At 44.6% G+C, this 70,720-nt stretch overlaps 5 protein-coding genes and 1 long non-coding RNA gene across 19 annotated transcripts; 4 read left to right on the forward strand and 2 right to left on the reverse strand.

The window, feature by feature from the left end:
- Positions 1-2,539: 2,539 nt before the first annotated feature.
- LOC119341333 (putative disease resistance protein RGA3) lies at positions 2,540-10,380 on the forward strand. Of its 9 annotated transcripts, none has more exons than XM_037613211.1 (8): positions 2,540-6,486; positions 6,573-6,701; positions 8,076-8,382; positions 8,456-8,587; positions 9,104-9,313; positions 9,403-9,577; positions 9,667-9,785; positions 9,890-10,380. In XM_037613211.1, the coding sequence occupies exon 1, from the start codon at positions 2,735-2,737 to the stop codon at positions 6,470-6,472; it is 3,738 nt and encodes a 1,245-aa protein (XP_037469108.1). In that variant the 5' UTR covers positions 2,540-2,734; the 3' UTR covers positions 6,473-6,486; positions 6,573-6,701; positions 8,076-8,382; positions 8,456-8,587; positions 9,104-9,313; positions 9,403-9,577; positions 9,667-9,785; positions 9,890-10,380. The 9 variants fall into 9 exon arrangements, 7 of the variants coding, with proteins under 7 accessions (XP_037469108.1, XP_037469106.1, XP_037469107.1 ...); XM_037613209.1 differs by having other exon boundaries at positions 9,104-9,251; XM_037613210.1 differs by having other exon boundaries at positions 8,076-8,211; positions 8,300-8,382; positions 9,104-9,577.
- Positions 10,381-11,719: 1,339 nt separating this feature from the next.
- On the forward strand, positions 11,720-15,917 carry LOC119336027. Its single transcript, XM_037608070.1, has 2 exons — positions 11,720-12,135; positions 15,594-15,917. Exons 1-2 carry the CDS (start codon positions 11,769-11,771, stop codon positions 15,608-15,610), a joined length of 384 nt encoding a protein of 127 aa, XP_037463967.1. The 5' UTR covers positions 11,720-11,768; the 3' UTR covers positions 15,611-15,917.
- A 530-nt stretch (positions 15,918-16,447) lies between these two features.
- LOC119339708 (putative disease resistance protein At3g14460) lies at positions 16,448-17,311 on the forward strand. Its single transcript, XM_037611668.1, has 2 exons — positions 16,448-16,498; positions 16,555-17,311. The coding sequence occupies exons 1-2, from the start codon at positions 16,448-16,450 to the stop codon at positions 17,305-17,307; spliced, it is 804 nt and encodes a 267-aa protein (XP_037467565.1). The 3' UTR covers positions 17,308-17,311.
- An 8,481-nt stretch (positions 17,312-25,792) lies between these two features.
- Positions 25,793-30,695, reverse strand: LOC119335406 (disease resistance protein RGA5-like). Of its 4 annotated transcripts, none has more exons than XR_005161845.1 (6): positions 29,730-30,695; positions 27,647-29,604; positions 27,418-27,535; positions 27,056-27,247; positions 26,773-26,856; positions 25,793-26,687 (listed from the first exon to the last, which is right to left on the reverse strand). XR_005161845.1 is itself a non-coding variant. In XM_037607542.1 (4 exons), exons 1-3 carry the CDS (start codon positions 30,566-30,568, stop codon positions 27,450-27,452), a joined length of 2,883 nt encoding a protein of 960 aa, XP_037463439.1. In that variant the 5' UTR covers positions 30,569-30,695; the 3' UTR covers positions 26,880-27,247; positions 27,418-27,449. The 4 variants fall into 4 exon arrangements, 1 of the variants encoding a protein (XP_037463439.1); XR_005161844.1 differs by having other exon boundaries at positions 26,768-26,856; XR_005161846.1 differs by having other exon boundaries at positions 26,768-26,856; positions 27,056-27,277.
- An 8,027-nt stretch (positions 30,696-38,722) lies between these two features.
- LOC119341999 lies at positions 38,723-40,284 on the forward strand. Of its 2 annotated transcripts, none has more exons than XR_005165354.1 (4): positions 38,723-38,872; positions 39,059-39,177; positions 39,590-39,707; positions 39,897-40,284. It is a non-coding gene; the product is annotated as an uncharacterized LOC119341999 (long non-coding RNA). The 2 variants fall into 2 exon arrangements; XR_005165353.1 differs by having other exon boundaries at positions 39,089-39,177.
- A 995-nt stretch (positions 40,285-41,279) lies between these two features.
- On the reverse strand, positions 41,280-48,618 carry LOC119335385. Of its 2 annotated transcripts, XR_005161840.1 has the most exons (9): positions 48,152-48,280; positions 44,822-47,285; positions 44,558-44,723; positions 44,370-44,453; positions 44,149-44,274; positions 43,175-43,298; positions 42,698-43,089; positions 42,482-42,624; positions 41,280-42,396 (listed from the first exon to the last, which is right to left on the reverse strand). XR_005161840.1 is itself a non-coding variant. In XM_037607518.1 (2 exons), the coding sequence occupies exons 1-2, from the start codon at positions 48,522-48,524 to the stop codon at positions 47,278-47,280; spliced, it is 381 nt and encodes a 126-aa protein (XP_037463415.1). In that variant the 5' UTR covers positions 48,525-48,618; the 3' UTR covers positions 47,173-47,277. The 2 variants fall into 2 exon arrangements, 1 of the variants encoding a protein (XP_037463415.1); XM_037607518.1 differs by lacking the exons at positions 41,280-42,396; positions 42,482-42,624; positions 42,698-43,089; ... (2 more) ...; positions 44,370-44,453; positions 44,558-44,723 and having other exon boundaries at positions 47,173-47,285; positions 48,152-48,618.
- Between the last annotated feature and the right edge of the window lie 22,102 nt (positions 48,619-70,720).

Below are 70,720 nucleotides of genomic sequence, written 5' to 3' on the forward strand. Positions count from 1 at the left end.
ATCCTTTCTTTTTATTTCTTTCTTGATGATAGCATCACGATCAAACTCTAGGTCCTTGTGCCAATTTTTTTTTGCCTCAAACAAATCTCATGTCTCAGCCTTTCAGCAGCATATCCGTACGCTCCGCAGCCTCCTCTGAACAACACGCCTTGACCACCAGCTATCACGAATTTTGGTCAAAAAAGACCACATGCCGAACAGAATTGCTAGAAAAGATCCCCTCCGAGATAAATTGACAAAAAAGACCCTCTCAGTTGTGGCGGCAGGCGCGCCAGGCGACACGTGGCACACGCCGCCACAGAGCGAGGCGGCAGCCCTTGCCGCCACGGCGCCAGGCGGCAGGCTGCAAATAACAGGAACCAACAAGCTGCGACGGAACGGGCTGGCGTGGTGAGCCCTGCCCCTGGCGGCAGCACTGTATGTGGTGGGCCCGGCCGCCTCACGCCCAGGCGGCAGGCTGTGCACTGCACCGGAATCGTCCAGGCGCCAGGCGGCATGTACGTCCGTGCGCATTATTAATTGATCCCATGCAAAAGAAAAAAAGGTTACTATTGGTCAGCATTTGACTAGCTTGCTCGGGTCAAGATTAATAGGTCCGTGCACTTTCGTTTGTGTGGAAGCTGGCTTGTCTGAGTCTTGACTAGCTTGCTCGATCGGGTCAAGGTTCAATAGCTCTGTGCACTATCCTTGCCGTGCCATACGCGAGGCCGGCTGGCGCGCAGTAGTGCACAGCCTGCCGCCTGGGCGCGAGGCGGCCCGGCCCACCATGTACAGTGCTGCCGCCAGCCAGTGGGGCGGCAGGGCCCACCACGCCAGCCCGTGTCGTCGCGGCTCGTTGATTCCTGTTACTTAGTCTGCTGCCTGGCGCCGTGGCGGCAGGCGCTGCCGCCTCATCCCGTGGCGGCACGTGTCACGTGTCGCCTGGCGCGCTTGCCGCCACGGTTGAGGGGGTCTTTTTTGCCAATTTGTCTTAGAAGGGGTCTTTTCTAGCAATTTTGTTCCGCATGTGGTCTTTTTTGACAAAAAATCCAGCTATCACATGCTCCCTCACGGCCCAATCTATCCACTGAGCCATGACAAAGGACGGCCTGCTTGCTCTTGGCACCACGTGGGCTCCGCGCTGCACCCAGTCCAGACACATGCGCTTTATTGCACCCAATCGATCGTGTCGCTGCTAGGTCCTCAGCCGCCACGCGCACTTGGATCCAACCTCCTGCACTCCGAGCATCCGAGCGGACCGCGTTATGTACGTGCCGCACCTGACGCAGCTTCCTGGACCGCCACGCGTGCCTCGCTGCTGCGCTTCCGCACCGAACCAACCAACCGCTGCCTGCCCGGATCGAATCTGCTGCTGTACGAACTCGTCGAAAACTCTGATTGCTCTCGACCACCGCTTTGATCGAAACCTGCCGCTACTTTTCACCGTTTAGACTGCTTTTGATCTTTCCGTTGACCTCCACGAACAACTTCGATCACACCACAATCACCTGGCAACCCACATTGATTGTGGGGTTTAGTCCCACATTGATTGTGGGAGGAGACATAACACGACTTATAAGGGTGGGGGTGTCCCCTCCTAACAGGCTAGTCTTTTGGGGGGAGAGGGCCCAATGCCCGTCATAAGTCGGTGTTGCTCTCCGGTTGGGCCTGGTTGCCGCATGTGGGTCGGAACGCTGGTGCTAGCGGACCCGGAATTTCGTAACACACCCGAGAGTCGCAGCGTCAGCTCGTCTGCTTCCAATCTACCTCGAGCGACGGCGATCACCAACCCAGATTGATCCCTTCCCCAAGACGTGAGGCCTGAGATGGCATGATCAACCACGCTAGCAGTGTTCCAAGATCAAGCCTATCTTCTACAAATCAATCTAGAAAATTAAAATAGGTCCAGTTTTCAGAGAAATAGACCCGTTTTACAGTTAGGCACAAGGCCTCCGATTTTGTTGGCCTGGCTATGCTTTCATCCAGCCAGGCCGATTGCAATGGGCAGGAAGATAGTGTGGTCTCCTCTGGCTGAGAATTTATATAACAAACAATAATTCTATGGTGACAGCGTCGCCTTTGACGGTGAAGTCGATGGTCAGTCTTCTGGTAGTACAATAATTCTAGCTAAGACCTCACCATCGAGCTGTGTCACGTTCGTCTCTGGTCTCACTCACTGTCCACCTAATTAAACTTATCCCTGCTGTCGCCCACAAAAAAGAAAAATCTTATCCCAACTGTATGTAAGGTCTAGACATTCAGGGTGTTACCCTTCATTTTCTTAGTTTTCCTACTTGCTTCATTTTTTTTCCATACGACGGACGACTGCTTGCTTGATGGTTAGTGTTGTGATGGAATCTGGACTAGCTTCATGGCTAGCAACAAAAGTAGCTACCTAGCCTCAGAAAATAATATCTTCGATCGATCCAGGCTGGTCGCTACAGGGATGAAGATTGTGTGGCTCTCTTCTAGGTGACAATTCCTTGGCTGGGCAATACAACAATAGTTGAACAGTGACAGCATCGACCTAGCTATATAGCTAGGGACCAGGTCAGTCTCCCGGTACAATAATTCTAAGACCCCATCAACTCCTTGTGGTTTCATTGGATGGGCACCATGCCAGAAGCACGAGTACCATCCGGCTATAAAAGGATCCACGAGGGACTCTTCCCAACCACTTGCACCTAAACCAGCACCACTTCCCAGCACACAAACCACCAATTAACCCTGCCTACCGGCGCTGGCGCTTGAGGAGATGGAGGCGGCGATTGGCATGGCAAGCGGGCTCATTGGCAGCCTGGTGAATCTGCTAGCCAATGAGGCTGTGGGGGCGTACGTTGCCAGCACTGAGCTTGGCCTCAACTCCACACAGATCAAAGATGATCTGCTGCGCACCCAAGTTCTGTTGTGCGAAGCCGACAGAAGGGCCATGAGCAACAACGCCGGTCTGGAGGGACTGTTGCGGAGGCTCAGTGCCAAGGTCGATGAGGCCGAGGATGCCCTGGACGAGCTCCACTACTTCATGATCCAAGAAAAGCTCGACAACACCAATTACACACTGCCGGATCTGGGTGATGACCTTCGGGGTCATGCTCGCCATGGTCGCCATGCTCTTCGCCACATCGTCGGTAACTGCCTTACATGTTTCTCCTGCTCTTGTTCGACGAAATATGATGATGGTCGTGTTCCTGTTATTGTTACAAATAACCCACACAATGCAACGGAGCAGCCTGATAGTGGTGGTAATGGTGATCGTCCGGTTGATAAGTTGTTATTCGATAGAGTGGCCATGTCTAGGAAAATTAAGTCAGTGATAGAGGAACTACATTCGTTGTGTGACTCTGTCACTGAGTCACTCAAAATAGTTCCGCATCATAGCAGTAACACTGCCATAAAACGACCTATCATTGGATCAACCAGTGCACAGAGTATATTGTATGGGAGGACAGAGCTTTTTGAGCAAACAGTAAAAGATATCATTACCTGTGACACAAATAGCAGTGAAACATTGTCTGTTCTTCCTATAGTTGGCCCAGGTGGTATTGGAAAGACAACTTTCACTCAACACCTATACAATGATAAAAGGATACAAGAACACTTTGATGTTAAGGTTTGGGTATGTATATCTGATTTTGATGTGTTTAGGATCACCAAACATATCCATGACCACATACGTGAAAGTGAAAAACAAGAAGGCAGCACTTCCCATCAAACAACCAATACCAGTTTAGACCTGCTTCAAATATATATTGGGCATAAACTAAAGTCCAAAAGGTTTTTAATTGCCTTTGATGATCTGTGGGAATGCAATAGCGAGGATTGGGGAAACCTGTTAGCTCCATTGATGAAGGGGGAGGCCAAGGGAAACATGATTCTCCTCACAACACGATCCCCGTCTAAAGCTGATACTGTGAAAACAACCGATGCAATAGCACTGAAAGGCCTTCACCCTGAAGATTTCTTCACATTCTTTGAGGAACTAATATTTGCGGGAAACAAACCCGAGTATTACCAAGAGGACTTGGCTAATCTTGCAAGAGATATTGCAAACAAATTGAAGGGTTCACCTCTAGCAGCTAAAACAGTTAGTCGGATACTGAAAAGGGATCCATCTCGGGAACATTGGACTGGAGTTCTTAAAAACAATAAATGGCAAAAACAAGAAAATTCTGATGACATTATGCCATCTCTAAGAATTAGCTATGATTATCTTCCTTTCCATTTGAAAAAATGTTTCCCATATTTTGCCCTGTTCCCCGAAGATTATAGGTTTAATAATCTAGAGATTACATACTTTTGGATTGCAATAGGAATCATTGAAAAAGATGAGAATTACATGGAACAACTTGTGGACAATGGTTTTCTCGTGAAGGAGAATTATGTACTACATGATTTATTACACGAACTATCACGGAGTGTCTCGTCACAAGAGTGCCTCAATATAAATAGTGGTGAAAGTTTTAGAGCTGATGCCGTCCCCAAATCTATTCGTCTTTTTTCCATCACCATGGAAGAAAAATATGATGTGACTTTTAGGGGAGAAATGATTAAACTGAGGAGCAAGGTAGACATTGTAAATTTACGGGCTTTGATGGTTTTTCGAGAATATAGTGAAACTATTAATGAGATTTTGGAAGATACTTTCATGGAAATACAAGGTCTCCGTGTCCTATTTATGAAAGTCAAGTCCCTGAAATATTTCCCACCCAACCTTTCAAAGCTTATCCACCTCCGATACCTAAAAGTTTCTGGACACACAACTGACTCAGAGCTAACTTTGCCTAGCACACTCCCTAGATTTTATCACTTGAAACTATTGGACCTAAGTAGTTGGTATGGTAGGGATAAATTGCCTAAAGACATTAGCCGCCTTATCAACTTACACTATTTAGTTGCTAGAATTAAATTCCATTCTCAATCTGTTGAACTCCATTCCGATATTCCTGAGGTTGGAAAGATGAAGTGTCTAAAGGAGCTTACAAAATTTTGTGTCAAGAAAGAGATTGTTGGATTTGAGTTGAGTGAGTTGGGGGAGTTAACTGAGCTCGGAGGAGAACTCAGTATATATAACCTTAAAATGGTGGCAACCAAAGAAGAGGCTATGGAAGCCAAACTGATGTTGAAAGCTGATTTGAAAAAGTTGGAGTTACTTTGGGGCACAGAACACGATCAGGGAGAATCTGATGTCCTTGGTGATAGTACAGAATTATCTGATGTTATTGATGGTCTTGAACCACATCCTAATCTTCAATCACTTGTTATTAAAAATCACGGTGGCTCAACCTGTCCTAGTTGGTTGTGTGGTTCCATTGGCCTACTAATGCTGACGTCCCTCTGCCTAGAGGATGTTTCTTGGACCATTCTTCCACTTGGGCGTCTGCTACATTTGTCGTCACTCACGTTGAGGAATATTCCTAGACTTGGTCAGATCATATCTGGCTCTTCTGACATTACAGACAGGAGTTGTTCGCGGTTGAAGGAGATTATCCTCTTTCGGCTGCCAGAATTTACTGAGTGGGTGGTGACGCCTAATGCCCGTTGGTTTCCAAGGCTTGAACTTGTCCATTGCTATGGATGCCCCAACCTCCGTTCGTTTCCCTTCCTGGAAGAGGGCTCTGGTTCTTATACGAGCCTATCGACACTCCGTATTTTCAAATGCCCCAAGTTGCTCCTGCCCCCCATGCCGGCAACTCATATTGATGTGCCTGCTGGTCCTTCACGGAGTATGGAGTATGATGAACATGACTTGCCTTTGACGGGGCATAGCGGTGCTGCATCAAAGTTCACATGGGCGCAACTCCCAAAGCTAACCTCTCTGAGGGAGCTTCGTATTGAAGGAGACTCAAGCTTTGTATCTATGGATCTGCTCTCAAACCATACATCTTTGACCTGTCTACAACTAGTAGATTGCGAGAATTTAGAAGTAGATGGGTTCAATCCTCTCATCGCAGCTGTCAACCTCAAGGAATTTGCGGTTCACAACAGGGGAGGAGATCGTTCTCGCTCTGTAGCGGCGGATCTTCTCTCAGAAATGGTGGTGGCAAGTAGGACTGACATACAGTTGCCTTCTGCGGGCTGCTTCCGACTGGAAACACTTGGCGTGGATAGCATCTCAGCAATGCTTTCTGCTCCCGTATGCAGCCTCTTCGCCACCACCCTCCACACATTAATCTTCGAATTGGATCAGCGGGTGGAAAGCTTCACGGAAGAGGAAGAGAATGCGCTTCAGCTCCTCACCTCCCTCCAACACATGTATTTTTGGTTTTGCCAAGGTCTGCCGTCCCTCCCTGGAGGGTTACACAAACTTTCTTCTCTCTGGGGCCTACATGTGGGTTATTGTCCTAAGGTCCGATCGCTGCCCAAGGAGGGGCTCCCCGCTTCTCTGCGACTTCTAATAGTAGAAGGGTGCACTCGCGAGCTATGTGAGCAAGCCAAGGAATTTGAAGTAAGAAACCCATATTTACGGGTAGACGCCTATAAATGCATAGATTGAATTTTAAATCCAAGGTAACAAGCTGAGTCTTCGCGCTTGCCATTTCCGTTCGTCTTCTCGTTTTCTATAGTGCTGATCTGTGAGTTCTGACTTCTGACAGGCCAGCCCCATGTAACTTGTGAATATCCTTTCAGCCATATCGTCTATGAGCTATATGTCTGCATCTGGAATATCATACTCTACTTTACAATATGAAGACCAAGGTGGCAACCGGCCGGTGGACCTGGAGGTGAATATCTGTTTTCTCTTGTCTATATGTACTCTTTTTAGAGTAAATTGCACAAAACCACCACTTTGAAGGCTAGGTTTGCAGAAAACACTACGCTACACTTTTCTTGCAAAAAACACCACATCTTCTATAATCGTTTAGCAAAAACCACTGATCGGCGGCTTTGTCTCGGTTAAGCGCACTTAGACAGACGGGGCCCGCCAGTCAGGCTGACGTGGCACCGCTCAACACCTCGCAGCTAACGACGACGGTAGGTAATGTGTCATCATGTGTGGAGCCATGTGGGGTCCACCTGTCATTGAAAGAAAAAGGAAAAAAAAAGCTTCATCTTCACCACCGGATCCCGACCAGGGCAGATGCTCGCCGCCCGTCCCGCCCCCGGCTGGGGCACAGGCCGCTGTACCCGTTGCCGTGCGAAGCTTGCCCCGACCCGGCCGAGGCAGAGGCCGCCGTCGTCGTGGCCGCCTGAAGGTCGAGCCAGCCAGTTGACAAAGCGGGACGAGCCCGCCTTCCCTCTACTCCTTCAGCTCTCCCCTAGATCCCAAATGGTCGCGCCCGCCGCCTTAGATCCTCCCCAGGCAGCCCTTCCCCACTCTCCGCTTGATCGATCCAACCGAATCACTGCTTTTGGTCGCTCAATCGATCATGGACGCCATGGGGGAGCTTGCTGCGGGAAGCGGGATGCACCACCACAAGTGCAAGGTGTGTGGGAAAGGGCTTCTTGTGCGGCCGCTCGCTCGGCGGGCACATGCGCTCCCACATCTCGCTTGGAGAGGCGCTGCCGGAGGCCCACGACCAGATGGAGGCGGCCGCCGGTGGCTGTGATGGCCGCGCCGCCCAGGCGGAGGTGCAGTTCGATGTGCGTGGTCGCGCCGGCCCCCGCGCCGCGACCGCCGATGTTGAGCGCATTCCATGAGGAGCAAGAGGACGCCGCGCTCTGCCTCCTGATGCTCTTGAGGACACCACCGGCGGCATGCGGAGCTTGATAGCGTCGAAGCAGGTGCACCTCCCAACTAAAGATAAGGCAAGGCAAGCAAAAAAAAAGCCAGACATTTTTTTGTCTTTTTTCTTTCAATGACAGGTGGCCCCACATGGCTCCACACATGCTCACAACGTTACCAACTGTCGCCGTTACCTAGGAGGTGTTAAGCGGTGCCACGTCAGCCTGACTGGCGGGCCCCATCTGTCATAAGTGCGCTTAACCGAGACAAAACCGCCGATCAGTGGTTTTTGTAAAACGATTACAGAAGACGAGGTGTTTTTTGTAACAAAAGTGTAGCGTAGTGTTTTCTGCAAACCTAGCCTTCAAAGTGGTGGTTTTGTGCAATTTACTCACTCTTTTTATAAAATCTCATCAACTGAAAATCTGTATAGGCTGAAGCATGCAATCCGATTGCAATGGAGATTGGAACCGGGCATATGCTCGATTGAATATTCCTAGGAAAATGAAATTCCTACTTATTCTGCTAAGTGTTGGTACATGCATCATCTTGTATGGAAGAACCTCTATGTTAGTGCTTTTTCATCTTTTCAAAATTCTGAACTTTGTTGCTTAAAAGTAATGTCTTCTTTTCTTTCTATGCTCTTCCTCCTCTCAGTCTCAGGAAAATCCAGAGATGTTCCTATCTAGATACTGTTAGTTCAGAAGTTTTCTTTCACAAGTTGGCGACGGGATATTCGGGTAGTTAAGCTACTGCTTAATTGCTTATAGACTTCTATTTTATCTGTTCCATAATCCTTGTTCTCATAAACAGTTGACACCATTCACCGTCAAGCTAGTTTTAGGACAACGATCTGAAGCTTCAATGCCACGCACCTCAAGCACCTAATTAATATGTCGCAGAGAAGCTACCTTAGCAGAAGGCACATTTCATTTACAAAATTATGTAAGTTCAGTTCATCTTACTGCTTTATAATAATATTTGCATTTTGTACAAAAAAGTGGGTCACACTGAATTGTTCTTGTATAAGACTCAAGTACTCCCTCTGTCCCAAAATTTTTGTCTTAGATTTGTTTAGATACGGATGTACCTACTTTTGTACCGTTTGTAAGCTTGAGTTACATGTTGTTGCCCTAGTAATCCCCTCCGCCTGCCACTACATTGCCGCATCTTCCACGGCTCATGTTCGTTCCCGTCCACATGACTTGATACGTCCGTATTTAGACAAATCTAGGACAAGAATTTTGGGACAAAGGAGTACATGCCAAGTGTAGAGAATGTGTTTCGTTGGCAGGCAGCAATTTATGAATCCATTAGCTCCATGCTACGCCATAGTACATTTCAAATATTAAACAGTGAGATACCATGTAAGAATATTTCTATAAGTATATAATGTAACTATAAAAAATATAATGCAATTGTAATATTTTATTCTAATTTGGATTATGATAAATGTTTCAGGTATGGGATCAGAAAAGCGCTGTGCGTTAATGGTTTGCTTGGAGTATTGCCCAATTCTTTTGCACACACATTGTCTGGCTTACTAATGATTCGTCAGCTTTTGAATCACGAAATTGACATTTTGGTTGGAAGAGCAATTTATCCTCGGGTAAGTTCATGTCTAAGCAGTTTTAGATGGCAAGGGTGCTGCTCCATTCTTCTTGGTTTGAAGTAAGAATGTTGGTTTGAAGTAAGAATGTATGCTTAGCCCTTTTTTTTTTGAAAATCTGAACATCACATTTTGTGCAACATTGGAGCAGGTTGATTTGGTGTTCATGAACTTCATGGTAACCACTGACTGCCAACTACAACTTGTCCAGATTTTAGAGATTACATATATTGTGATGCTTTAGTGCTTTACTGGCAACCTTGATCCGTCAGAGTTTCAGTTCGAGTATAGCAGGTTCACAACTGATGAGTAATGAGCGACTCAAAGTAATGAATTGAGCATTTATATTATGCCAGTTCGCTTTACCTTGTTCAGTCAATTGCCTGAACTTAGATTGAACACTTGGATTCTGCAGAACAGTGAATTCAGAAGTTGGTTGTTCGTCGGGACAACAAAAAGTAACCAGTGAGCCTCTGTCTTCATACCTCTGACGGAGTGCTGCGTAGTTCTGCATATAAATAGACCCTATTGAAGGTACTGATTACATTACATGTGGTACGTGTTGCACGATCGGTGGTTCAGGTTTTCGGTACTGATTTGTTTCATGTATGTATGCGGTGGCATGCATCATGGTGCAGGTGTGTACGTGTCAGCTTGGCTCCTTCATGACAACGAACCTGAGGTCCTCAACCTGATGAAGTCATGAAGAGGAAGCTACTGCAGTACGATTCCTGACTAGAAAGCATTGCAGCAGCTCCCGCCTCCTGCCCGGCCTCTCCACACCGCTAGTATTTCTCCAGGCTCCGCGGCCGCATCCTCCACTCGTTTCTCCACTGCATCTGCTCTGCCCACATTTGGCACTCGGCGGGCCTCTTCTAAGCGCTATAGCGTCCTATAGCGCTATTTAAAATGTATGTTCATGTGTTTGAATGAAAGTCCCTTAGCGCAAGACCTCTTCTAAATGCTATAGCGAAGCTATAGCGGGCTATTTGAAACCATGGCGCTGACGCCAGAAGATCGTTGTTGGGCAAGGCCCGCGGCCAGCTGTGAATATTGAGTATCCTGAGAAATGTCTCCTTTGGATAGATTGTCCATTTTTGGAAGGAATTCATCCCCTTTCCGCTCTTTATTTTCTTTTGCCTTCTTAATTAAATTTCCAGCTTTCCGCTGCCTTTGCCTTCGACCCATATCAGAGTGCGTGCTGCAACACTCGCACTTCTTTTTTGGAGCAGTTGCAACACTGGCACTGGAACACAGGAAAAAGACAATGAACGAGTAGGTTCCGGGCTGGGCCTGGCCATACACAAGAATGAAGAATCCCAGTGGGGCTGTGCGCCTGTGCCGTGGGCTGGGCCATATCGGTACCTTCACAAAAAAATTTCCTTCCAGGCCCACTGGCTCTCCCCTCCCATTTTGGTTTGCGGCACATCTAAAAACAAAAATTGGTTTGCGGCGGTCGGTAGCCACCCCTCCCACCCTGGCGACGGCGATGGCGATCTCCACGCCGTCGTTGGCAACAGGCTCACTCACCGCCAGCTGTTTCCCCCCTCGGTAACTCGCCTGCGTCTCATCCCCTGCCCTGCTTCCTCTGTAACTTTGCATTTTTGTGTTCCTTGTTGAGACAGGCCTTTCAATAAAGAGTTAAAGACTACTTTGAATACAATTTCACAAGTTTTAAAAGTTTCAGCTAAACATATTTATACAGATTAGTTAAAGATGGCATCTTGTTTGTTGCCAATGAATCTCACCGGAATCTTCACTTTGTTTGACCAAACGATTGATGCCCTTTTGTCTCAAGGGATGGTAATACAAGTTTCTTGCCAACGATGCCGGAGTGGTTCCCCAGTCACCGTTGAGACGAGTTTAATAGTGTGGCCTCTCGGGTTGTTAAGTATACTGTCGCAATCAACTATCACAATAATGGACCAGTTCTTGGAGTTTAGAAAACTTGTCCATGACGAGGCACCATGACCATGTCATATCGAGACACAAAACATTCAGTTTTTCTTTAGCAACTACAATTGCAGAGTGGATGGGTTCAATCTCTTTAGCTACATGTCAGCCAATTTTTTCTCCCCATTATCCTGCAGTGGACAGCAAAAAATACGGTAGAATTGATGGACTTGGCTACTCAAATCCTTTTCTTTATGTCCAAGTCATGATCAACTAGTCCTTGTCGTCACAAGTCACAACCACGTACCTCACATGGCTTTCTCCAGCCTCATTGCAACTGATTGGTTCATTCAGGTTCACATCTACATTTTTCAGAAAGAAAGCATCATGCATCTTCCCGGAAGCCTCCCTGAGTGCACGTTATGAGGTCAATGACCAAGTATAAGCCTGGACAGACAGAGCCTAGCTACAGCGAGCTAGCTTGGTCAATACAAACCTGCCACCAACACTATAAAAGGAGCCACCAATGCCTTCTAAGTATGCCCACATAGCTGCTACCTGTCAACCCACGAAACTCTACCTCACAGGTCACAAACCACTTGCCTTGCTTAGCGCCCGGCGGAGATGGGGACGGCGGCAGCAGGCTGGCTCATCGGCAAGGTGCTGAATATGCTGTCCGATGACTTGGTGGCCGCATACGTGGACAGCAAACAGCTCGGGCTCAACTCCGAGAAGATCAAAGGTGATCTCATGCGTACACGTGGACTTTTGCAAGCCGCCCAGGCGAGGGGCATGGGCGACAATGATGGTCTGCGTGAGCTGCTGCAGGCGCTCAACGCCAAATCCCATGAAGCTGAGGACGCACTGGATGAGCTCCACTACTTCGTCGTCCAGGACCAGCTTGACGGCACCCGGTACGCGGTGCCAGATCTTGGTGATGGCCTATCCGGTCTTCTTCAACATGGTTGTCATGCCGTTCGCCACACCATTGGTAATTGTCTTGCATATTTTTCTTGTTCGTGTGTGCATGATGGTGCTGGTGCTGCCGCTGCCGATAATCCATCCAGTTCAACCAACCCTGGCAACGGCAATGATGCTCCATTTGAGAGGCTGACATTTGACAGAGTTGCCATGTCCAAGAAAATTAAGTCAGTGATACAAGAAATGCACTCTCTATGTGCGTCTATCGCTGAGTTGCTCCACATAGATCCAGACCATATCAACACTCCAAATGTCACCCTAAAACGCCCTATTACAAGTTCAGTCATTGCACAAGTTACACTGTATGGTAGGACAGCTATTTTTGAGAAAACTAGAAAGGATATTATTGGTGGCACATATCAGAATAAAACCCTTTCCGTTCTTCCTATAGTTGGTCCAGGGGGTATTGGAAAGACAACCTTCACCCAACATCTATATAAGGATAAAAGCATAGAAGAGCATTTTGATGTTCGGGTTTGGGTAAGTGTACCAACTGATTTTGATCTGCTTAAGGTCAGCCAACAAATCCTTAGCTGTATAGAAGGAAGCAACACAGAAAATCAAACAACAAGTTTAGACCAGCTCCAAAAATCCATCGCACAAAGGCTTCAGTCTAAACGGTTTCTAATTGTCTTTGATGATATGTGGAAATGCAACATCCATGATTGGGATAACTTGTTAGCTCCATTCAAGGAGGAGGTATTATCCATGGGCAACATGGTTCTTGTCACAACTCGAATCCCAACTATAGCTAATATTGTGAAAACAACGCATGCAGTAGCACTAAAAGGACTTGAGCCTGCTGAATTATTCAGATTATTTGAAGAAATAATTTATTTTGGAACAAAGCCTGAGGATTATCGAGATGACTTAACTCACATTGCAAGAAAAATTTCAGAGAAGTTAAAGGGTTCACCTCTAGCAGCCAAGACAGTTGGTCGATTATTGAAGAGGGACATTTCTCTGGAGCATTGGGTGGGAGTTCTTGAACACAATGAGTGGCAAAAAGAGCAAAATGAGCATGACATTATGCCATCTCTAAGGATTAGTTATCATAACCTTCCTTTGCATCTGAAAAGATGTTTCTCATATTTTGCATTGTTCCCTGAAGATTATAATTTCAAGAACTTAGAAATCACATACTTTTGGATTTCCATAGGAGTCATAAACAAAGAGGATAAATATGTGGATGAATTTGTGGACAATGGGTTTCTCGTGAAGGACAATGATGGTTCTGAGGATCATTACTATGTATTGCATGATTTATTGCATGAACTATCTCGGAGTATTTCATCACAAGAATGTCTCAATATATATAGTAGTGAAAGTTTTAGATCTGATGTCATTCCACGATCTATTCGCTACATATCCATCACCATGGGAAATAGTTGCGATGCAATTTTTAGGAGAGAAATGTTTGAATTGAAGAGCAAGATAGATATTGTAAATTTACGGGCTTTGATGATCTTTGGAAAATACGGAACGGTCATTCATGAGACTTTGGAGGATACTTTCAAGGAAGTTGGGAGACTCCGTGTCCTATTTATAGAATTTAATTCCCTAGAAACCTGGCCGCACAACTTTTCAAAACTTATCCACCTCCGATGCCTCAAAATTAGTACATCATTATTCAGCTCACAAGTGACTTTGCCCATTACACTATGCGGGTTTTATCACTTAAAATTATTGGACTTAATAGGTTGGCATGGCAGTGTTAAATTGCCTAAAGACTTTAGCCGCCTAATAAGTTTACGACATTTATTTGCTAAAAATGAACTCCATTCCAATGTTACTATGGTTGGAAAGATGAAGTATTTAAAAGAGCTTAAACAATTCTATGTCAAGAAAGAGAGTGTTGGATTTGAATTGAGTGAGCTGGGGAAATTAACAGAGCTTGGAGGTGAACTCAATATATATAATCTTGAAAAGGGGGCAACTAAGGAAGAGGCTATTGAAGCCAAAATGGTTTTGAAAAGGGATTTCCCTTCTCCAATACGCTGACGACACCATTGTTATGGTCGAGGGATCCGCCCTTGAGATTTCCAACCTGAAGTTCCTCCTTCTGTGCTTCCAGCAAATGTCGGGCCTTACCATCAACTTCGACAAGAGCGAAGTGATGGTGCTCGGTTACCCCGCTGAGGAAGCTCAGTCCATTGCCGATCAACTTAACTGTCGGCTGGGTTCTTTCCCCACGACTTATCTGGGGATCCCCATCAGTGACTCGCGCCTCACCGTGGCGGACCTCCGCCCCACGGTGACCCGTATGCAGCATCGCGTGGAGCCCTGGAAAGGGCGTTGGCTGTCGAAGGCGGCCCGCGTGATTCTTATCAACTCCTCGCTGGCCAGCCTCCTGTGGTTCCTCATGAGCTTCTACAGCCTTCATGAGACGCTCCATCAGGAGATCGCCAAATACCAGTCCAGATTCTTCTGGGCAGGGGAGGAGGGCAAGCAGAAATATCACATGGTCAGCTGGCCAGATATTTGCAAACCCAAAGACCAGGGCGGTCTTGGGATCCTGTCCTCTCGGCGCATGAACATCGCCCTCCTGACCCGCTGGCTATGGCGCATTGCCAATGGCGAGGGAGGCCTCTGGCTTACTATCATCCAGAACAAATACCTACGTGGACAGCCCCTGGCGTTCTGCCAACGCTCGGGTGGTTCCCAGTTTTGGCAGGCTGTCGTCCAGCTGCTACCGGTTCTGCGTATAGGCACTTCCATCTCTGTGGGCTCTGGCGCCTCGACCTTTTTCTGGCTGGATAGATGGCTTGGGGACTCCCCTCTAGCCGCCCGGTTCCCCATCCTCTTCGATATTGTAGTTGACCCTCGGGTCTCTGTCGAGGCGGCCCTTATTGACTTAGGGCGCCTCGCGTTCCGCCGCCCTTTTGGACCTGCCGAGGTGGCTGCCTGGGATGATCTCCTCCAGGACATCGCCCTGCTGCCTATGGACGTGGCAGACGCTCCGGATGCCATCTCCTGGCGCCTAGACCCCTCCGTCCGCTTCTCCACCAAATCCCTCTACGCTGCCATTGCCCCCTCGTCAGCTCCGGAGCCCTTCGGCCTTCTCTGGGACATTCGCCTCCCACTTAAGATTCGGATCTTTCTGTGGCAGTGGATCCGCGGCCGCCTCCCGACCGGCGTGGAGGTCCTCAAGCGCCATGGTCCTGGTGATGGAATGTGCCCCTTGTGTGCCACGGTTGAGGATGCTAATCACATCTTCTTCTCGTGCTGCACGGCACAGTTCCTTTGGTCTTGTTTCCGCGAAACGGTTGGCGGACAGTGGTGCAATACCAACTTCCCTGACTTGCTTGCCGAAATTCAGGCCTCCCCCCTCGCTGCAGACATATTAGATGGCTGTGCGTCGGGGTGCTGGCCTGGACCTTGTGGACGGTTCGCAATAGGCTTGTCATTCAGAAGGTGCCCCTTCGACGTGCGACTGACTCCATCTTTAAAATGTGTGGTTACTTGCAGCTCTGGCGGCCGCTTAGCCGCCCCCCGGACCGGGACGCCATCGATAGACTCCTCACCGACCTCCGTTCGTTGGCCTTCCGCCTGGCACCTCCGCTCCCGCCGCCACCCCCGGAGCCCGACTAGTGGATGATTCACTTCTGGCGCGTGTGCCTTTTTGGTTGTGTGTGTTGGGCTTGTTGAGCTGTGCCCTCAGCAATACCCCTTGTTGCTTTCTTGTGCTTGGTCTTTGGGTGCGTGTGGACCTTGTGTTTGTGTGAACTTTGTGGTTGTGGCTTTGGCATTGGCTTTATCTATAAAGCGGGGCGCGAGCCTATTTCGGTAAAAGGGATTTAAAGAAGTTGCACCTAGTATGGAGTACAAACCAACATAACCTGGAGTCTGATGTTCTTGATGGTCTTGAACCACATTGTAATCTGGGAGCACTTGGCATTATAGATCATGGTGGTTCAGTCGGTCCTAGATGGTTGTGTCATGACATTAGGATGGAGATGCTCAAGTCTGTCCACCTAGAGGGTGTATCTTGGGTCGCTCTTCCACTTCTTGGACAGCTACTACATCTCACGTCACTCACGCTGAGTCGCATATCTAGACTTGGTCAGATCAGACCTGGCCTTTGTGGCGTTACGGATAAAAGTTTCATGCAATTGAAGCAGATTATTCTTCATAGTTTGCCAGAATTTATCGAGTGGGTTGGGGTGCCTAACGCCCATTCGTTTTCAAAGCTTGAATACATCCATTGCAGCTCATGTCCCAATCTATGTGTGCTGCCCTTCCTGCAGGAGGGCAATAATGTCTCTTATAACCATCTGGTGAAACTTGAGATTCTGAGTTGCCCAAAGTTGTTCCTGCCGTCCATGCCTCACACTTCAACAATAACTGATGTTGTGGCTGCTGATGCATCTTCAGTCAGCACAGGGATTTCATGGCACAGTGGACATGGTTTGTATTTGACGAGGTATAGTGGTGTATTAGCTTGGCACAATATAACCGACAAACTACAGAGCATCAAATTTGTAAGGGGTCAGAGATCCAATGGGAACAACTCTCAAAGATAAAATGCCTTTGGAATCTTGAGATTATAGACGACCCAGGATTTCTTTCAATAGCCCCGCTCTCAAACCTCACGTCTCTCACCCGGTTAGGGCTGTTAAATTGCGAGAATATAAGAATGGATGGGTTCAACCCTCTCATCACACTCGTCAACCTCAAGGAATTGGAGGTCTATAATAGAGATCACCCTCGATCTGTAGCCGCGGATCTTCTCTCGGATTTGGTGATGGCGAGCAGGGCAAAAAATGTGTTTCCTGCAACAGGCTCCTTCCAATTGGAAAAACTTGAGGTGGACAGCTCCTCAGCAGCGCTAGTTGCTCCAATCTGCGCCCTCCTTGCCGATACCCTCCAGGAGTTAAGTTTCTGGTATGATAAGCGGGTGCAAAGCTTGACGGAAGAGGAAGAGAACGCGCTTCAGCTCCTCACCTCCCTCCAACACCTGTCTTTTGTGGAGTGTCAAGGTTTGCCGTCCCTCCCTCAAAGGTTGCACCACCTCTCTTCTCTCAAGAAACTAGAAGTCATTAGGTGTGCTAAAATTCGATCACTGCCCAAGGAGGGCATCCCCAATTCTCTGAAAGAGCTAGTCATAGTGGACTGCGGCCCCGAGCTACGCGATCAAGTCTACACAGTGAAACAAAAATACCCAGATTTGCAGGTGTCATGACCTGGCCAAGGTACGTACTAATCAATTCAAGCTCTTCTCGTCTCATTTCTTCGTTTTTTTCCTGTAACAAATGTGATATATTTACTGTATGTACTCTCTCTATTTCAGATTATTTGAAGTTCTAAAATTGTATTAAGTCAAGCCTTTCAGTTCGAGTTCTTGATAAAATATATTTTTGTAGTACTGAACAAAAAAAATCATACCATATATTTAGTTGATTTTTTTGCATGGGTATTTAGTTGATGTTCTAGGTATTAACACAAAATTAGTTTCATTACTGACTTGTGTGTGACCTAACAGGCTTGCCGGTACAATTGCTCATACTATATATGGAACATATTCATCTATCTAAGCAGTTTTGGAGGATACTATATATATACAGAGCATGCCTTTCAGTTCCTACTTCTTAGCACGCCCTACTACATATTTATGGGCCAACTCAACGTAAGTGGCTGAGCATATTTATATTTTGTGTTCCATATACCTTGTCTGTTTCTGGAACTTAAATTTCATTAAACATTTTTTAGTTGGAACCTTAAATTTCATTACTCTTCCTTTTAGGTGATTTTTTTTCATTACTCCGGTTCTGCAGAATAATTACCACCTCTAGTGGATTTGATATTTAGTACTTTGGTTGTTTCATCCAAACAAGAGCAATTGAAGAACCTGCCTTGGGATTTGTTTATCTTGAAGGAGCTGCATGTGCAGTTACCAACTCTCAGTCAAAGATTTCTAGCCCAAGGTAACAATAAATTATTGCTTTCTCAAGATATTTTTTATTCACAATATGAATATTTTCATTACCCTGGCCTCTGCATCAATGATGCATACAGCCAAATCCTTGTTAAATATCTCGGCCGGATTGATCCCCATATCTTTTAGTACCACTAGCTAACTTGTGAAACCTGACAGGTAGCTGCCTTTGTCGTCACACTTGTGTCAGTACTCTCCTTTCAAGCTGCAACTTGTACGTACAGCTTGTGTTTTATCGGATTAACGACTTGTGAGGAAGAGCATTTTATCCTTGATCTGGTACGTATATGGCGTAGGCAACTCTTTTTTTGCTCCATTCATTTTGGCATAATACAACTATGTTTCCCGAGCCTTTTCTGAATTCTTAAACTGGTTGGTTATTGAGTTCATGGTGCCACCAATTGCCAACTAGTCCCTCCGTTTCTAAATATAAGTCTTTTAAGACATTTCAAATTACAACATACGAATGTATGTAGACATATTTTAAATGTAGATTCACTCATTTTGCTCCGTATGTAGTCATTTGTTGGAAATCTCTAAATAGACTTATATTTGGGAACGGAGGGAGTACATCTTGTGCAGATTTGGAGATTGCATATACATACGATTAGGGTGGTTTTTCACTTTCAACAGTCGGGGTTTCGGTTCCTATATATTTAGCAGTTCCCTGTTGACCAATTCAAAGTAATTAATTGAGCATTTTTTTGCTGTAAATTATTTGAGCATTTTCTTCTGATATATGGAGTGTGATGATTGTGTAACCTTCACGTATGGAAACATTGCAGCCTTTCTTGGAGTATTGACCATTGCAGGCTTCATCAGCCATCTCATAAGTAGGCGTTCTGTGCATTGCTGATTCTTTGGTGTAATGACCATTTCACTTGTGCACGCCTTGTCTGGCCTTCCTAATGATTGGACAGATTGTGTTTTATGAGATTAACAGTTTGGAATATCGATTTTTCTACCACTATATTCTTCTACCTGAGCAGTTGTAGCTGACAAGTGTGATTGCTAGTGTACATGTTGATTGATCCATCAGTGTGATTGCTCCATTCTTCTTGGCATATAATGCAACAAATGTTCCCTTTGCCTTTTATCTCAATATATGTCAGCTTGTGTTTGAATGCTAATTAAAATATGTTTCGTGCCATATTGAAACAGGTTGGTTATTTGTTCATACAGTCCAATTCCATTGTACCCCCGCCCCAACAACCACCTGACTACATACATCACCTGCAGATTTGATAGATGGTAGTGTTTCAGTGTCAGCCTTCAGAGCTCAGAGTTTCAGTTTACACTTGTTGACCGACGACTGAAAGGTAATGACTCGATCCTGTCCTGCAGAACAATCAATTTGCAGCCAGCAGTGGATCTAGAATTTGGCATTGAGAATTGCAAAGCTTGGTTGTTCCATCCAAACAACAGCTGCGACGGAAGCATTTGTCTTGACGGAGAGCTGTGTGGTTCTGCGTAATCGATAATTTCAAAGGTAGTCAGTTAACTAATTCATGTGGTGGTGATTCATTACGTGATGAAGGAAGTTAGTCACACTACAATATTCTTTCTTTGAAGAAGTTACATTACGATATTTGCGGTGCTGATTCGTTTCATGTATGTGCAGGTTCTGACGAACTCCAGAACCCTGAGGAAGAAGCTACGGTGAAGATTCGAAACAGGGCATTCTTTTCTGCCTCCTCTGTTTTCGTCCCCTGTCACTGCTCCCCACCTGAATATATTACTCAAAAGCCGCCAGGGCAGCCAGCACAGAATTACAAAGGCTACTTGTTGCTCTACATGACCTGGTCCTTGCCGCTGCTCTGTTATCCCTCTGTTACCTGTGCCTACCTAGTCAAAACCCATGCCCAAACTTGGCATCCTCTACGTTTTTTCAACGAAGTAGCATCCTGTATATGTATAATAAGCATACCTTTGATTTTCAATACAAATCACACGTGTTGGATCTCTTGCTCTCTCAGAAATGCCTTTTTACGCTCCTTTTTCATCCTCCCAATTGTTGGGGTCAGCATGGAACACGAGAGATGATGATGGCTATGGAAAATTATGCATGTTTCTGTACTATTGGGCAGTGCACCAATGACCAATTCTTCGTTACTGTAAAACTTACTTGACAGGCTGGAGTTTTGTGATTGCATATTTGCATCTCAGTGAACGTCCTCGCGTCGCCTCCAGGGGGCTGCTCGGGCAAACCCTAGCCACTGCCGCCCCCGACCCTCTGCATCGACGCTGTCGAAGGTAACTTGACGAATCTGAAGTCCTGAACCTGACGGGAGAAACTTCAAGTTACTAGTACTATGATTCGAGGCTGGAAAGCAGTAGAGCGTGCAACCCGTCAGTCTTTCCCCAGCCTCCGCGACCGCATCCCCTGCATCTGCTCTTGCTAGATTTGACGCTCATTACCCATCGTCGTCGTCATTTTTGTCAGGCTGCTTGCCACCGCCCGCCTGAAAGCTCCAAGTTCCTCCTCCCCTCTCCTCGTTGATGTACATGCTCGAACTGAAGATGAGACTCTCTTGACTCCATTGCCAAAGAAGCTTGTGAGAGAGAAAATCTGAGTGGGTCTCAAGCACTACTTGTTGTTGATAACAACAAGTTGAATGTGGATGAGATTCAGGTAGAACAAATGATACTTGATTTTATTGCTAATAGTATATATGATATCTTTACTTCTCACTTGGGGGAGCATGAAAAAAATTCCCAGGTGGAAGAGCTGATGGGTGAAGATTTTAGCAAGGATGGGGTGCAATCTGAGTACATGGTACAGTTTCCTGTCTCTTCTGATGAAGTGGAGGAAGTGATCCCTACTCCTCCACTAAGATCTGAGGATGCACTGAGATTCAGTACAAGGAATATGCAGAATATGGGTGACAAGATCCAGGATAAGGCTGTTGCAATTTCAAAGAAGAGGAATTTGGAAGGTAACTGCAATTTTAACTCCTTTGATGTTCTTTCTGATAATGACCTTATGATTAGAGCATCAAAAATGGGTGTGATTATACCAAACAATATTTTTTCTTCTATTGATATCCTGAGAGAGTTTGAGAGAGTAAGGAATAGTGACAATAATAATAGTCACAAGCCTGACACTACAGTGGAGGAGAACATGATGTTTATAACTAATGGGAAAGGGGATAAAACACCCATCAGCTCTGATTGGGCTGATGGGGAGGAAGATTTGGAGGAAAACTTTATCCTTGTAAGGTCTAGGAAGAAGAGAAATCCTAAAATCCAAGTGGCAATATCTAGGCCTTTGACCAGGAGTCAAAAACCTGACTTAGTGATGAGAAAAAAGGAAAAAGCTGGCAGCCCTGTCTATCATACCAGGGCCACCAGGGGGGAGAAGAAAAAGAAACCTTGTTGATATGATAGGTCTTTCTTGGAATTGTAGGGGGGCAGGAAAAAAGGGGATGAGTTCCTGCCTTTCCCATATAATTAGAGACCATTCCCTTGACTTTATTTGCTTGCAAGAGACCCATAAGAAGAAGTTTCAGGACAATTTTTTTAGGAAAATTGACCCTTACATTGCTTTTGAGTGGGATTGGGTTCCCTCAGTGGGGAAATCTAGAGGAATCCTATGTGGGGTCAGAAAAGAGAGGTTTGAAGTTGTTGCCTGGATGAAAGGCAGGTTTATCCTCCAGGTTGCTGTATATGACATCAAGATTAAAAAGATCTGGACTCTTTGTACTGTATATGGGGCTGCTCATGATAGTGACAAACAAGATTTTCTTATAGAATTAGCTGACTTTTGCATTCATGTGCAAACTCCTCTTTTAATAGGAGGTGATTTTAATATTCTGAGACATGAGGAAGAGAAGAATAAAAATTGGCATCATTCCCCTTACACAGATATGTTCAATTATGTGATTAACACGATGTGTTTGAATGAAATTCACATGAGTGTGGGTATGTATACTTGGACTAACAACCAAGCCCATCCTACTCTAGAAAAGTTAGATCGAGTGCTTATGAGCAATGACTGGGAGGACTTATTCCCTCAAGTCAATATCAAGAAAATTGTTAGAGATATATCTGATCATAATTCTCTCTTGTTGTCCTCTGACAATCATGTTGTCAGAGTCCCGCAGCAAAGAGAGTTCAGGTTCGAAATTAGCTGGCTCAAGTCTGAAGAGTTCATCTCTTTAGTGGATAAGATCTGGAACCAGTATGTTAAAGCCACAGACCCCATTGATGTATTAAACATCAAATTGAAGGGGATCCAACAAGTTTGGGCATGAGAAGATTAAGAAGAAGCTTATCAGAGAGGAGCTGGCTAGTATTGAAAAGGAAGAAGAAGGAGGGATACTAGACCCAGATATATTCTGCAGGAAAACTGAGCTCTTAGTAGAATAAAATGAAATTTTGGTTAATGAAGAACTATTCTCGCTACAGCAGTCCAAAGAGAGGTGGTTGCTCAAAGGGGATAGTAATTCTGCTTACTATCAAAAGATTGCTAATGGCAATAAAAGGAAAAATACTATTCACTCCCTGAATGTAGGGGATGTAGTGATAGAGGGGACGAGCGATCTTTTCAATCATGCCCCTGACTTTTATAAAAAACCTTTTTGGACCGGCCCCTGGAAACTTGCTACAGGTGGATCCTAATATTTGGGGGGAAGAGGAGAAATTGAGTGTCGAGGACAATGAGGTTTTATGTAGACCTTTTTGAGAGGAGGAAGTTAAAAATGCTCTATTTGGAATGAACAGTAATAGGGCCCTTGGTCCTGACAACATCCAGCAGAGTTTTACCAACACTGTTGGGAGATTGTGAAGAATGATATCATGAAACTTTTTGCTGCTCTACACGAAGGAACACTTGATGTTCAAAGGTTGAATTATGGAATCATTACCCTTCTTCCTAAGATCAATGGTGCGAACAAAATCCAATAGTTTAGGCCTATATGTTTACTTAGATGTCCATATAAGCTGATCACAGAAGTATTAGACAAGAGAGCAGCCCCCTATGCTGACATTCTGTTTAGCAAACACCAAAATGCTTTTATTAAGCACAGGAACATTATGGATGGGGTGCTAACTCTGCATGAGATTTTGCATCATACACATGTTAAGAAAAAAATTGGCATCATTATCAAGCTTGATTTTGAAAAAGCATATGATAAGGTCAATTGGGACTTCTTGTTAAAATGCCTTGAAATAAGAGGGTTTGGTAAAACTTGGTGTAGCTGGATGGAGAAAATCCTCCATAATGGCACTGTGAGTGTGAAGCTAAAAAACACTTCAGGGCCCTACTTCCAGAGCCACAAAGGAGTAAGGCAAGGGACCCGGTGTCCCCCTTCCTGTTCAACATCGCTGCTGAATGCTTGTGCAAGATGGTGCTGCGGGCTCAGAAAAATGGTCTGATTGATGGGCTGGCTTCGGATTTGGTGGATAAGGGAGTGGCCATTCTGCAATATGCGGATGACACAGTTCTTTGCATTGAGCATAATCCTGAAAAAGCTCTCAATTTGAAGTTGTTGCTTTATATGTTTGAGCTCATGTCTGGTTTGAAAATTAATTTCCAGAAAAGTGAAATTTTAACAATTGGAGGAGATGATAACATATTGAAAGAGTATGTTGATATTTTTGGGTGTCAAATTGGACACTTCCCGATGAAATATCCCGGGGTCCCTGTTAGTTATTCATCCCTGAAAGGTGTGGACTGGGACAATCTTGAGGCCAAATTTGTCAAAAGATGCAAGTCTGGTCTAGGAAGCAATGCCTCCTCGGGGGCAGATTGATTCTACTGAATGCTAATATTTCCAGCATGACTTATTATTATATGTCCATGTTTCTCTTGTCTAAAACCATCATAGAGAGGCTGGATAAACACCGAAGGAGATTTTTCTAGCAAGTAACTAAAAATAGAAAACGTTACTACCTGGTGAGATGGTCCACAATTTGTAGATCCGAAGAGAAAGGGGGATTGGGGGTGAAAGACCTTCACAGGAAAAATATTTGCCTTTTGGTGAAATTGTGGTGGAAACTGGAGATGAAAAAGGGGCTTTGGCAAGATATTATCAAAGCCAAGTACTTTGGTAGGGACACAGTAGCTTCTATCAAAGGATAAATTACTGATTCCCCTTGCTGGAAGGCCATTATGAAAGTGAAGGACTAATATATGGCTGGTAGAAGAGTGGTTGTGCAATCTGGTAACATAGCTAGACTATGGGCAGATCCAGTTTGTGACCATGTTCCTTTCGCTGTGCAATTTCCTCAACCCTTTGCAATTTGCAACTATCCTGACTATGTTGCAAATAAATGCCTGGAGTCTGACCCTGTTTCCTTCTTCCGAAGGAGACTGAATCCTGAGCTTAATGAGCAATGGCAAAAAATGGTTCTGACTATTAAAAAGCTCTGTGTTTCTACAGAGAGTGATAGTATCAAATGGGGACTGGGCCCTAAACCCTACTTCACAACCAAAGCTCTATATTCCCACCTGGAGAGAAACATCTCTGGATGCAAGTCGATGGATTTGGAAAGCTCGCATTCCTCTGAAAATCCAAATTTTTATGTGGCAGCTATCGCAAGATGCGGTGCTGACTAGAGACGTGATGACACATCGTGGGTGGAAAGGGGAACCTAAATGTTCGTTCTGTGGGGAGAGGAAATCCTCCCAGCATCTCTTCTTTACTTGTCCTGTTGCCAGGGTTACTTGGAGAGTGGTGGGGTGCATGTTTGGCACTGAGTTATGCCCTGACAACTTGTGGCAGGCATATGTTTGGTGTTATGTGTTTTTTCCTGGTGGGGATGCATTTTATACTGTTGGCATTGCGGCTGTGTGCTGGGCAATCTGGACCTGCCGCAACGGAGCTACTTTTGAGCTCATTCTTCTAAAAACTCCATTTGAATGTATCTTTTCTGCGTGTGCGCTTCTTTGTTACCGGGCAGGTTTGATGAAGCAGGAGGATGCGACGAACATGAGGGCGGGAGGAGCCCTGCTGAAGGAGAATGCGTCTCGCATGATGAGGATCCGCGCGACAGCTTACCAGGACGAGGGAGCCTGCTGAAGGGGAGAGAATCTGTTCTACTGCTTTGGTTAGATACCTCCTGCGTGAGGATGATGGGGGCATGTTGCCCTGGTTTGAGCAGTGGCTTAGTAGTGGTCAACCTTTTGGATCCTGTGAGTTTGCTGTTTGGAGTCTTGGATTTATGGTGTCGTCGGGTTTTCGCCCCATGATGAGTAATCTCGATGGCGAGTGCTCATGGTGGGTTTTCCGGCGATGCTTGAACCCGCTTTCCTCTTTCCTGTCGTATTTCTCTGGACATGGTTGTATTTTCGTTATGTCGCAGAAATGGAAAGGGGTTATGCCCGGTTAAAAAAAAAGTCCGTCCGTGTGCAGAGTTTGCTAGCCGACCTAGCTAGTCAAACACCATGCATGTCCAGTCTTACGATTGCCTTAATCTTGTAAATCACCAATCGATGTGGTGTAGTACATATTCCTCTTAGAAACGCGATCGGGACTCCTTGTGTTTAATTCTTCCTGCATCCTACAATAATCCACCTTAACATAGCTCCGTGGACTCGATCGCTTGCTTAACTAAGCTTACTGCCATCTTCTGGAAGCTTCCTCGAGTCGAGTGTACGGTACAAGGTCAATGATATGGCAAACAAATTAAGGTGTGCCACCACACCATCAGGCATGGGCAACAGCAACAAAAATGTCTGAAGACTCACTTAAATGAACACAAACTTTTTTTTTTTTTATCAATCCTTCTATCCTGGATCAGGGGTGGGCATATTCATACAACCATAGTAGTTTATATACATCCGTATGTAGTTTGTAGTGCAATCTCTAAAATGACTTATATTCAGGAACTGAGGGAGTACGTATTTGTGCTCCTTGCTTTATGATTTTCACTGTCATGTGCTTCTTCGTTACGCATGCAGCAAGCTATACAGCCTTGTGTATAATAATTCGTGCGCTCGCTGCCGCGGGCGCCTGCCAGCTCCCATCCACTCTTTCCTCCCTCCTCAGTCCGTGTGCGGAGTTTGCTAACTCAAACGCCATGTCATCCACACTTGTCTGCTCAACTTCGGCCAGCATCTCTGAGAGCTAGTTAGCGTCCTCTTGCATGTAGGATCTCTCTTCTTCAAAGGTTCACCACACAAATTGTTAGGAGCATGTTTCTGTATGATGATGATGGCTGCTCTGGAAAGTCATGCCTGTTTCTGTACCGTTGATCTGTAAATCTGTTCTTCATACTGTGATTGCAGTTCAGTTCCAGGGAAAAAGCTCAATCATTATAATGCTGCTACTTCGGACTGGACAGTTCCATTCTGCCTAGCTTGCTAACTCTGACGAACCTGGAGTTTTTCAGATATGTAGTTACTATTAACAGTTTGCTGCACACTTCAATTATTAGTCCTTTTATTCTTGGATTGTGTGTAGTACGATAAGAGCATATACTCCGGCCCTCTGTAACAGCAGGTAGATCGCAAAAAACAGCAAAGTAAAATAAATAGGAAAGGAACGCAAGAAATGAGTTTTTCAGTCAACTCCACTCTCAGCACATTTCCAGGATTAACCATTTTTCAGCCTCGCGTCAATCTTTCTTCTCCATGGAAACTTGAGATACATGCTGCACTTGACACACCCCGCCGGCTTCTGCCACTGTAACATGCATCAAGGAAATTAACTGCACGGTACAAATTAAGGACTCGTGAAAGGAATTTTCTTCAGAGATCACACACCATACACTGAAATAAAATGTGATCAACGCCCTCCAAAGCAGTCCAAAGCATTGCATATCACGCACATGCTGATCCCAGCCAATTACAAACTGTTCGCAAAAAAAAAGTTATGAACAGCCAGCTACATAGCACACAGTGTTGTGATTTCATTCATAAACTGCAAGTCTGGTACACACACGCGCACACCTAGGTCACATACATTTTACGGCCACAACTTTGCGTGTCGATGACAGAACATGTAACCAAAGAAGTAACCAGAGGAACTAAGTACCAAGCCACTAGGCATACCTTCAGGGGGATCGTATGAGATAAGCTCCCGCACAGTTCCATAGATAGATCACAGAACCAAACATAGGCGTCTGAAGCTTTGGGATTTTCGCACTTCAGGAGGAGGAACAAAGCATCGTCCAGTGGCAAGCACTAGCAGCACTTTCCCAGGGGCCATGCCATGCCTTCCTCCAAAAACCACTCAGCTGCCACCTGAGCCATGATGAACAAAATGTAGCACTCCTGTCAGATATAAGGTTTTTTTTTAGGATCTCAGATAGAAGGTTCTGTCATGTCAGGTTGATGGTTGATTTTAAATGGAACACAAAAGCACCGCACGTGATCATCAGCCAGAGCAAAAATCAACACGGAGAGCTGCTTACCTGCGGATTAATTTGAATGGATGGAATTAGCTCTACATCACAACTGCCTCGCTTCCTCGGTCGCTCACAGTGATGGCTGCTGCAGGCTCCTTTGCTTGTACTCGTTCTTCGGGTAAAGCTTTGGAACAACGAAAAATGAATGAACATTAATTTGCATTGTTGGCCAGACAGAAGTGAATTAAGCTAGCTTATTGTGTCAAAGCCTGGTTTCGGGAGAGAAAAAGCTTACGTTCCTCAAACCAATGATGAAGGGCGGGGTGGTTGGGATGGACGTCCAATGCTTTGTTCAGCATATCAGCCGCTTTCTGCACTGCTGGCAAGCAGTCTTCCTCAGACCAAAGACGAACCGTGACTTTCTGTAGAGAAGGGAGGTGCCGCATGTCAACATCCAAGTCACCACCAGTGATGTGCGATGCTCGGGCACAGAAGTAAAGTGTTTCAAGCCTGGGCATAGATCCTCGTGGAAACATAGATGGCCCTATCTGGAAATTAGTGAGCATACACTCTCTCAGGCAAGGGAATGCATCATGGCCAATGATGAATCCTTCGACAGGAGTGTATTGGGCTCTGGTGGTGTTCAGATTGAGAAAACAAAGAGCGGGCAATTTCCCAATGATCTGCATGTCGACCTCCGGCCTCACCCTGTCCACTTGTATAAACAAGTAGGAGAGGACGGGAAGCAATGATGAATTAATCCATCTACGCAATGCCGAGGTACAACTCCTGAACCAAAGAGCGTGGAGGTGTGGAGGGGGCACCCAGCCGTTCCAGCTGGCATCGAACCTTGCATCCCCATATTGAGAAATCTCTAGGGTACGCAATTTCTGCAAATTGGCCAAGGACATCAACAAAGAATTACACACACTTTCATCGTCTCCCTTCCACCAAAGGCGAAGCACCCTCAGCTGCACCAGCTTCCCTAGCTCTTTCTCAGTCGCATTAGTACCATCCACCGTCACAACACTCAGCTCTTCTAAGGACACCAAGTTGTCTATCCCAACCGGTAATATCGTGTTCTCATAAACATATAGGCACATCAAATTTCCTAGCCGAACAACACTTGATGGCACCTCCAAAGATTTACCTGGCGTGAAGTCCAATATTTGCAAAAATTGAAGTTTTCCTATTTCAATGTGGAGAGGGTCAACAAGTGTATTTCGCAGCCCTAGGTACCTCAGGTGTAATAATTTCTCAACACACCTAAGATCAATTTGGCAGCTACTTTTCCGAAGATCACAACCTGATAAGTCCAGCACACGCAACAATTGGAGGCTTGAAAGAGACCGGATCAGATTATCATCAGTTCTAAACAGAGTAACAGACCTCAATTTTGACATACTTGTGGCATCAACCTGATGAGTGGTCAGCTCTGACATGCTATTTTGAAAAGATAACCTACGAACCATGCTATCTGAATTGTTCTTGTTTTGCTTAGAGCCATCCCATATAGTAACGAAGTTTTCTTCACTCGATAGAGAACATATGAGATCAAGTACCATATCATGTACTCGACAACCTTCCGCCCTAAATTCAACATCAGCATATATTGGCTGAATCAAGTTTCTGTTTATCAGCTCATTGTAATATGTCTCTCCCACCTCAAATAGGCTAATTTCTTGTTGTCCACCCAGGATAAAGCCTTCAGCTATCCACCTCCATATCAACAAGTCTCTATCTATCTCATAATCTTCTGGGAATATACTGAGATATAAGAAACAAGGCTTGAGATGAGATGGTAGGTCATAATAACTAAATGATAGTATTATTTGCATATCCTTCGTGGTGCGCCCTTCCGCAAGTCCACGGCCAATAGAACTAAGTACCTTGTCCCATTCATACTTTAGCTTTATGTGTTTATCATTGCTGGCCAAAAGACTTGCTATAGTAATAATGGCTAGTGGGACTCCACCACATTTCTTCAAAATTTCTCTAGACACTTGCTCTAATTCAACGGGACATTGACATCCTTGAGGGAATATTCTTTTATGGAAAAGCCTTTTGGAGTCATCATTATCAAGAGACTTCATCTCATGAATAATATCACCACTAAATGGGCAACAAGCTTCAGAGACACTGTTTATGCGGGTTGTTGTTATTACTCGGCTGCGAAGATCACTCTTAGAGAAAGCACACTTGATAATTTCCCATGCTTCTTCATCCCATATGTCATCAATCACGATTAAGTACCTATGTGATTTTTTTAGAGCTTTAGTTCACATATCAATGAAGATGTACATAAACAAGTTTTTATTTGTCTAAATTTTATTGCTAAAGAGATTATAACCTAGAAATTTGAATCAATGAGTTCATACCTCTTATCCTGAAGAAACGCTCTCAACTCATCGATGAGTTGTTGATTGTCTCTAACAGATTCATTGATGTCTGCAAACTTAATCCTATCAAGTCCGTACAACATCTTCTTGAAAATCCTTGTTATATTGGGATTCCGAGACACTGGAACAAACACTCCACAGTCAAACTGCACTATGATCTTGTCATACACAGCTTTGGTAAGTGTTGTCTTGCCCAATCCACCAAATCCAACAATAGACAGTGTCTTGAGTTGTTTGCTGGACATCTCATCTTCGCCGAGGAGCTTCTGGATCAGCTCGTCCCGTATGCCCTCGATGCCAACAAGCTCCATGACATCTTTGTACACAGCCTGCAGGCGAGGGTCAATGGTATTCCCCTCACCCTTGGTGTGCACCTCCAGCATGTACCTTTTGCGGAGATCACCCAGCTCTTGGGCGTGCCTCTGCGCATCTCGGACGGCGCCGGAGATCTGATGGAGAGCCTTGCCGTTGCTAAACAGCTTTTTGGTTCGCTTGATGAACTTTTTGACTCTGTTCTTCATATTGTTGGGGCCGACGTCGCCATGGCTGTCGTGGTGCAGGCGGACCATGTAGGTGTCCACCGCATCCTCCATGTTGTACGAGAGCTCCCGGACTTTGGCCGCCCAGATCTGGACCGGCGGTTTGAGCTGCTCCGCCGGCACGTCGCCAAGTTCATGGAGGACCGCGTGCATCATGTCCAGCTCCTCGCGGAGGGACTCGACGCGCTTCTTCACCCGCTTGTCCAGGGTGAACTCAGCCACGGCCAGCTCGCCGAGCTTGCGGAGGAGGGTGATCAGCGCTCCAGTTGCACCCTGCATGGCTTCTCTCGATCGGATCTACAGGCGGCAGGTGGAGTGTGTTGGCGTGTATGACAGTTGACGGAGCTATTTGCTCCGGTTGTGTGGTGACTGGTGACTGGTGAGGTAGTAGTACTGAGGTGAGGGAGACGAGTAGACAAGACAGACCCATATTCCATATGCTTACATTATCCGGATTAGTTAGGGGCGATGGCAACCTACACCATAATACAAGGTAACACGCTCTCTCAGCCAGAGCTCGTGCCCAAGGCAAATTAAGAGATCCGACCAACGTCAAGTTTGCAAGAAAATAAGCACTTCAATAAGAACAAATATGATAGAACAGTTTGTGAAAATATCAACGAGAGCTCCGTTTTTGGCTTTTATTAATTAAGGTTTGTGTCATGTCCAGTAAGACGAGACGGCGACGGCTCTCTAAAGATGAAATTAAGCTTCTCCCGTTCTAGCCCCCGTTCCAGTGGTGTGTCTAGCATCTTTGGAGGGCGTGTGAAGGTGTGTTTCCGCTATATCTAGGATGATTTGGTTGTTGATTGTCTTTAGTGGATCTACTCAGAGCCGGTCTTCATTCTTTACGCTTCCTGTGTTTTCTGATTGGATTCTTCCGATCTACGTGTCTCTTCATCAGTGACGGTTATTGTTCTGGTACACTGGTCTTACGGGGCTTAGCACGATGACTTCTGCACTGTCTACTACAACGAGTCTTGCCCAGCTCCCGCGATGGATGGGTGATAACACCGGTGCGCCTTGGGCTCATTTCACTGCTTGTACTCGTCGCTAGTTGGTGTACTGATCTGGACGTAATCTTTATTCTTTCTGGTATTCACTATACTACCATAATTAAAGATGTATAGATAAAAAAATTCCCGTAAAAAATCAACGATGTGAAAAAAAGGTCCAGAACGAGCTGATATTACATTTTCAAAACTTTGTTTCGTATGCCTGAAATGGAATAAGGCGGAGCAGCAGGAACTCTAGCCAACGGGAGCTGGAAAGGTTCTGCAAGACCATAGCTGTTCAAGTAAACAAAAACTAATAAAATTCTGTCGTTTTGAGGCTTACGCGGCTCCCTGTCGGTTGGGCCAACCGATCAAGCTTTGGTTTCTAATTATTTCATTATCCCTTGCTAACCACCCTCAAATTGCTGTCTCTAGCTGTGGCCTCATACATGTGGATTTGATGGTTGTCTCATTCACCCACTCGTTAGGACTTAAGCGTCAGGATGGCCGGCCTTACGAGATTTATATTGCATTCGAGAAGCAAACATGTCAAGTTGCGTTATAGCACGATCAAATGGCCGGCCAAAAAAGGAGAAGAAAAATGGTTCAAGATGCAAATGACCACCAATCGTTTGTCCTTACGATTGAAGTGGAGGACTACGAAAGAATCCATCCACAAAAGACATACAGACAGACAAATAGCTCTACATAGTTTTCTTCATCCCCACCCACTTGCTAAAACACACACGATCAAGCAGCTTCTAATTAACCTCATTCCCCAACCACTCTCACAAGCGCCGCAGTTGCACCCTGCATGGCTCCGGTTCTGTGGTTCGGATCTACAGTGTAGTGTGTAGGCGTCTACGATAGAGTTGTTTGCTCCGGTTCTGTGGTGACTGGTGAGGTAGTACTACTGAGGCGAGGGAGACAGGTAGACAAGACAGACCCATGTTCCATCTGGCTACATTAATTATCTGGATTAGTTAGGGGCGATGGCAACCTACACCATAATACAAAGTAACACGCTCTCTCAGCCAAAGAGCGTGGACAAGGCAAATTAAGCACATATACAACGGTTGATAAGACAGTTATATCTTAAATCTTACATGTAATTAAGAGATCATAAAAAAGTATGTTTAGAATGGGTTATATCTTATCTTATTTTTAATAACTAGCTATTATTAAAAACATGATGAGACATATTGTGTTAAGAGATTTCTTATAATTTCTCTCTCTTTCACCTCAGTATTTATCCTACGTGACACTTCTAAGGTAACATCATTGTACATACCCTAAGATATCCGACCAACGTCAAGTTTGCAAGAAAATACGCACTTCAAGCCCCTAAAAGAAGCACTTCAAGAAGAAGAAATAAGATGGAACAGTATGTGAAAATATCAACGAGGGCTCCATTTTTAACTGTTACTTTTGGTTTTGCTCCGGTTTGTGTCTTGTTCAATAGTCGAGATGATGCCGGCTCTCTGAAGATGAAATAAGGTTCTTCCTGCCTAGCCCCCGTCCGGTGGTGCATCTAGCATCATCGATGAGCGTACGGAGAGTCTCTGGCATATCTTGCAGGATTCGATTGTTGAATGTCTTGGATGAATCCACTCGGATCTGGTCTTTGTTCGTCTACGTTAGTGTGTTTTCTGATTGTATCATTTCGATCTACGTGTCTCCTCATCTGTGGAGGTTGTTGTTCTGATGCGCTGGTCCTATGTGACCTTCACATGATGACTTTCTCACTGTCTACTACTTAAGTCTTGTCCCGCTCCGACGAGGTACGGGCGATAACGCCGGTGTGCCTTCACCTCGCTTCTGTGCTTACAGTTATCGCTAAATGGTCTACGGATCTGGATGTAATTTTATTATTTCTGGTGTACGTTGTACAACCATGATTGAAGATGAATAGATAGAATTTTTTTTCCTGTAAAAATAAAAAATCAACGAGGTAGAAAATGTCCGGAATGAGCTGGTATTTGCACAAACTGATACAACATTCTACTTCTTAAATTTTCAAAACTTTGTTTCGTAAGCCTGAAATGGAGTAAGGCGGAGCAGGAACTGTGGACAGTGGGAGCTGGAAAGGTTCCAGAAGACCATAACTGTTCAAGATATAAACGAAAACTATCTAAAATTCTGTCGTTTTCAGGCGTACGTGGCTCCCCGAGGGTTGGGCCAATCGACCAAACTTTGGTTTCTAATTATGAGGTTCATTTCTCCTTGCTGACGACCCTCACATTGCTGTCTCTAGCTCTGGCCTCATGCATGTAAATTTGATGGTTATCCCATTCACCCACTCTTTAGAACGTAAGCGTCAAGATGGCCGGCCTTACGAGTATTTATATTGCATGCAAGAACCAAATATGTCAAGTTGCATTACAGAAGGATCAAATGGACGGCCAAAAAAGGAGAAGAAAAATGGTTAAAGATGCAAATGACAACCAATCCTTTGTCCTTGTCGATTGAAGTGGAGGACTAAAAAACTGTCCATCCACAAAAGACACGCAGACAGACAAATAGCTCTACACAGTTTTCTTCATCCCCACCCACTTGCTAAATCTCATTCCTCAACTACTGTCACCAGCTCCGGCCTCATGCATGTGAATTCCATCGTTGCTTCGTCGTCCAATACTACATCTACTACTTTTTTTTTCATAAAGAAAGCATCTCTTCTCAGAAACTCTTTATGAGCTTGAGCGCAATGATGAACACGCCTTATTATATTAGCAAGTTACAATCAGCACGATCAAATGCATCTACCTAACTAGTATGCCAAATAAGAAAGAAGATGCTATATTAGCCTCTACCTCGCCAGTTACATATGCCTAGCTCAAAGCAACGGTAGGATCTGTCTTGTCTTGTTACGAATGTCGCCACCAATGTACGTCCATCACATGTATATAGCCTATAACACTAATAGAAAACAGGGCTAGCGATTCGAGGCAATAGTCCTGGTCGCATTACGAACCACGACTAATGTGAGCATTAGTCCTGGTTCGAGCGGTTAGGATGCCAGACGGGGCTCGGCAGGCATCAGTCCCGATTCGAATGTGACCATTAGTCCCAGTTGCAAATACCAACCGGGGTTGAAGGGTTTGCGGCAGGCGCAATACCCTTTAGTGCCGGTTGGTGTCTCCAACCGAGACTAAAGTCTCTCTCCAGTCTCGGTTTTAGGCACCAACCGGGACTAAAAATTTGCCTATATATATCCTTGCCCCTGCGCACCCTCTCCTACATTTTTTCCTCATAGAAGGTGGGAGGTGTGTGCTAGTTTGTTTTCCCTTCCTATGCACAAGAGGTGCTCGATGAAATGCCTGAATGCGATGATACTACAACGGGGAAGCTGAAGATCAAGAGGGGTTATGATGGAAGACAATGAAGAAGAAGAGGATGATGAAAACTATCCTATGTTACCTGAATACGGTGATACTGCAACGGAGGAAGCTGAAGATCAAGAGGCACCAGATGTGCCCACTGATGATCTTAGCCGGGTCATTGCTGATGCACAGAGAGAATGCTAATGTGAAAAGTAGAAGTTGAAGTTGCAGCGCATGTTAGAGGATCACAAAAAAAATATTGTACCCAAATTGCGAAGATGGCAACACAAAGCTCGGTAACACATTGAAATTGCTACAATGGAAGGAAGAGAATGGTGTATCTGACCAGGGATTTGAAAAGTTATTAAAAATGATGAAGAATAAGCTTCCAAAGGATAACGAATTGCCTGACAGTACCTACGAAGCAAAGAAGGTTCTCTGCCCTCTCGGATTTGAGGTGCAGAAGATACATGCATGCCCTAATGACTGCATCCTCTACCGCGGTGAGGAGTATGAGAATATGATGAGATGACCCCGGTGAGCCGTGCATTGCAGTATAAGATCATACGAGATGACCCTGGTGACATTGAGGGAGAGCGCCCCAGGAAGAGGGTTCCTGCCAAGGTGATGTGGTATGCTCCTATAATACCACGTTGAAATATCTGTTCAGAAACAAAGAGCATGTCAAATTGTTGCGATGGCACAAAGAAGACCATAAGAAAGACAGGATGTTGAGAGTACCCGCCGATGGGTCGCAGTGAAAAAAAATCAAGAGAAAGTGGCCGAAGTTTGCAGATGACGTAAGGAGCTTATGGTTTGGTATAAGTACAGATGGCATGAATCCTTTCGGGGAGTAGAGCTGCAGGCATAGCACCTGGCCTGTGAATCTATGTATCTGTAACCTTCCTCCTTGGTTGTGCATGAAGCGAATGTTCATTATGATGCCACTGCTCATCCAAGGACCTAAGCAACCCGGCAACGACATTGATGTGTATACCTAAGGCCATTAGTTGAAGAACTTTTATGGTTGCGGGGTATAAAAGGTGTATGTGTGTGGGATGAGCACAAACAGGAGGAATTTAACCTACGAGTGTTGTTGTTCGTAACCATCAATGATTGGCCTGCTCCTAGTAACCATTCAGGACAGACAAACAAGGGATACAATGCATGCGCGCACTGTTTAAATGAGACTGACAGTATATATTTGGATAAATGTAAAAAGAATGTGTACCCGCGACATAGTCAATTTCTTTCGATTAGACATCCCTTAAAAAAGAAAGGCAAGCATTTCAAAGATGAGGCAGATCACCAGAAGAAGCATGTCTACTGTACTGGTGATGATATGTTTGATATGGTCAAGGATTTAAAAGTAATCTTTAAAAAGGGTCCTGGCGGACAATCTGTTATGAATGATGCTAACGGACACACACCCAAATATGACAAAAGTTACCCTATTGGAAAGTCGTAGAGGTCCGCTCTGTAATCGACGTGATGCACGTGATGAAGAACCTTTGCGTGAACTTGCTAGTCTTCTTGGGCGTGTACGGGAAGACAAAAGTTACATCGGAGGCACGAGAGGACCAGCAACGTATGAACGAAAAAGATGACATGCATCCAAAGCAATATCAAGGTCCTGCCAGCTACGCTCTTACCAAATCAGAGAAGAAAATCTTTTTTGAATGCCTGAGCAGTATCAAGGTCCTATATGGCTTCTCGTCGAATATAAAGGAAATAATAAATATGACAGAGAAAAAAAATCCCAAAACCTAAAGTCTCATGACTGCCACATGATTATGACGCAATTGCTTCCGGTTGCATTGAGGGGGGCTTTTACCAGAAAATGTTCGACTAGCCATTGTGAAGGTGCATCCTTAATGCAATTTCTCAGACGGTAATCGATCCAGAAATCCTACCAAGGTCACAGAATGATTTGGTCCAATGTCTTGCCAGTTTCGGGTTGGTGTTTCCACCATCCTTTTGCAATATTATGACGCATGAACTAGTTCACCTAGTCGAAGATGTTGCCATTCTAAGTCATGTATTTTCTACACAATATGTTCCCCTTTAAGAGGTTCATGGGTGTCTTAAAGAAATATGTTCATAGCCGTGCTAGGCCAGAAGGAAGCATCTCCAAGCACTATTAGGAAAAACCCTAGTAGTAGCACGGGTTTTAACGCTATCAGTAGCGCGAGCAGCCACACTACTAATAAGGCGCTACAGCTAACAAATAGTAGTAACATTGTATGTACCAACGCTACTACTATTGACTATATCAGTAGCGCTTTTCCCACATGCGCTACTAATATGTAGCTGCAGCGCTTTTCTTTACCCGCTCTACTGTTGTATCTTTCAACATTTTTCCCTGCTTCGTATTGATTTAGAACAGTAGCCGTTTCAACAAAGTGCAATTTCACATATACCATATAACAATATCATTAACCATAATACCATATAGTCATATAGTAGTTATACAATATCATTAAGCATTATAGGTACTCATATATAGTCAATATGCATCCTCACACACATATATGGTTCATACAATATCATTAAGCATTATAGGTACTCATATAGAGTCAATATGCATCCTCACACACATATATGGTTCATACAATAGCATATATGATAAGCAGTACTAGGTAGTCATACAGCATATAGCAGTCTACTAGGGGTAGTCATACAACTACACACATATGTAGTTCTAGATGATATCGACGACGATCATCATCCTCAAGCCATGGCGGTGGGTGTTCCTGATAGTAATTAGGATGGCCTGTCCAACACGAAGATTCTTGTCAACGAGGAAATTCTTCCACCCAACCGAGCTGAAGTGTATTCGACCGTCCGTGCCCACGCCGTACGCACAGATTGTGACGAAGCCCCTTGCGGTAAGGTGTATTCCAGCAGAGCCTTCCTCATCAAGCTTGATACCACAACTCACATATAGGCTCTTTGGCAAATTTTGAATAAGAAAAAAATATCAATTAATAAATAGCCTCACGCATACTCTTGCAAATATATTTGTACTAAGTATAGATTTCTACGCTATCAAAAACAGTACTACATTTCTACTAAGTTTGAATTCTACTAATAAGTATGGATCGGACAGTAAGCATCTCATTGGACTCTAGACTAATTAAGCATGTCATTGGCTAGCTTCTACACATCATATCATTGGACTCTATAGTAAGCATATCATCGGATTCACTAAGCATATCGTTGGACTCTACACTAAGTAAGCATGTAATCGGTTCTACACTAAACATATCATTGGATTCGACGCTATGCATATCATCGGATTCTACATAAAGATAATTTGCATTTGTAAGTATAACAATAAAGCATATACTATAGTAAGTATAACCACTAGTAGAAAAAGGGCCTATTGTCCCGGTTCATAAGGGCCTTTAGTCCCGGTTCTGGAACCGGGACTAAAGGGTCGTTACTAAAGCCTCCCCCTTTAGTCCCGCTTCTTACACGAACCGGGACTAAAGGCCGTTCACGTGGTCGCTGCCTGGAGGTCCACCTTTAGTCTCGGTTGGTAACACCAACCGGTACTAAAGGTAATTTTATGATTTTTTTCTGAAATTTTTTTGAATTTTTTTGAATTTTTTTATTTTCAGATTTCTGAATTATTTTAGCCTCTAATCACCCCTCATCACTGCTCAATTTAACCTCTAATCTCTAATCATCCATCATCATTCCAAATCATCTAACTTCCCGGACGGTCACCCATCCTCTCCTCTCACTACTCCATCCTGAGCATGCTTAACTTCTGGGTTCTATTCTTTCTCGTTTCCAAGTCTGCACTTGTTGTTTTCCTCACAATAGTAAGATGTCAATCCTATTAACCATCAGGAATTTAGCTTGAGCATGATGTTGACGTGCGGCACCTCCCTTCTCTTCAGAAAGTCGAGGTTCTCCTTGGGTCTGAGGAAGACTGCTTGCCAGCAGTGCAAAAAGCGGCTGATATGTTGGAGCTCGCATTGGACGCCCATCCCAACCGCCCCGCCCTTCTTTGGTATCACCAACGTAAGCCTTTCTCTCCCGCAGCCAGGCTTCTGTAGACTTGACATAATAAGTTAGCTTAATTCTCTTCTCTCTGGCCCAACAGTGCAAACTAATGCTCATTCTTTTTTTGTTGTTCCATAGGTTTACCCGAAGAAGTTGTAGAAGAAGAGGAGCCTGCAGCAGCGATCACTATGAGCGACGGAGAAGGCAAGGCAGTTGTGCTGTAGATTTCCGTTCAAATCCATTCAAATCCACAGGTAAGCAGCAGTTACCAGTCCATCACCATCCACAACTGATGTTTTGCTCTCCGGGTGCTTTTGTGTTCCATTTCTGCTCTGTCTGATGATCACGGGTGCTTTTGTGTTCCATTTAAAATCAACCATCAACCTGACATGACAGAACCTTCTATATGAGATCCTAAAAAAAAACCTTCTATCTGACAGGAATGCTACATTTTGTTCATCATGGCTCAGGTGGCAGAGTGGGTTTTGGAGGAAGGCATGGCTGGGGCCCAGGGAAACTGCTGCTTGCCACTGGACGATGCTTTCTTCCTCCTCCTAAAGTGCGAAAATCCTAAAGCTTCACACACCTAAGTTTGCTTCTGTGATCTATCTATGGAACACTGTGCTGGAGCTTATCTCATACGCTCCCTCGAAGGCCTGCCAAGTGGCTTAGTGCTTAGTTTCATTCGTTACTTCTTTGGTTACATGTTCTGTCATCTACAGATAGAGTTGTGCCAGTAAGATGTATGTGACCTAGGTGGTGCTTAGTGTGTGTGTACCAGACTTGCAGATTATGAATGAAATCACAGCCATCCCAACCGTCCCACCCTTAGTTTGCATCAGATTCGTAAGTATTTTTTCTCACGCAGCAGCCAGGTTTCTGTACACATTAACATAATTAGCTAGCTTAATTCTCTTCTATCTGGCCCAACAGTGCAAATTATTGCTAATTCTTTTTCCGTTGTTCTAAAGCTTTAACCGAAGAAGTTGTAGAAGAAGAGGAGCCTGCAGTAGCGATCACTGTTAGTGACCGAGAAGGGGAGGCAGTTGTGCTACAGATCTAATTACATACATCCATTCAGATCCGCAGGTAAGCAGCTCTCCTTGTTGATTTCTGCTCTGGCTGATGGATTACATGCAGTGTTTTTGTATTTTATAAAGTCAACCATATTATAGCTTAGGAAAGCTGACATGACAGAACCTAACTAGTAAGTATAAATGGAAAACTCGTTTACATTCTATCTGATAGGACAGCTACATTTTGTTCATCATCGCTCAGGTGGCAGCTGAGTGGTTTTTGGAGGAAGGCATGGCCCCTGCGAAAGTATTGCTTGCCACTGGACGATGCATTCTTCCTCCTCCTGAAGTACGAAAATCCCGAAGCTTCAGACGCCCATGTTTGGTTCTGTGATCTATTTATCGAACTGTGCTGGAGCTTATGTCATACGATCCCCTTAAGGCCTGCCTAGTGGCTTGATACTTAGTGTGTCTCGCTACTTATTATTTTGTTACATATATGTTGTGTTACTGACAGAAAAAGTTGTGCCCATAAGATGTACTCCCTCCGTCTCATAATATAAGAACGTTTTTGATAGTACACTAGTGTAAAAAACGTTCTTATATTATGCATGGGACGGAGGGAGTATAGTACACTAGGTGGTGCTTAGTGTGTGTACCAGACTTCGAGTTTATGGATGAAATGAAATCACAGCACTGTGTGCTATGCAGCTGGCTGTTCGTAATTGGCTTTTTTTTTCCGAATAATTCGTAATTGGGTGGGATCAGCTTGTGCGTGATATGCAATGCTTCAGAGGGCGTGCATCACATGTTTATTTAAATGAACTGTTTCTCAACTTGTATGGTGTGTTGATCAGAAACGCTTTAGAGATGAAAGAAAATTCCTTCCAGGACTCCTTTGTACCCGCTTAACCGTGCTGTTTCCTTCATGTTACAGAAGCCGGTGGAGTGTGTCAACCACTGTTTCAAATAGCCCGCTATAGCTCCGCTATAGCACGCTATAGCGTTTACAAAAGGTCTTGCGCTAAGAGACTTTGGTCCAAACAAATGAACAAACATTTTAAATAGCGCGCTATAGCACGCTATAGCATTTGAAAGAGGTCCGACGCTAAGATGCTTAGCGCACTATTTAAAACTTTGGTGTCAACAAGTGCAGCATGTATCTCAAGTCTCCATGGAGAAGAAAGATTGACGCGAGGCTGAAAAATGGTTAATCCTGTCTGAGAGTGGAGTTGGGTGAAGAACTCATTTCTTGTGTTCCTTTCCTATTTATTTTACTTTTCTGTTTTTTGTGATCTATATGTGCCGTTGCAGAGGGCCGCAGTATGCTCCTTATCGTACTATGCATAATCCAAGAATGGACTAATAATTGAAGTGTACAGCAGTTTAATAGTAACTATACAGATCTGAAAAACAAGCAATGCTGCTCCAGGTTCGTCAGACTTAGCAAGCTAGGCAGAATGAACTGCCCAGTCTGAACTAGCAGCGTTACAACGCTTGAGCTTTTTCTAGGAAGTGAACCGCAATCATAAAACTCCAGCTAGCCTTTCAAGTAAGAGTTTACAATATGAAGAACAGATTTACTGACCAGCGGTACAGAAACATGCATGATTTCCCCCTTGAGCCTCCAAGAAAATGGGCAAAATCCAGGAATGGACATTTTATAGAACTGGGATGCAGCTTAACAATACTAGTATTTACATATCATAATAGGAAGCAGTGCTCCAGTCTGAAGTAGCAGTTAGTACAGCAGTTGAGCCTTTTTTTCTCAGGTTCTTGGTTACTTGTTGGAACCGAACTGCAGTAATTACATTCCATCCTTTGAAGTAAGTTTACAAAGGGTACGGAAGAATTGATGTACCGAAGAACACTACAGAAACATGTGCATGGTTTTCCAAAACCGCCATCATCATCATCCAGAAACAGGCCCAATCATCTCTCGCGTGCCAAGTTTTGCAGATGGTTGTTCCTGTCCCGTCAATCGATTTGCCGTGGTGATCGGTAGGCGGAGGACGAAGGAGAGATCCACCATGAGACAACACTAACAAGCTCAGCTGAACTGGCCATTGTTCAGTATGTGCTTGCATGATTGAATGTCAGTATGCGATTAATTCTATCAATGCCATGCTAGTGATTTACTCGTTTATATTAATCGAAAAATTGCCTATTTACTTAGCAAGATCCACCATATATGAGAGAACACTAACAAGCTCAGCTATGCGGGCCATTGTTTAGCAGACAAGTGTGAACATGGCGTTTGAGTAGATGCATACACGTACTGAATCAGCGTGTGCAGTAACAAGGAGGAGGAAGGAGATGAGAGGGGGTGGACGGAGGAACATGGAGTGGGTGGGGAGCTGGCCGGCGACGATGGCTTGCCCAATGACAACGGGGAGACGAGCTTGCAACGCGGCGTGCGGCGCCAGTGTAAAATGTGGCCAGAGCAGATGCGGGTTGCACGTTGTATTCAAAGTTTTAAATAGCGCGCTAAGCATCTTAGCGTCGGACCTCTTTCAAATGCTATAGCGTGCTATAGCGAAGCTATAGCGCGCTATTTAAAATGTTTGTTCATTTGTTTGGACCAAAGTCTCTTAGCGCAAGACCTTTTGTAAACGCTATAGCGTGCTATAGCGGAGCTATAGCGGGCTATTTGAAACAGTGGTTGTATTGCTTTCCAGTCTTGCATTTTAGGGTGGGGAGTGGGTTGAGGACTTCAGGTTCGTCAAGACTCAAGAGTGAGGCAGGCTGACAGTGCCAGACACCTGCATGAACGATGATGCACAAAATCAGCACCAAAACGTCCGAATCATCCATCGTGCAACACGCAATACATGTACTGTAATTTACCTTTGATAGGGTCGATCGATTATGCAGCAGAACTGCGCAGCACTCTGTCACACAGAGGCACACCGGTTACTCTTACTGTCCGGACCAACAACCAACTTCTGAATTCCACCGGTGGCTGCAAATTGTTCTGCATAATCCAAGTACTGAATCTAAGGTCAGGCAATCTATTGAGCAAGGTAAAGGGAACTTGCATAATGTAAATGCTCAATTCATTACTTTGAGTTGGCTAGTGAAACATCACTACATATAGGCGTTGATCCCAAACCTGAAACATTATCATAATCCAAATTAGATTGTTATAGATTTTATTTTTTTTGCATGGCATCTCACTATTAAGACCTTGAAATGTATACAACACTGAATCAGGAGAACCGCTCGGATATTGAGTTACAACTTCAGCCTTAGCGTATGGGTTCGTCAATAGATAGGGAGGGGAACACCTGAAGGATGATGATGCAACATGATGAATCAAGCAAGTCATCATCATCAAGCAGTGAGATCAAAAACAGAAGCTTCTGTTGTTCTGTTAACGCTATGGTTCCACTGTTTAGATGGAACAGTGAAGTCCAGAATGCCGACTGCAAAATTCATCTTCGCCTGTGATAGTTCTGTAGAATCCAAGAAATAAATTCAAAGCTCAGGAAAACGAACACAGCAAGGGAACCCAATGAATCTAAATGCTCAGGTCATCACTTTGAGTCGATCAATAGGTGTAGACAGGAACCGAAACTATGAAGGATCAGCCCAGTGAAACATATATCATCATATATGCAATCTTCTCAAGGTGTAGTAGGGAGCTGGTGAGCAAATGATCAACCTGTTGCAATATTGTGTGTAACCTGTTATAGCATTCAGATTTTCAGGAAAAGGTTAAGAAAACGGTATGTTTGTTGGCTTTTCCCAAGGATCGAACACATGATCAAGCTGCAGCTCAACTGGTCGTATACGCGCAACTTGCCTTGACGTATAAGAACTAGCTGTAGCACTTGATATCGCACCGGCGCTCACGCAAACACCGGGACCAGAACATACGCACGCGAACGCAGCAACACGAAGATGGCCAGAGGCACGTGTCGTGCCTTAAAATAATCTTTATTGCTTTTCTCGTTTTCTGGTGATTACAACGTACCCTTGCTACCGCTTATATACATGCAGATATGACCTAACCCAACAAGACTCGACAAAGGACTAAATCCCCTACTCGAATTAGTACTCGGACACACTATGACGTGCAAGCCAGCTCCACTAGGACATTGCACGTGTACTACTCCAAGCCGGACTAGACTACTACCTAATCATCCGGCGACCTTGATCACACTTATGCTAATCCTAACCAAACTCAAACAACTAGCACGCAGGAAAGTTTGGATTACTCCAACAATGTTGTGTTGCCTACACCATATACAGTAACAGATACTGTTATTGACTAAAACGGCTCAGATAGATCAAGATAGCATACGGTAAATTGCTCTTCCATCCGAATTGTCAATCTCGCGAAACAAAAGCTTACTAGAAGCATTGATTTACGAGAAAAATGATGCTGTTGTAAGCTTCAAACGGTTGTCCTACAAAAAAGGGCTCCACGATGAATGATATAAAAGAAGTGGCAGACGGGCTATGCATGAGACGAATGTAAAGCAGAAGTACGTAGCCAGCAGGTTAACTACCTGAATATCTTGTTGCCGGCTTGTTAAAAGGTACTGACAGTACCCTGTTTCATCGTCCAAGATGACGCATGTTATATGTACAGATTGCTGAATCCATAGATGGTTGCACCTGGTCTTGCATGTTCCCTGCAGTATTCAATCACGTATACTTAAGCCTGGAGATTTTCAGTTAACGAGATTTTATTTCAACAGTAAAAAGAAACAAGAAAACAGACATTCACCTCACGGGTGTCGAATTTACAATGCAAAACCGTAATACGTGTGCTGCTTCAGCCAAGCAGGGCATTGGTCTTGTACTTGCTGATCTGAAAATTGTACAAACAGGGCCCAACAGATCGCATATTTTCAGCTTTCTATACGAAGAGATAAGTAATGAAGGAAATCCTTGTAGGCGACTAGTGCTACATACCTTGGTTTTGTTACTTCGGTACTCAAGTGCACATGCATCCGACTTGAATTGTTGCAGCCAGATATATAGTGATGCATGTCTAGGAGGGTACCTAGGTAGGCTGAAAGAATCACAAGCTGCATGCAGCTAGCAAGTTGAACGCAGCTGTACATGTAGGCAAGCAAGCCTGTCAGAAGTAGAACTCACACATCAGTAGTGTATAAAACGAGAAGAAGAACAGAAATGGTAAGAAGAGCTACCAAGCGGAAAGACTCGGCTTGTTACCTCGGGTTACAAATTGGACGTCACATCTAAATGTGGGTTTGTTCCTTGCAATTCCTTGGCTTGCTCGTGTAGCTCAGGGGCGCACCTGGTTACTGTTAGCATCCCCATAGAAGTGGGGAGCCCCTCCTTGGGCAGTGATCGGATTTCAGGACAATCACCGACTTGTAGGAACCAGAGTGAAGAAAGTTTGTGCAATTGCCGAGGGAGCGATGGCAGCCTCGGGCAACCCCAGAATGTTAGGGATCCGAGGGAGGTGAGGAGCTGAAGCGCATTCTCTTCCTCTTCCGTAAAGCTCTCCACCCGCTGATCACAGCTGATCCATAATGAGTGGAGGGTAAATGCGAGGAGAGTGCAGACGGGAGCAACAAGCATTGCTGAGATGCTATCCACGTCAAGCGTTCCGAGTCGAAAGCAGCCCGCAGAGGGCAACAATTGTTTGGTCATGCTTGCCACTGCCAACTCGGAGAGCAGATCCGCAGCTACAGAGCGAAAACGATCTCCACCGTTGCGGACCCTCAGTACCTCGAGGTTGACAGCTGCAATGAGTGGATTAAACCCATCCACCGCCAAATTCTCACAATTCGTTAGGTTTAGATCAGTGAGAGACGTGAGGTTGGAGAGCGGGGGAACTGACATAAAGCTTGGATCTTCTGTAATCCAAAGTGTCCTAAGGGAGGTTAGCTTTGGGAGTTGGGCCCATGTGAATTTTGGTGCAGCTTGAAATCCACCGCTATACCCCGTCAAACACAAATCTCGTTCAGGATGATCCATGCTCCCCGAAGGACCAGCAGACACATCAATAGGAGTTACTGCAGAAATCTGAGGCACGTGAGGCAGGACCAACTTAGGGCAGTCCCTAATCATAAGTGTCAATAGACTGGTATAAGAGCCAGAGCCCTCCTGCATGAAGTATAACTCACGAAGATTGGGGCATGCCGTGCAATCGACGTATTCAAGCTTTGAAAACAAATGTGCATTAGGCAAACCAGCCCACTCGGTAAATTCTGGCAACCGAGCAAGCTCAATTTCCTTCAACTGCAAAAAACTTCTATCCGTAACGCCACCAAAGCCAGGTCTAATCTGACCAAATCCAGGAATGTTTATCAACTTGAGCGACGTGAGACGCAACAGCTGCCCAAGGTGTGGAAGAATTCTCCAACAAACACCCTCCAGGTGGAGAGACGTCAACATTAGTACACTAATGGAACCACACAACCAACTAGGACCGGTTGAACCACCGTGATTTTTAATGACAAGTGATTGAAGTTCAGGGTGTGGTCTGAGACCTTCAATAACATCTGATAATTCTGCACTATCATCATGGACTTCAGGTTCCCCCCAACAATTGTATTCTGTGCCCCAATGTAGCTCCAACTTTTTCAAACCACCTTTTGACACTAGTTTGGCTTTGGTAGCCTCTTCTTTGGTTGCCACATTTCTAAGATTATATATACTGAGTTCTCCTCCAAGCTCGGTTAACTCCTCCAACTCACTCAATTCAAACCCAACACTCTCTTTCTTGACATAGAATTTTGTAAGCCCTTTTAAAGACTTCATCTTTCCAACCTCCGAAATATTGGAATCGAGTTCCCTTGTTACCAATAAATAGCATAAATTTATAAGGTGGCTAATGTCTTTAGGCAATTTATCACTACCATGCCAACTACTTAGGTCCAAAAATTTCAAGTGATAAAATCTGGATAACATGCTAGGTAAAGTCAGCTGTGAGCTAGTGTTATATCTAGTAATTTTTAGGTATCGGAGGTGGATGAAATTTGAAAGGTTGTGTGGTAAATATTCCAGGGACTCAACTTCTATATATAAGACACGAAGACCTTTTATGTCCTTAAAAATATCTTTCAAAATATCATCAATAGTTCCCGCATGTCCTCTAAAAATCATCAAAGTCCGCAAATTTACAAAGTCAACCTTTCTCTTAAATTTTATAATTTCTTCTGTGAAGTTCCCATCATATTTGTTTTTCATGGTGATGGACAAGTGACGAATAGATTTTGGGATGGAATCAACTATAAAACTTGCCCTGCTATATATATTGAGGCATTCTTTTAATGAAATATTTTGTGCTAGTTCATGCAATAGATCATGCAAAACATAGTATTCACCCTCCCTATCATCATTCACCTTCACCAGAAAACCATTATCGACCAGTTCGTCCATGTAATTCTCATCTTTATCTATGATTCCTATTGCAATCAAAAAATATGTAATCTCTAAGTTCTTAAACCTATGATCTTCAGGGAACAAGGCAAAATATGGGAAGCATTTTTTCAGATGGAAAGGAAGGTAATCATAGCTAATTCTTAGGGATGGCAAAATGTCATCATCATTTTTTTCTTTTTGCCATTCATTGTTTTCAAGAACTCTCATCCAATATTCCCGAGATAGATCCTTCTTCAATATCCGACCAACTGTTTTGGCTGCCAGAGGTGAACCCTTCAACTTCCTGGAAATATCTCTTGCAATATGAGTCAAGTCGTCATGGTAACCCTCAGGTTTTTGTCCACCAAATATAAATGATTCAAAGAATGTGAAGAACTCAACGGGCTCAAGGCCTTTCAGTGCTATTGGGTAAGTTGTTTTAACAATATCAGCTTTAGACGGGAACCGAGTTGTGACAGGAACCATGCTACCCTTGGTTTCGCCCTTCATAAGTGGAGCTAGCAGGCTTTCCCAACCATGCCTACTGCATTCCCATATATCATCCAAGACTATTAAAAACCGTTTAGACTTGAGTCCCTGTGTGATGGATATTTGGAGCTGATCTAAACTTGTTGATTGATTTGCGGTTTTGTTTCCTTCTAGGCAGCTAAGAATCTCTTGGCTAACCTTAAGCACATCAAAATCAGTTGATACACAGACCCAAACCCTAATAGGAAAGTGCTCTTGAGTCCTTTCATGATTGTATAGGTGCTGGGTGAAGGTTGTCTTTCCAATACCCCCCGGACCAACTATAGGAATAACAGAAAGGGTCTCACTACTATTTGTGATGATACCTTTTATGGTTTGCTCAAAAAGATTTCTCCTTCCAAACAATGTATCTTGTACAGTGGTTGATCCTATAAGAGGTCGTTTTAGGGTGACAACTGGAGAGTTGTTGCTACCGCGTGGAATTATCGAGCAATTCGGACACGGGGACACATAAAGAGTGTATCTCCTCAATCACTGACTTGATTTTCTTAGACATGTCCACTCTATGAAATGGCAGCCTATCAATTGGACCATCACTGCCAGGATTTGTTGCATCATGTGGATTATTAGTAACATCATCACCATGCATATGCGAACAAGAAAAGCATGCAAGGCAGTTACCAATAGTGTGCCTAAGAGCATGGCGACCGTGGCGAGCATGACCCAGAAGGTCATCAGCCAGATCTGGCACCGCATACTTGGTGCCATCAAGATCATCCTGGATGATGAAGTAGTGGAGCTCATCCAGTGCGTCCTCGGCCTCGTCGGCCTTGGCGCTGAGCTCCTGCATCAGCCCTTGCAGACCATGGTTATCAAGCACGCCACTCCTCTCGGCCTCGTGCAACAGACCTTGCGTGAACATCAGATCACGCTTTATCTCCCTGGAATTGAGGCCGAGCTCAGAGCTGGCTACATACGCCCCCACGAGCTCATTGGAAAGCAGAGTCAGCACGCTGTCGACGAGCCCGCTTGCGAGGCCAATCGCCGCCTCCATCTCCTATGGGGCTGGGGCGGACAGGGAAAAAGTGTCTAGTTTGTGCTGTGGTGGATATGGTACCAAAGGCTGTGTGTTGTTTATGTGCGCGCAGTTGAGAAGAGGGTCTGGTTGATCCCTTTTATAGCGGACTGCACTAATGCTTTGATCGTTTATTCATGTGCCATCTAGGAAGCCGCGATGCATGAACCTTGTGACATTCTTGTCATGGCTCCCATCAAGAAAGCAACAATCACCGTTCAATTATTGGTGTATTCTGCAGCCAAAGGATTCTCATCTAGAAAAGGGCCAAACAATCTTCATCCCCTTCGCCATCAAAGATACCTTTTGTGTGGCTAAGTAACCGGTTTCGTTGCTAGCCAAGAAGCTAGTCCAGATCCATCCAAAACACTGACCACCAAGCAAACGTTGGTTTTCCGTGTGAATGTGGTGGTGTGTGGCAATGTATTCCTATGAAGAAAATGATGGCCGATGCTACTTTTCTCTTGACCTTGGGTCCATGTGAATGTCGCGACCTTAATTCCCGCCTGCACAGGGATGCTCAGCACGGTATGTCGGTATCATGATTACGGCCGTGTCGGTTTATGTGCATGTGGTTAAAAAGACTCTTATAGGATATTTTGTTTATACAGCATATCGTGCTTATATCAGTTTAGTGATGATGTACTATTACCATGTGAGAAGCCGGTACGAAACTAGGAACATGGTTGTCATGGTGCCCATCAAGAAATTAAAGCAGCTTTGTTGACACAATCGAAACACAAAGATCGGAGGTGATGAGCTGTTAGAATGATCGTGTTAGAAGACTGACCGGTGACTTGTTCCCTAGCGCAGTCGACGCTGTCGTTGTTCAACTATTAATTACTTGTTGTGTTGTGCAGCCAAAGAATCGATCGAATACCAAGCAAGCAGTCGTGAGTGCCATGTGAATGCAGGTGGGGGTGGCGGAATTCCTAGCTAGGGAACGGGAAGAAAATGATGGACGCCGACGGTGATGGCAGACAGAGTTGGAGAAGATCTCCCTCCCTCGAGCCTCCATTGATTGCGCCCACCGGAGCTGCAGTACCGTGCAAGGCAGGGTGCCCGATCGATGTGAATTACACGAGTGGGCACGGTGCGCGGTGGACTTGAGTCGGCCGAGGGGTAAACATGTCGCCGGCGAGGATGATCTCACCGGGGAGTCCGTCCGTCCGACCTCGTCGTTCTGCCCATTGGAGACCCAGCCGAGGGCAACCATCAAACAATGGTACCAAAGGGCCGTTAACTGTTTGTGAGAGGACCGGCCCAGCTCGTGACTCAGTGCATGGCCTAGTCTATTTTCATTTTGTTTATCTTTTTATATTTTTTGCGGAGAAGTTATCTTCTCATTGTTGACATGCTCTTAGCAAATACTCTCTCTAAATCAGCGACACTTATTTTGGGACGGAGCGAGTATATCATGCAAGTAAAGGAGAATAAGAGTGGACAATCAAAGTGTGATGCCCAATTATATTTTGGAGAGAAAAGTCTACATTTCAACCCTGAACTAACCATTCGGTTTGTTTTACAACCCTCAGCTTCAAAACCGGTAATATTACACCCTCAAGTTACCACAAAGTTCAAAAGACAACCCTGTTCTCGTTTTTGGGTTGTGTTGACCGGTATTGACCGAGTCAAAGCTGGCTAGGTGCTGACTCAGCAGCCAACTCAGTCTCCCACGCATGCACTCATCTACACCTGTCTCCAGCAGTCCACTCCCCAGGCCCCCGATGCCCGACCCCATCCATGCCGCTGCCGGCTAAGTCGCCTCAAGTGCGAAGGCCCATCGCCACCACCTCCGTTGCCGGCAACCGGAGACCAGCTGGATCCGTCCCGGTCAAGTCGTCCGGTCTGACTTGCAGCGTGTGAGACGGCGGTGTGGGTGCAGCCAGCTTTGTTTGTGTTCGCTGAGTTCCGCCGAGTTGTCCCGTCGATAAAGTCTCGATCCTGCTGGCGCTAGTGCAAGCCGCCGGCACGTACGTACGTCTACGGCGAGACTACAGGTGCACGTAGTGCTAGCAAGTTACAGAATCAATAAGCTACTAGCTAGCTTGCTTGTTTCTTCAGCTAGCTTTCCACACGTACATGTTCGGTCCGGGTGAATCGATCTAGCGTTCAAAAACCAACAACCTCAACATCCGCACCTCGGATTGCCTGCAGCACCATGGTCGACGGCCGCCGCCCCATGCACCTCCGCCCGCCGCTGGACGCGGCTGACAACCACTGCCGGGCCAGTTCCAGCCACCTCGTCCATCGCCTCGTCATATTCACCCCGAGCATGACCGCCACCCAAGCCCTGCCACCGGCCGCTGCATGGACTCCGACCATCGTCACCTGCTACTAGAGCTCTTCGGTGACATGTGCCGCCCCAGGCCCCTCCGCTGCATGCTACAATTCCGGGCGCTAATGAAACACTTGGCTGCACATGTACATTTCTCGTACCGTTAATGAAATACTTGGCAGTTAATTCATCTTTAAGCATAGTTTGGTTCTCTCATGAGAATCTTATGTTGTAATTTTCTTCCTAGCACCTATCTGAGGGAGTGCCCAACCCACTAGACATGCCTAGGCCTTCCAGAACGCATGGCAACGCCACGGTCACGCGGTGACCACGCGACGGGTATGTGAGCTTAAGCACTCTAGAGTTGGGACCCTCAGCCACCGTCCAAACCTCGATGTCTCGCCACCAAACCATGTATTTCTGAATAAATAGATACTTATATACCTAGAAATGATTTTAGAAAAAATAAATAAAGAGCAAACTATGAGGCAGCCGCAGTTCAAATTTAACCCGCTTCCTACTGAATCGACGGGATTTTTTTTTACCAGAGGTGGATCAAAAATTTTGACACCCAACCATTTTGTCAATTGTGCATTAAATATGGCCTAGTATTTTATAAAATTGATTAGGTCTAATCTTGCAACAAAAATATGGTAGGTCCTTCATAAAAGAAACTCATTTCGGGCACTCAAAAAATGAAAATATATTTTCCGTGAAAAGAAAATGAAAACTTCCTTAGGCAACATTGTTTTGAATTCCAAGATGCACCCTTGTGCACAATATGAGATCATTTGAACAAACTATGCCATGAATATGGTCATAAGATTGATCATTTGACTTGAAAGCCATGAATCTTCATGCATGACAACTCATTTCTGAGAATGCTTTGTTGAAATAATTGTCGTATTACAAGTTTATTATTTTTCCTGAAAACTTGGTCACATATAATGACACAATGCGGAGGTTTTCCAATAATTTGATTTGTTTTGAATTTTTTATGCCTGTTTCAAAATACGGTCAAAACGGCGGGCTTGACCGTTCCTAGCTAGTGGTTGAATGTTAGAAAACTTTTGATGTTTCTCTGATTAAATAGATACTTATGTACCTAAAAATAATGTTTGGAAAAAATATAGAGCAAACTATGAGGCAGCTCAAGTCCAAATTTGACCCGCTTCCTGCTGAATTGGCGGGAATTTGTCTTTTTACCAGAGGTGGATCAAAACTTTTGACACACAACCATTTGGTCAATTATGCATTAAATATGGCCTAGTATATTATAAAATTGATTAGGTTCAGTTTTGCAACAAATATATGGTAGGTCCTTCACAAAAAAAATTCATCTTGGGCACTCGGAAAATGAAAAATAAATTTTCCGTGCAAAGAAAATGAAAACTCCCTTAGGCAACATTGTTTGGAATTCCAAGATGCACCCTTGTGCACAATATGAGATCATTTGAATAAACTATCAATGAAGGTGGCCATAAGATTGATCATTTGGCTTGAAAGCCATGAATCTTCACGCATGATAGCTCATTTCTGAGAACACTTTTTAAAAGTAGTTTCCGTATTACAAGTTTATTATTTTTTCTGGAAACTTGATCACATATAATGACACGATGCGAAGGTTTTTCAATTTTTCGATTTTTTTTGAATTTGTTATGCCCGTGTCAAAACGCGGCCAAAACGGCGGACATGACCGTTCCTAGCTAGTGGTCGAATCTTGGATTTTTTTGGTGTTTCTCTGATTAAATAGATACTTATGTACCTAGAAATGATTTTTGTAAAAAATAAAGAGCAGACAATGAGGCAACTACGGTTCAAATTTGACCCGCTTCCTACTGAATCGACAAAAAATTGTCTTTTTCACGAGAGGTGAATCAAAACTTTTCACACCAGACCATTTGGTCAATAGTGCATTAAATATATCCTAATATTTTAGAAAATTGAGTTGGTACAATTTTGCAACAAATATTTGGTAAGTCCTTCACAAAAAAGCTCATTTTGGGCACTCGTAAAATGGAAAGTGATTTTTCCGTCCAAAGAAAATGAAAAATTCCATAATATTATATCATTTAAACAAACTATGCCATGAATGTGGCTATAAGATTGAGCATTTGGGTTGAAAGTCATGAATCTTCACACATGATAGCTCGCTTATGAGAACACTTTTCTAAAATAATTGTCATATTACAAGTTTATTATTTTTTCCGTTTACTTGGTCACATATAATTACACAATGTGAAGGTTTTCCAATTTTTTAATTTTTTTTAATTTTTTATGCACGTTTCAAACTGGGGTCAAAACGGCGGAATGACCATTCCGAGCTAGTGGTTAAATCTTGGAATATTTTGGTGTTTCTCTGATTAAACAGATATTTAAGTACCTAAAAATGATTTTTTTCAAAAAATAAAGAGCAAACTATGAGGCAGCTGCAGTTCAAATTTGACCCCGGTTCGAGCTGAATCGGCAGAAATTTGTCTTTTTCACGAAAGGTGGATCAAAGCTTTGGACACCTAACCATTTGGTCAATTGTGCATTAAATATGTCCTAGTATTTTATAAAATTTATTTGGTACAATTTTGCAACAAATATATGGTAGGTCCTTCACAAAAAAAACTCATTTTGGACACTCGAAAAATGGAAAATGATTTTTCCGTCCAAAGAAAATGAAAACTTCCTTAGGCAACATTGTTTGTCATTCCAAGACGCACCCTTGTGCACAACATTAGACAATTTAAATAAACTATGTCATGAATGTGGCCATAAGATTGAGCGTTTGAGTTGAAAGCCAGAGAAGATGCGGATGTTTTTTGCTAGTCGTAAGCCAGAGAAGATGTGCGGGTCGGTCCAGATCAGGTTCAATGGGGAGGACTTCCTCATCAAGCTGGAGCCGGAGCTCGATCCTCCCTGTCGCTCTGTGCCGACTCTGCCCCTCCCCGACCACCGTCTTCCAAGGACAAGGACTCGGACCACGGCGACAAGGACAAGACCCAGGACAAGGGGCATGACAAGGACAACAAGGCAAGCATGGACGACGACTCCATCGATACCGCAGCATGGGAGAAGCTCGGTCTCCGTGGCGAGGGCTCTCCGGCGGCTCACACCCGTCATGCCACCGCCCCGGCTTCAGCGGCGGTGATGGAAGTGGCGGTGGTGAACCAGTATGGCTCCAACTTGGGGATGGCGACTCCCCCCTTGATGGCCATGCTCGACAAGGGTATGACGGCGTCATGCGAGACGGGCGTGCCTGCGGATGAGCGCACACTGATGGTGCTGTCTGCCAGCACCCTTCTCCCCTCCCCGACTGGGTCGTCGGCCTCCGGAGGGCATGGTGGAAGCAAGAGCGGCTCCGTGCGGCAAGCCAAGAAGCTGGCGGGGCGCAAAGTCACCACAGAAGGCATCAGGCCCATGGAGCCGCTTGGTGCGCCGGCTACTCCCCACCAGTTGGTGATGGCCCTCGCCTTCCCCCTCGCGCAGCCCATCGGCGGCGTTCTGCTCCAGGAGGCGACCAAGGCGGCGCCGATCCCGCAGGCCAAGAGATCCAAGGTGGTGGCCGCGGCTCTGGTGCGCTCCAGCTCACGCTCTAGGGGCGCCAAGGCAAACCTGCCGGCGCTGTAGAGGGCACAACTCATCCAGGCCCAGAAAAACCTCGAGCACACAGGTAACCCGACCCCTCGCTTTTCAGTTATGCATGCGTTCTCTGATGATCACCTTAGTGAGGCGTTAGAAGTTAGTGGGGTGGATGCGTCGTGTATTGGGGGCTCGCGTGATCTGATCCCCCTGTTGCGCGTGAAGGAACAGGCGCAAGCTGCACTCGAAGCTGCGGCTGCGGCACACGTGGACTTGCAGGTGCAGGAGGCCGGGTACCAGCGGTTCGGCCCGATGAGGGGGCGTTGGCAACAGGGGTTGCCCCCCTCCCTTGCCTTGCAGGGCCAAGGTGATGCGTGTGGCCAAGGCGGTTTCTTCTAGAGGCATTCGTCTTCGCAACCGAATCATTTAGATGCGGGCCATCTTTTGGAATATCTGTGGTTACGGCCACGAGGGGCGTCGAACCCAACTTAAGGAGTACATGAGAAAGGAGGGTATCGACATAGTTGGCTTGCAGGAGACCATTAAGGTTGATTTTCGTCACCATGAGCTGCGGGCCATCGACCCCCTGGAGAGGTTTTCCTGAAACCATCTTGCAGCGTCAGGGCACTCTGGGGGCATGCTTCTTGGCTTCGACCAAGCTACTTACGAGGTGTTAGCATGGGACGCTGGCACCTTTTTTCTTGCTGGTCGCATTCGCCACCGCCACTCTCAGAGGGAGATGGTGGTGATCCAGGTTTATGGACCTGCTGATCACTCGAGATCGGCTGATTTCTTGGGCGAGGTGCAATACAAGGTGCTCGCGGTGAGCTCCTTGTTTATCCCCCTAGTCGTTGGAGGGGATTTCAACCTGATCCGCTCGAGTGCGGACAAGAACAACGACAATATTGACTGGTCAAGGGTGACCATGTTTAACAATGCCATTGCCACCATGGCTCTTCACGAAGTGGCACGCGCTGGGGCTCGCTACATGTGGACAAACAAGCAGCTCTCTCCGGTGCGATCAGTCCTAGACAGGGTGTTTATCTCTCCTGACTGGGAGCTGGTCTACCCCTTGTGCTCGCTTGTCGCGGAGACTAGGATCGGGTCGGACCACGTCCCGCTTATCCTTACCTCAGGGGAGGACAGGATTCGTTGAAGCCCGCGATTTTCTTCGAAACGGCTTGGTTCGAAAACCCTGACTTTAATTCCATCTTCAGGGCGAAGTGGAACTTCTCCGTTAGCCAGGTGGGTAACCAACGAGGCCCAATGGAGTTTTGGATTGCGGTAGGGAGCCTCCTTCGGGCTAGTCTCTGAAGGAAATATGCCCTAGAGGCAATAATAAAGTTATTATTTATTTCCTTATATCATGATAAATGTTTATTATTCATGCTAGAATTGTATTAACCGGAAACATAATACATGTGTGCATACATAGACAAACATAGTGTCACTAGTATGCCTCTACTTGACTAGCTCGTTTATCAAAGATGGTTATGTTTCCTAACCATGGACAAAAGAGTTGTCATTTGATTAACGGGATCACATCATTAGGAGAATGATGTGATTGACATGACCCATTCCGTTAGCATAGCACTTGATCATTTAGTATATTGCTATTGCTTTCTTCATGACTTATACATGTTCCTGTAACTATGAGATTATGCAACTCCCGTTTACCGGAGGAACACTTTGGGTACTACCAAACGTCACAACGTAACTGGGTGATTATAAAGGAGTACTACATGTGTCTCCAAAGATACATGTTGGGTTGGCGTATTTCGAGATTTGGTTTTGTCACTCCGATTGTCGGAGAGGTATCTCTGGGCCCTCTCGGTAATGCACATCACTATAAGCCTTGCGGAATGATGCATTACGTAACGAGTAAAGAGACTTGCCGGTAACGAGATTGAACTAGGTATTAGATACCGACGATCGAATCTCGGGCAAGTAACATACCGATGACAAAGGGAACAAAGTATGTTGTTATGCGGTTTGACCGATAAAGATCTTCGTAGAATTTGTAGGAGCCAATATGGGCATCCAGGTTCCGCTATTGGTTATTGACCAAGAATAGTTCTAGGTCATGTCTACATAGTTCTCGAACCCGTAGGGTCCGCACGCTTAAGGTTTCGATGACAGTTATATTATGAGTTTATGAGTTTTGATGTACCGAAGGAGTTCGGAGTCCCGGATAAGATCGGGGACATGACGAGGAGTCTCGAAATGGTCGAGACGTAAAGATCGATATATTGGACGACTATATTCGGAGTTCGGAAAGGTTCCGAGTGATTCGGGTATTTTTCGGAGTACCAGAGAGTTACGGGAATTCGCCGGGGAGTATATGGGCCTTATTGGGCCATACGGGAATAGAGGAGAGAGGCTGAAAGGAAGGAGGTGCGCAGCCCCCTTCTGGTCCGAATTGGACAAGGGGTGCAGCCCCCTTTTCCTTCCTCCTCTCCCCCTCTTTCCTTCTCTCCTACTCCAACAAGGAAGGGGGGGAGTCCTACTCCCGGTGGGAGGAGGACTCCTCCTGGCGCGCCCCTCCTGGCCGGCCGCACCTCCCCCTCCCTCTTTTATATACGGGGGCAGGGGGAACCTCTAGGGACAACAACACAAGTTGATCTAAGGATCATTCCTTAGCCGTGTGCGGTGCCCCCCTCCACCATATTCCACCTCGGTCATATCGTCGCGGAGTTTAGACGAAGCCCTGCGCCGGTAGAGCATCATCATCGTCACCACGCCGTCGTGCTGACGGAACTCATCCCCGAAGCTTTGCTGGATCGGAGCCCGGGGATCGTCATCGAGCTGAACGTGTGCTGAACTCGGGGGTGCCGTACGTTCGGTACTTGGATCGGTCGGATCATGAAGACGTACGACTACATCAACCACGTTGTCATAACGCTTCCGCTTACGGTCTACGAGGGTACGTGGACAAGACTCTCTCCTCTCGTTGCTATGCCATCATCATGATCTTGCGTGTACGTAGGAATTTTTTTGAAATTACTACGTTCCCCAACAGTGGCATCCGAGCCTAGGTTTTATGCGTTGATGTTATATGCACGAGTAGAACACAAGTGAGTTGTGGGCGATACAAGTCATACTACTTACCAGCATGTCATACTTTGGTTCGGCGGTATTGTTGGATGAAGCGGCCCGAACCGACATTACGCGTACGCTTACGCAAGACTGGTTTTACCGCCGTGCTTTGCACACAGGTGACTAGCGGGTGTTTGTTTCTCCAACTTTAGTTGAACCGAGTGTGGCTACGCCCGGTCCTTGCGAAGGTTAAAACAGCACTAACTTGACAAACTATCGTTGTGGTTTTGATGCGTAGGTAAGAATGGTTCTTGCTCAGCCCGTAGCAGCCACGTAAAATTTGCAACAACAAAGTAGAGGACGTCTAACTTGTTTTTGCAGGGCATGTTGTGATGTGATATGGTCAAGACGTGATGAGATATAAGTTGTTGTATGAGATGATCATGTTTTGTTGAAGTTATCGGCAACTGGCAGAAGCCCTATGGTTGTCTCTTTGTTGCATAAGATGCAAGTGCCAAATAATTGCTTTACTTTATCGCTATGCGATAGCAATAGTTGCAAGAGCAATAGTTGGCGAGACGACCATGTGACGACACATTGATATAGATCAAGATGATGAAGATCATGGTGTCGTGCCGGTAACGATAGAGATCATGACAGTACTTTGGAGATGGAGATCAAAAGGCGCAAGATGATCATGGCCATATCATGTCACATATTTTTATTGCATATGATGTTTATCTGTTATACATCTTATTCTGTTTTGTTTGACGATAGCATTATAAGATGATCTCTCACTAATTATCAAGAAGTGTTCTCCCTGAGTATGCACCGTTGCGAAAGTTCTTCGTGCTGAGACACCACGTGATGATCGGGTGTGATAGGCTCTACGTTCAAATACAACGGGTGCAAAACAGTTGCGCACGCGGAATACTCAGGTTAAACTTGACGAGCCTAGCATATACAGATATGGCCTCGGAACACGGAGACCGAAAGGTCGAGCGTGAATCATATAGTAGATATGATCAACATAGTGATGTTCACCATTGAAAACTACTCCATCTCACGTGATGATCGGTTATGGTTTAGTTGATTTGGATCACGTGATCACTTAGAAGATTAGAGGGATGTCTTTCTAAGTGGGAGTTCTTAACTAATATGATTAATTGAACTTTAATTTATCATGAACTAAGTCCTGGTAGTATTTTGCAAATTATGTTGTAGATCAATAGCTTTCGTTGTTGCTTTCATATTTTTATTTTAATATGTTCCTAGAGAAAATTGTATTGAAAGATGTTAGTAGCAATGATACGGATTGGATCCATGATTTGAGGTTTATCCTCATTACTACACAGAAGAATTATGTCCCTAATGCACCGCTAGGCGACAGACCTATTGCAGAAGCAGATGCAGACGTTATGAACGTTTGGCTAGCTCAATATGATGACTACTTGATAGTTTTGTGCACCATGCTTAACGGCTTAGAATCGGGACTTCAAAGACGTTTTGAACGTCATGGACCATATGAGATGTTCCAGGAGTTGAAGTTAATATTTCAAGCAAATACCCGAGTTGAGAGATATGAAGTCTCCAACAAGTTCTATAGCTAAAAGATGGAGGAGAATCGCTCAACTAGTGAGCATGTGCTCAGATTGTCTGGGTACTACAATCGCTTGAATCAAGTGGGAGTTAATCTTCCAGATAAGATAGTGATTGACAGAATTCTCTAGTCACCATCACTAAGTTACTAGAACTTTGTGATGAACTATAGTATGCAAGGGATGGCAAAAACGATTCCTGAGCTCTTCGTGATGTTGAAATCGACGAAGGTAGAAATCAAAAAGGAGCATCAAGTGTTGATGATTGACAAGACCGCTAGTTTCAAGAGAAGGGCAAAGGGAAAGAAAGGGAACTTCAAGTGGAAAGACAAGCAAGTTGTCACTCCTGCGAAGAAGCCCAAAGCTGGACCATAGCCTGAAACTGAGTGCTTACACTGCAAAGGAAATGGTCACTGGAAGCGGAAATGCCCTGAACATTTGGTTGATAAGAAGGATGGCAAAGTGAAAAAAGGTATATTTGATATACAGGTTCTTGATATGTGCCTTACTAGTGTTTATAGTAGCCCCTGAGTATTTGATACTTGTTCGGTTGCTAAGATTAGTAACTCGAAACAGGAGTTATAGAATAAACAGAGACTAGTTGAAAGGGAAGTGACGATGAGTGTTGGAAGTAGTTCCAAGATTGATATGATCATCATTGCACACTCCCTAAACTTTCGGGATAAGTGTTAAACCTAAATAAATGTTATTTAGCGTTTGCGTTGAGCATGAATATGATTTGATCATGTTTATTGCAATACGGTTATTCATTTAAAGTCCGAGAATAATTGTTGTTCTGTTTACATGAATAAGACCTTCAATGGTTATACACCCAATGAAAATAGTTTGTTGGATCTCGATCGTAGTGATACACATATTCATAATATTGATGCCAAAAGATGCAAAGTTAATAATGATAGTGCAACTTATTTGTGGCACTGCCATTTGGGTCATATCGGTGTAAAGCGCATGAGATTTTCGGAATCACTTGGTTATGAATCATTTGATGCTTGCGAACCGTGCCTTTTGGGCAAGATGACTAAAACTCCGTTCTCCGGAATAATGGAACAAGCTACTGACTTATTGGAAATAATACATACCGATGTATGCGATCCAATGAGTGTTGATGCTCGTGGCAAGTATCGTTATTTTCTGACCTTCACAAGATGATTTGAGCAGATATGGGTATATCTACTTGATGAAACATAAGTCTGAAATAGTTGAAAGGTTCAAAGAATTTCAGAGTGAAGTGGAAAAATCATCGTAACAAGAAAATAAAGTTTCTGCGATCTGATCGCGGAGACAAATATTTGAGTTACGAGTTTGGTCTTCAATTAAAACAATATGGAATAGTTTCACAGCTCACGCCACCTGGAACACCACAACGTTATGGTGTGTCCGAACGTCGTAACCACACTTTATTGGATATGGTGCGATCTATGATGTCTCTTATCGATTTACCACTATCGTTTTGGGTTTGTGCATTAGAGATAGCTTCATTCACTTTAAATAGGGCACCATCAAAATCCGTTGAGACGACGCCTTATGAACTGTGGTTTGGCGAGAAACCAAAGTTGTCGTTTCTTAAAGTTTGGGGCTGCGATGCTTATGTGAAAAAGTTTTCACCTGATAAGCTCGAACCCAAATCGGAGAAGTGCGTCTTCATAGAATACCCAAAGGTAACTATTGGGTACACCTTCTATCACAGATCCGAAAGCAAGATTCGTTGCTAAAATGGATCCTTTCTAGAGAAGGAGTTTCTCTCGAAAGAAGTGAGTGGGAGGAAAGTAGAACTTGATAAGGTAATTGTGCCTTCTCCCAAATTGGAAAGTAGTTCATCACAGAAATCAGTTCGGTGATGCCTACACCGATTAGTGAGGAAGTTAATGATGATGATCATGAAGCTTCAGATCAATTTACTACCGAACCTCGTAGGTCTTCCAGAATAAAATCCGCACCAAAGTGGTACGGTAATCCCATTCTAGAAGTCATGTTACTAGACCATGATGAACCTACGAACTATGAGGAAGTGATGATGAGCCCAGATTCCGTGAAATGGCTTGAGGCCATGAAATCTGAGATAGGATCCATGTATGAGAACAAAGTATGGACTTTGATTGACTTGCTCGATGATCAGCAAGCCATGTTAAATAAATGGATCTTCAAGAGGAAGACGGACACTGATAGTAGTGTTACTATCTACAAAGCTCGACTTGTCACAAAAAAGGTTTTCGACAAGTTCAAGGTCTTGACTACAATGAGATTTTCTCAACTGTAGCGATGCTTAAGTCTGTCCGAATCATGTTAGCAATTGTCACATGTTATGAAATCTGGCAAATGGATGTAAAAACTACATTCTTTAATGGATATATTAAAGAAGAGTTGTATATGATGCAACCAGAAGGTTTTGTTAATCCTAAAGGTACTAACAAAATGTGCAAGCTCCAACGATCCATCAATGGACTGGTGCAAGCATCTCGGAGTTGGAATATACGCTTTGATGAGTTGATCAAAGCATATGGTTTTATACAGACTTTTGGAAAGGCATGTATTTACAAGAAAGTGAGTGGGAGCTCTGTAGCATTTCTGATATTATATGTGCAAGACATATTGTTGATTGGAAATGATATAGAATTTCTGGATAGCATAAAAGGATACTTGAATAAAAAGTTTTTCAATGAAAGACCTCGGTGAAGCTGCTTACATATTGAGCATCAAGATCTATTGAGATAGATCAAGATGCTTGATAAGTTTTTTCAATAAGTACATACCTTGTCAAGATTTTGAAATAGTTCAAAAATGGAACAGTCAAAGAAAGAGTTCTTGCCTGTGTTGCAAAGGTGTGAAATTGAGTAAGACTCAAGACCCGACCACGGCAGTAAAATAGAAAGAGAATGAAAGTCATTCCCTATGCATCAGTCATAGGTTCTATAAAAGTATGCCATGCTATGGACCAGACCTATTGTATACTCTGCCTGGTTTGGCAAGGGAGTACAATAGTGATCTAGGAGTAGATCACTGGACATTGGTCAAAATTATCCTTAGTAGAATAAGGATATGTTTCTCGATTATGGAGGTGATAAAAGAGTTCGTCGTAAAGAGTTACATCGAAGCAAGCTTTTACACCGATCCAGATGGCTCTAATTCTCAATATGGATACATATTGAAAGTGGGAGCGATTAGCTAGAGTAGCTCCGTGCAAAGCATTGTAGACATAGAATAGTTGCAAAATACATACGACTCTGTAATATGACAAACCCGTTGACTAAACTTCTCTCACGAGCAAAACATGATCATACCTTAGTACTCTTTGGGTGTTAATCACATAGCGATGTGAACTAGATTATTGACTCTAGTAAACCCTTTGGGTGTTGATCACATGACGATGTGAACTATGGGTATTAATCACATACAGATGTGGATATTGGTATTAAATCACATGATGATGTGAACTAGGTTATTGACTCTAGTGCAAGTGGGAGAATGAAGGAAATATGCCCTAGAGGCAATAATAAAGTTATTATTTATTTCCTTATATCATGATAAATGTTTATTATTCATGCTAGAATTGTATTAACCGGAAACATAATACATGTGTGAATACATAGACAAACATAGTGTCACTAGTATGCCTCTACTTGACTAGCTCGTTTATCAAAGATGGTTATGTTTCCTAACCATGGACAAAAGAGTTTTCATTTGATTAACGGGATCGCATCATTAGGAGAATGATGTGATTGACATGACCCATTCCGTTAGCATAGCACTTGATCATTTAGTATATTGCTATTGCTTTCTTCATGACTTATACATGTTCCTGTAACTATGAGATTATGCAACTCCCGTTTACCGGAGGAACACTTTGGGTACTACCAAACGTCACAACGTAACTGGGTGATTATAAAGGAGTACTACAGGTGTCTCCAAAGGTACATGTTGGGTTGGCGTATTTTGAGATTAGGTTTTGTCACTCCGATTGTCAGAGAGGTATCTCTGGGCCCTCTCGGTAATGCACATCACTATAAGCCTTGCAAGCAATGTAGCTAATGAGTTAGTTACGGAATGATGCATTACATAATGAGTAAAGAGACTTGCCGGTAACGAGATTGAACTAGGTATTAGATACCGACGATCGAATCTCGGGCAAGTAACATACCGATGACAAAGGGAACAAACTATGTTGTTATGCGGTTTGACTGATAAAGATCTTCGTAGAATATATAGGAGCCAATATGGGCATCCAGGTTCCGCTATTGCTTATTCACCAAGAATAGTTCTAGGTCATGTCTACATAGTTCTCGAACCCGTAGGGTCCGCACGCTTAAGGTTTCGATGACAGTTATATTATGAGTTTATGAGTTTTGATGTACCGAAGGAGTTCGGAGTCCAGGATGAGATCAGGGACATGACGAGGAGTCTCGAAATGGTCGAGACGTAAAGATCAATATATTGGACGACTATATTCGGAGTTCGGAAAGGTTCCGAGTGATTCGGGTATTTTTCGGAGTACCGGAGAGTTACGGGAATTCGCCGGGGAGTATATGGGCCTTATTGGGCCATACGGGAATAGAGGAGAGAGGCTGAAAGGAAGGAGGTGTGCAGCCCCTTCTGGTCCGAATTGGACAAGGGGTGCAGCCCCCTTTTCCTTCCTCCTCTCCCCCTCTTTCCTTCTCTCCTACTCCAACAAGGAAGGGGGGGAGTCCTACTCCCGGTGGGAGGAGGACTCCTCCTGGCGCGCCCCTCCTGGCCGGCCGCACCTCCCCCCTCCCTCCTTTATATACGGGGGCAGGGGGGCACCTCTAGGGACAACAACACAAGTTGATCTACGGATCGTTCCTTAGCCGTGTGCGGTGCCCCCCTCCACCATATTCCACCTCGGTCATATCGTCGCGGAGTTTAGGCGAAGCCCTGCGCTGGTAGAGCATCATCATCGTCACCACGCCGTCGTGCTGACGGAAGTCATCCCCGAAGCTTTGTTGGATCGGAGCCCGGGGATCGTCATCGAGCTAAACGTGTGCTGAACTCGGAGGTGTTGTACGTTCGGTACTTGGATCGGTCGGATCGTGAAGACGTACGACTACATCAACCGCGTTGTCATAACACTTTCGCTTACGGTCTACGAGGGTACGTGGACAAGACTCTCTCCTCTCGTTGCTATGCCATCACCATGATCTTGCGTGTACGTAGGATTTTTTTTGAAATTACTACGTTCCCCAACAGTCTCAAGGGTTGGGGGCCAACTTGGGACGCCAGAATAGGATGTTCAGGGAGAGTATCCTCTCGGAGATCGCGAGTCTAGACCAACAGGCGGACGTGTGGCCTTTCTCTGAACCATAATGGGCCCGTCGTTACGCGTTGGAAGACTAGGTGCAGTCTCTGCTCCATGCGGAAGAGGAATACTGGAGGCGTGGGGGGGGTGGGGGCTAAAGTTGTTGGGGCACGTAGTAATTTCAAAAAATTTCCTACATACACGCAAGATCATGGTGATGACATAGCAACGAGAGGGGAGAGTGTTGTCCACGTACCCTCGTAGACCGTAAGCGGAAGCGTTATGTGAACGCGGTTGATGTAGTCGTACGTCTTCACGATCCGACCGATCCAAGCACCGAACGTACGGCACCTCCGAGTTCAGCACATGTTCAGCTCGATGACGATCCCCGGGCTCTGATCTAGCAAAGCTTCGGGGATGAGTTCCTTCAGCACGACGGCGTGGTGACGATGATGATGTTCTACCGGCGCAGGGCTTCGCCTAAACTCCGCGACGATATGACCGAGGTGGAATATGGTGGAGGGCGGCACCGCACACGGCTAAGGAACGATCCGTAGATCAACTTGTGTGTCCTTGGGTGCCCCCCTGCCCCCGTATATAAAGGAGGGAGGGGGAAGGCCGGCCGGCCCTTGTGGGCGCGCCAAGTAGGAGGAGTCCTCCTCCTAGTAGGACTAGGACTCCCCCTTTCCTACTCCTACTAGGAGGGGGAAGGAAGGGGAAGAGGGGGAAGGAAAGAGGGGGGCGCCGCCCCCTCCTAGTCCAATTTGGACCAAAGGGAGAGGGGGCGCACGGCCCACCCTGGCCGCCCCTCTCTCTTTCCACCAAGGCCCATGTGGCCCATTATCTCTCCTCGGGGGGTTCCGGTAACCCTCCGGCACTCCGGTTTTCTCCGACAACGTCCGGAACACTTCTGGTGTCTGAATATAGTCGTCCAATATATCAATCTTTATGTCTCGACCATTTCGAGACTCCTCGTCATGTCTGTGATCACATCCGGGACTCCAAACAAACTTCGGTACATCAAAACTTATAAACTCATAATAAAACTGTCATCGTAACGTTAAGCGTGCGGACCCTACGGGTTCGAGAACTATGTAGACATGACCTAGAACTATTCTCGGTCAATAACCAATAGCGGAAACTGGATGCCCATATTGGTTCCTACATATTCTACGAAGATCTTTATCGGTCAAACCGCATAACAACATACGTTGTTCCCTTTGTCATCGGTATGTTACTTGCCCGAGATTTGATCGTCGGTATCCAATACCTAGTTCAATCTCGTTACCGGCAAGTCTCTTTACTCGTTACGTAATGCATCATCCCGTAACCAACTCATTGGTTACATTGCTTGCGAGGCTTATAGTGATGTGCATTACCGAGAGGGCCCAGAGATACCTCTCTGACAATCGGAGTGACAAAACCTAATCTCGAAATACGCCAACTCAACATGTACCTTCGGAGACACCTGTAGTACTCCTTTATAATCACCCAGTTATGTTGTGAGGTTTGGTAGTACCCAAAGTGTTCCTCCGGTAAACGGGAGTTGCATAATCTCATAGTTATAGGAACATGTATAAGTCATGAAGAAAGCAATAGCAATATACTAAACGATCAAGTGCTAGGCTAACGGAATGGGTCATGTCAATCACATCATTCTCCTAATGATGTGATCCCATTAATCAAATGACAACACATGTCTATGGTTAGGAAACATAACCATCTTTGATTAATGAGCTAGTCAAGTAGAGGCATACTAGTGACTATATGTTTGTCTATGTATTCACACATGTATCATGTTTCCGGTTAATACAATTCTAGCATGAATAATAAACATTTATCATGATATGAGGAAATAAATAATAACTTTATTATTGCCTCTAGGGCATATTTCCTTCAGTCTCCCACTTGCACTAGAGTCAATAATCTAGATTACATAGTAATGATTCTAACACCCATGGAGTCTTGGTGCTGATCATGTTTTGCTCGCGAGAGAGGCTTAGTCAATGGGTCTGCAACATTCAGATCCGTATGTATCTTGCAAATTTCTATGTCTCCCACTTGGACTTGGTCCCAGATGGAATTGAAGCGTCTCTTGATGTGCTTGGTCCTCTTGTGAAATCTGGATTCCTTTGCCAAAGCAATTGCACCAGTAGTGTCACAGAAGATCTTCATTGGTCCCGATGCACTAGGTATGACACCTAGATCGGTAATGAACTCCTTCATCTAGACTCCTTCATTTGCTGCTTCTGAAGCAGCTATGTACTCAGCTTCACATGTAGATCCTGCCACGACGCTTTGTTTAGAACTGCACCAACTTACAGCTCCACCGTTTAATAAAAACACGTATCCGGTTTGCGATTTAGAATCGTCCGGATCAGTGTCAAAGCTTGCATCGACGTAACCATTTACGACTAGCTCTTTGTCACCTCCATATACGAGAAACATATCCTTAGTCCTTTTCAGGTATTTCAGGATGTTCTTGACCGCTGTCCAATGATCCACTCCTGGATTACTTTGGTACCTCCCTGCCAAACTTATTGCTAAGCATACGTCAGGTCTGGTACACAGCATTGCATACATGATAGAGCCTATGGGTAAAGCATAGGGAACATCTTTCATTTTCTCTCTATCTTCTGCTGTGGTCGGGCATTGAGTTTGACTCAACTTCACACCTTGAAGTATGGGCAAGAACCCTTTCTTTGCCTGATTCATTTTGAACTTTTTCAAAATTTTATCAAGGTATGTGCTTTGTGAAAGTCCTATTAAGCGTCTTGTCTATCTCTATAGATCTTGATGCCCAATATGTAAGCAGCTTCACCTAGATCTTTCATTGAAAAACTTTTATTCAAGTATCCCTTTATGCTATCCAGAAATTCTATATCATTTCCAATTAATAATATGTCATCTACATATAATATCAGAAATGCTACAGAGCTCCCACTCACTTTCTTGTAAATACAGGCTTCTCCAAAAGTCTGTATAAAACCATATGCTTTGATCACACTATCAAAGCGTTTATTCCAACTCCGAGATGCTTGCACCAGTCCATAAATGGATCGCTGGAGCTTGCATACTTTGTTAGCACCTTTTGGATCAACAAAACCTTCTGGCTGCATCATATACAACTCTTCTTCCAGAAATCCATTCAAGAATGCAGTTTTGACATCCATTTGCCAGATTTCATAATCATGAAATGCAGCAATGGCTAACATGATTCGGACAGACTTAAGCATCGCTACGGGTGAGAAAGTCTCATCGTAGTCAACCCCTTGAACTTGTCGAAACCTTTTGCGACAAGTCGAGCTTTATAGACAGTTACATTACCATCAGCGTCAGTCTTCTTCTTAAAGATCCATTTGTTCTCAATGGCCTGCCGATCATCGGGCAAGTCAACCAAAGTCCATACTTTGTTCTCATACATGGATCCCATCTCAGATTTCATGGCCTCTAGCCATTTTGCGGAATCCGGGCTCATCATCGCTTCCTCATAGTTCATAGGTTCGTCATGGTCAAGTAACATGATTTCCACAATAGGATTATCGTACCACTCTGGTGCGGATCTTACTCTGGTAGACCTTCGAAGTTCAGTAGAAACTTGATCTGAAGTTTCATGATCAATATCATTAGCTTCCTCACTAATTGGTGTAGGTGTCACAGGCACCGATTCATGTGATGAACTACTTTCCAATAAGGGAGCAGGTACAGTTACCTCATCAAGTTCTACTTTCCTCCCACTCACTTCTTTCGAGAGAAACTCCTTCTCTAGAAAGGATCCATTCTTAGCAACGAATGTCTTGCCTTCGGATCTGTGATAGAAGGTATACCCAACTATTTCTTTTGGGTATCCTATGAAGACACATTTCTCCGATTTAGGTTCGAGCTTATCTGGTTGAAGTTTCTTCACATAAGCATCGCAGCCCCAAACTTTAAGAAACAACAACTTTGGTTTCTTGCCAAACCATAGTTCATAAGGCGTCGTCTCAACGGATTTTGATGGTGCCCTATTTAACGTGAATGCGGCCATCTCTAAAGCATAACCCCAGAACGATAGCGGTAAATCAGTAAGAGACATCATAGATCGCACCATATCTAGTAAAGTACGATTACGACGTTTGGACACACCATTTCGTTGTGGTGCTCCGGGTGGCGTGAGCTGCGAAACTATTCCGCATTGTTTCAAATGTAAACTAAACTCGTAACTCAAATATTCTCCTCCACGATCAGATCGTAGGAATTTTATTTTCTAGTTACGATGATTTTCCACTTCACTCTGAAATTCTTTGAACTTTTCAAATGTTTCAGACTTGTGTTTCATTAAGTAGATATACCCATATCTGCTTAAATCATTTGTGAAGGTGAGAAAATAACGATATCCGCCACAAGCTTCAACATTCATCGGACCGCATACATCTGTATGTATGATTCCCAACAAATCTGTTGCTCTCTCCATAGTACCGGAGAACGGTGTTTTAGTCATCTTGCCCATGAGGCACGGTTCGCAAGTACCAAGTGATTCATAATCAAGTGATTCCAAAATTCCATCAGTATGGAGTTTCTTCATGCGCTTTACACCGATAGGACCTAAATGGCAGTGCCACAAATAAGTTGCACTATCATTATTAACTCTGCATCTTTTGGCTTCGACATTATGAATATGTGTATCACTACTATCGAGATTCAACAAAAATAGACCACTCTTCAAGGGTGCATGACCATAAAAGATATTACTCATATAAATAGAACAACCATTATTCTCTGATTTAAATGAATAACCGTCTCGCATCAAACAAGATCCAGATATAATGTTCATGCTCAACGCTGGCACCAAATAACAATTATTCAGGTCTAAAACTAATCCCGAAGGTAGATGTAGGGGTAGCGTGCCGACCGCGATCACATCGACTTTGGAACCGTTTCCCACGCGCATCGTCACCTCATCCTTGGCCAGTGCTCGCTTATTCCGTAGTCCCTGTTTCGAGTTGCAAATGTTAGCAACAGAACCAGTATCAAATACCCAGGTGCTACTGCGAGCTCTAGTAAGGTACACATCAATAACATGTATATCACATATACCTTTGTTCACCTTGCCATCCCTCTTATCCGCCAAATACTTGGGGCAGTTCCGCTTCCAGTGTCCAGTCTGCTTGCAGTAGAAGCACTCAGTTTCAGGCTTAGGTCCAGACTTGGGTTTCTTCTCTTGAGCAGCAACTTGCTTGCTGTTCTTCTTGAAGTTCCCCTTCTTCTTCGCTTTGCCCTTTTTCTTGAAACTAGTGGTCTTGTTAACCATCAACACTTGATGCTCCTTCTTGATTTCTACTTCCGCAGCTTTTAGCATTGCGAAGAGCTCGGGAATTGTCTTATTCATCCCTTGCATATTATAGTTCATCACGAAGCTCTTGTAGCTTGGTGGCAGTGATTGGAGAATTCTGTCAATGACACTATCATCAGGAAGATTAACTCCCAGTTGAATCAAGCGATTATTATACCCAGACATTTTGAGTATGTGTTCACTCACAGAACTATTCTCCTCCATCTTGCAGCTCTAGAACTTATTGGAGACTTCATATCTCTCAATCCGGGCATTTGCTTGAAATATTAACTTCAACTCCTGGAACATCTCATATGCTCCATGACGTTCAAAACGTCGTTGAAGACCCGGTTCTAAGCCGTAAAGCATGGCACACTGAACTATCGAGTAGTCATCAGCTTTGCTCTGCCAGACGTTCTTAACGTTGTCAGTTGCATCAGCAGCAGGCCTAGCACCCAGCGGTGCTTCCAGGACGTAATTCTTCTATGCAGCAATGAGGATAATCCTCAAGTTACGAACCCAGTCCGTGTAATTGCTACCATCATCTTTCAACTTTGCTTTCTCAAGGAACGCTTTAAAATTCAATGGAACAACAGGACGAGCCATCTATCTACAACAAACATAGATAAGCAAAATACTATCAGGTACTAAGTTCATGATAAATTTAAGTTCAATTAATCATATTACTTAAGAACTCCCACTTAGACAGACATCTCTCTAGTCATCTAAGTGATCACGTGATCCAAATCAACTAAACCATAACCGATCATCACGTGAGATGGAGTAGTTTTCAATGGTGAACATCACTATGTTGATCATATCTACTATATGATTCACGCTCGACCTTTCGGTCTCCGTGTTCCGAGGCCATATCTGCATATGCTAGGCTCGTCAAGTTTAACCTGAGTATTCTGCGTCTGCAAAACTGGCTTGCACCCGTTGTAGATGGACATAGAGCTTATCACACCCGATCATCACGTGGTGTCTGGGCACGACGAACTTTGGCAACGGTGCATACTCAGGGAGAACACTTCTTGATAATTTTTAGTGAGAGATCATCTTAAAATGCTACCGTCAATCAAAGCAAGATAAGATGCATAAAGGATAAACATC

The sequence above is a fragment of the Triticum dicoccoides genome, chromosome 7B, assembly GCF_002162155.2.
Source record: "Triticum dicoccoides isolate Atlit2015 ecotype Zavitan chromosome 7B, WEW_v2.0, whole genome shotgun sequence".
Lineage (NCBI taxonomy): Eukaryota > Viridiplantae > Streptophyta > Magnoliopsida > Poales > Poaceae > Triticum > Triticum dicoccoides.

Coding starts and splice junctions, on each gene's coding strand:
- LOC119339708 (XM_037611668.1), top strand. CDS start 16,448: ATGCCTCACACTTCAACAATAACTGATGTTGTGGCTGCTGATGCATCT. Junction 16,499..16,554: donor TGGCTGCTGATGCATCTTCA/GTCAGCACAGGG, acceptor GACGAGGTATAG/TGGTGTATTAGCTTGGCACA.
- LOC119335385 (XM_037607518.1), bottom strand. CDS start 48,524: ATGGAGGCGGCGATTGGCCTCGCAAGCGGGCTCGTCGACAGCGTGCTG.
- LOC119341333 (XM_037613208.1), top strand. CDS start 2,735: ATGGAGGCGGCGATTGGCATGGCAAGCGGGCTCATTGGCAGCCTGGTG.
- LOC119336027 (XM_037608070.1), top strand. CDS start 11,769: ATGGGGACGGCGGCAGCAGGCTGGCTCATCGGCAAGGTGCTGAATATG.
- LOC119335406 (XM_037607542.1), bottom strand. CDS start 30,568: ATGCAGGGTGCAACTGGAGCGCTGATCACCCTCCTCCGCAAGCTCGGC. Junction 29,605..29,729: donor GCGTTTCTTCAGGATAAGAG/GTATGAACTCAT, acceptor AAAATCACATAG/GTACTTAATCGTGATTGATG. Junction 27,536..27,646: donor TCATCATTGGTTTGAGGAAC/GTAAGCTTTTTC, acceptor GTTGTTCCAAAG/CTTTACCCGAAGAACGAGTA.